Source organism: Lepidochelys kempii, chromosome 23 (genome assembly GCF_965140265.1).
Source record: "Lepidochelys kempii isolate rLepKem1 chromosome 23, rLepKem1.hap2, whole genome shotgun sequence".
NCBI classification, from domain to species: domain Eukaryota; kingdom Metazoa; phylum Chordata; order Testudines; family Cheloniidae; genus Lepidochelys; species Lepidochelys kempii.
The window spans coordinates 8,640,420-8,711,674 of record NC_133278.1 but is presented as its reverse complement, the minus strand read 5'-3'; the positions used below and the strand labels follow the sequence as shown (position 1 = coordinate 8,711,674).

Genomic DNA, 71,255 nt, shown 5'->3' with positions numbered 1-71,255 from the left:
AATCTCCCCTAAAAGGAAGCGGTTACATACGTGCAATCTTTGTGTTACCCTTCTCTGTATCTCTTCCAATTCTAAAATAGCTTTTTTTGAGATGGGGCAATCAGAACCGCATGCAGTATTCAAGGTGTGGGCATACCATGGATTTATACAGAGGCATTATGGTATTTTCTGTCTTATTACCTATCCTTGCCTAATGATTCATAACACTGTCAGCTTTTTTGACTGCTGCTATACACTGAGTGGATGTTTTCAGAGATCTCTTTCTTGAGTGGTAACAGCTAATTTAGACCCCATCATTTTGTATGTATTGTCAGGATTAAGTTTTACAATGTGTATTACTTTGCATTTATCAACACTGAATTTCATCTGCCATTTTGTTGCCCGGTCACCTCATTTTGTGAGATCCCTCTGTAACTCTTCAGAGTCAGCTTTGGACTTAACTATCTTGAGTAATTTTGTATCATCTGGAATCTTTACCACCTCACTGTTTATCCCTTTTTCCAGATCATTTATGAATATGTTGAACAGCACTGGTCCCAATACAGATCTGCTATTTTCCTCTCGCTGCTATTTTCCTCTCTCCACTGTGAAAACTGACCATTTATTCCTACCCTTTGTTTCCCATCTTTTAACCAGTTACTGATCCATGAGAGGACCTTCCCGCTTATCCCAAAACTGCTTACTTTGCTTAAGAGCCTTTGGTGAGGGACCTTGTCAAAGGCTTTCTGAAAGTCCAAGTACACAATATCCACTGGATCACCCATGTGCACATTTGTTAACTCCCTCAAAGAATTCTAAAAAGCTTTGGTGACAGTTCCCAAACTAGGAATCTGATAATTCTGTTTTTTACTATAATTTCAACCAATATATCTGGTACTGGAGTCAGGCTTACCAGCCTATAATTGCCAGGATCGCCTCTGGAGCCTTTTTTAAAAATTAGCATTACATTGGCTATCCTCTAGTCAGCTGGTAGGCTGATTTAAGCGATAGGTTACATACCACGGTTAGTATTTCTGCAATTTCATATTTGAGTTCTTTCAGAACTCTTGGTTGAATAAACAATAAGAAATTCTCAGGAGGAGATGGTAATTTATCAATTTGTTCCAAAACCTCCTCTATCGACACCTCAATCTGGGACAGTTCTTCAGATTTCTCACCTAAAAAGAATGATTCAGGTGTGGGAATCTCCCTCACATCCTCTGCAGTGAAGACTGATGCAAAGAATTAATTTAGCTTCTCCACAACAACCTCTATTTCCTTGAATACTCCTTTAGCACCTTGATCATCCAGAAGCCCCAATGATTATTTGACAGGCTTCCTGCTTCTGATGTACTTACAATTTCCTTTTTGCTGTTAGTTGCTGTCTTTTGTTAGCTGCTCTTCAAATTATTTTTTGGCCTGCCTCATTATACTTTTACACTCAACTTGCCAGAATTTATACTCCTTTATATTTTCCTCAGTAGGATTTGACTTCCAATTTTTAAAAAGACATCTTTGTTGCCTCTAACTCTCTCTTTTACTCTGTTGTTTAGCCATGGTGGCATTTTTTGGTCCTCTTACTGTTCTCTTTAAACTATTATTTGGGGTATACATATAGTTTTTATATATAGTAATATATAAAATTACATATAGTAATTGAATAGGACTCTTTTGTTTGACTGTTTCTCTTTGGTTCATACCTGTATTTATCAACTTCTATCCTCACCTCTCTACTGGAATAGAGAGTATCCTCTAATAAATCCTCAAGTAAGGGACGTGTCTGTCTGAACTGCATACTTCTGCACATCAGCACTACCACTGCAAACCGGTTCAGTTAAACTGGTGCCTAAGGCCCCATGGATGCCCCTACTGGACACAAGTCACCCCCACAGTTTGGTTTGGGCCAGTCCCCTGCAAGCCAGGATCATGGTTGTAGCCAGAAAAGAACCTCCATGTGCCAGCTAGCTATCCTCGCTGAGCTGAGGGGCACAGGTGGTCACCCTGATGGGCAGGCAACCGACATGCAGCAGTGACATCAAGAACAGTGACATGAGGTGCCTGAAGCAATTCACAGGTCTACACGGACTCTGCCCCAATGCACAGAAGGCTGATCCACCCCCTATAGGGTGCACACAGTGGTTTCTTCCTTCTCAAAGGGTGCACACTATGGTCTCCCCTATCCCCATCCCATGCCCCCACATAGGACACACACACACTGGTCTCCCCCATAGGGTATATTCACAGACAATGGTCTCCCCCATCTCCATCCCATAGAGCGCACACACACAATGGTCTCCCCCATCTGGTGCATTCATACAATGGTCTCCCCCATCCCCACACCATAGAGCACACACACACAGGTTTCCCCAATAGGGTGCATTCATACACAATGGTCTCCCCCATCCCCGTGCCATAGAGCATGCGAACACACACACAGGTCTCCCCCATTGGGTGTACACACAGGCTTGGGAAGGTTGGCTTTCACCAAGTTAACCTTTCAAGAGTTCTGTTTAAACCTCATTTCATCAAGCCTTGGGCAATATCCATAGATATCATACCACAGGTCTTTGGGATCTCTTGGAGATGCTCAACCCACATTGGCGGTCTCCCTTGGTTTGGGTTAACTCAAATCCCACTTCTGGGTCAACTGTGTGATGACCCCCCCTTCTAGGTACCCAACCTGGGCCTTAGTGTTCTCCTCACCACTGGGCCCTACCATCCACAAACTCATCACCCAGTTGGACTGCGCTACAATGTTCACTGACCACATTTTAAGCTCATGGGGACAGATCCCACAGAGTTGTTTCAACCCTATAGGTTATATAAATCCTCCAGCGTAGTGATGTAAGAACAACCAAACTGGGTCAGATCAATGGTCTGTCTAGCCCAGTATCCTTTTTTCTGACAATGCCCACTGCCAGAGGCTTTAGAGGGAATGAACAGAACAGGACAATTATTGATTAATTTGCCCTTTGTCATCCAGTCCCAGCTTCTGGAAGTGAGAGGTTTAGGGACACCCAGAGGATGGAGTTGTGTCTCTGACCACCTTGGCTAACAGCCATTGATAGACCTATCCTCCATCAATTTCTCTAATTCTTTTTCAAACCCAGTTATATTTTTGGCCTTCAGAACATCCCTTGGCGACGAGTTGCACAGACTTACTGTGCACTGTGTGAAGAAGTTCTTCCTTATGTTTGTTTTAAACCTCCTGCCTATTAATTTCATCAGGAGACCCCTGCTTCTTGTGTTACGTGAAGGGGGAAATAACACTTCCTTCACACCAGTCGTGATTTTAGAGACCTCTGTCATTACCCCCAGTAGTTGTCTGTGTTCTAAGCTGAACAGTTTGTCTTTTTAATCTCTCCTCATATGGAAGTTGTTTCAAACCCCTCATCATTTTTGATGCCCTTCTCTGCACTTTTTCCAATTCTAATATCTTTTTTGATACCTGCACCTTTTTACCCCATTTGTAGAGAGATTCTCCCATCAGGGTAGTGGCTTCCAAATACGTCACACCCTGGGTCTTTTGTGCACACTGAAACCTTTTCCTAGAAGCTCCAGGTGTCGATTCAAATGTAAGCAACAAAGCCCCCAGTGTCAACTCCACCCATCTGGCTATATGCCTCTTATAGCTTTGGGACCAGGTAACAGGGTGAGGCAGTGAAGCCAGTCCACAGAGTCAACCAAGTTCAAATTGCAAGCCTTTTCAATGGTATCTATATCCCACCTCCCAATAAACTGGAGCAATTTGGTACCTAGACTCCTTGCGGAACTGGCTTCCCATGGTCTCTCCCCACCTACCCTCGTATGGGACCTTGTGCTCCTTCACTTCTCCCTAGCCAGTTCATGTTGGAGCTGTTCCTTCTCATGTTTGTACTGTTTCTATCAATCAGCTCACTCCTTTTCATGGTCCTTTAGTGTCTGTTCCTTTAGCTGAAGCTTTCTCACTTCCAGCTCCAACTTGCACTGTTCCAACTCTGGCGATGGGGAGTCAGGTCGTAAAGACACCCTGCTACTGCCTCTGTTGCCCTCAGACTCTCTCAGGACTCCACCTGGGCCTGGACCCTGGCTCGATCACTCTTCTCCAGACAGGCAATGAGCTGGGCCTTGTTTAACCTCCCAACATTTAACTCTCTTTCCCTACACAGCTCTTCTAAGGGAGGTAGATATACACCACTGTCTTGCCTTTTCTTTTGACTAATCTTGTTTTTATTGCTGCAAGTCACTTACTGCAAAAAATTATTGGTGCATTCAGTATCCTACGGCTCCCACCAAGCGTCCCAGGCCTGTGGGATCTGTGCTATACCCCAGATTCTGAACAGCCCCTTGCAGGAACACCATCAGTGTGCCAGACCCCCAAGGGGTCTCACTCATCCTTAAGGGTAGGCCACACGGCTTCAATGCCTCAAAGCCTCAGACTCTGGGCTCCAGCCCTCCTGCTTCACCCTGTGAGCTCTGCCCAACAAGTCTCACTGAGACAGACTCCTGTTCAGAGACTTTCTGCCCTCTTCAGGGATCAATGCACCTCATCAAGGATTTCCACTGACACCTTTCAAAACAGAGCAGGGTTTATTAGCCAACTGGAACACAGCAGGGCAGTCCTTAGGTTAGCACAGAGAAGCAAAGGCGAAGACAGAGTTCAGACTGGCCAAGGCCAGGGCTCCACCCAGTCAAGCTGCTAGAATCCATTTTGGCTGTCTCTTTGTCCGTCTGTCTCAGGTGACAGCATCTGTTTCTTTCCAAAGACCAGCTCTTAACATAGCCACCTTATACCTCCCCCTTTGTTCTCCAGCTCAGGGTCTTTCTTTGGTCTGCTTCCTTCCTTTTGGCTGTTGGTTGCTAGGCATGAAAGTCCCTGCCATTCGGGTTTCCATTGTTTTTCAGGATGCTCCATTGGTCTGGGTTGGTTTCAGCTAGTCCTTTAACAACCCATAGATACCATCCCAGGCAATTAGTAGGGGAAGCAAAAGTGGAGGGGAACCTGGGAGGTAGTGACCATGAGATGGTCGAGCTCAGGATCCTGACTCGGAAAAAGAAGAAGAATACGGACCCTGGACTTCAGAAAAGCAGACTTTGACTCCCTCAGGAAACTGGTAAGCAGGATCCCCTGGGAGAATAACATGAGGGGGAAAGGAGTCCACGAGAGCTGGCTGTATTTTAAAGAATCTTTATTGAGGTTACAGGAACAAACCATCCTGATGTGTAGAAAGGATAGTAAATATGGGAGGCGACAGCTTGGCTTAACAGTGAAATCCTTGCTGATCTTAAACACAAAAAAGAAGCTTACAAGAAGGGGAAGATTGGACAAATGACCAGGGAGGAGTATAAAAATATTGCTCGGGCATGCAGGAGTGAAATCAGGAAGGCCAAATCACACTTGGAGTTGCAGCTAGCAAGAAATGTTAAGAATAACAAGAAGGGTTTCTTCAGGTATGTTAGCAACAAGAAGAAAGTCAAGGAAAGTGTGGGCCCCTTACTGAATGAGGGAGGCAACCTAGTGACAGAGGATGTGGAAAATGCTAAAGTACTCAATGCTTTTTTTGCCTCTGGCTTCACGAACCAGGTCAGCTCCCAGACTGCTGCACTGGGCAGCACAGCATGGGGAGGAGGTGACCAGCCCTCTGTGGAGAAAGAAGTGGTTCGGGACTATTTAGAAAAGCTGGACGAGCACAAGTCCATGGGGCCGGACGTGCTGCATCAGAGAGTGCTAAAGGAGTTGGCCAATGTGATTGCAGAGCCATTGGCCATTATCTTTGAAAACTCATGGCGATCGGGGGAGGTCCCGGATGACAGGAAAAAGGCTAATGTAGTGCCGTTCTTTAAAAAAGGGAAGGAGGAGGATCTGGGGAACTACAGGCCAGTCAGCCTCACCTCAGTCCCTGGAAAAATCACGGAGCAGCTCCTCAAGAAATCAATTCTGAAGCACTTAGAGGAGAGGAAAGTGATCAGGAACAGTCAGCATGGATTCACCAAGGGCAAGTCATGCCTGACTAATCTAATTGCCTTCTATGATGAGATAACTGGCTCTGTGGATGAGGGGAAAAGCGGTGGACGTGTTATTCCTTGATTTTAGCAAAGCCTGTGATACAGTCTCCCACAGTATTCTTGCCAGCAAGTTAAAGAAGTATGGGCTGGATGAATGGACTATAAGGTGGATAGAAAGCTGGCTAGTCATCGGGCTCAACAGGTAGTGATCAATGGCTCCATGTCTAGTTGGCAGCCGGTATCAAGTGGAGTGCCCCAAGGGTCAGTTCTGGGGCCAGTTTTGTTCAATATCTTCATAAATGATCTGGAGGATGGTGTGGATTGCACCCTCAGCAAGTTTGCAGATGACACTAAACTGGGAGGAGTGGTACATACACTGGAGGGTAGGGTCAGGATACAGAGGGACCTAGACAAATTAGAGGATTGGGCCAAAGAAATCTGATGAGATTCAACAAGGACAAGTGCAGAGTCCTGCACTTAGGATGGAAGAATCCCAGGTACTGCTACAGACTAAGGACCGAATGGCTCAGCAGCAGTTCTGCAGAAAAAGACCTAGGGGTTACAGTGGATGAGAAGCTGGATATGAGTCTACAGTGTGCCCTTGTTGCCAAGAAGGCTAACGGCATTTTGGGCTGTATAAGTTGGGGCATTGCCAGCAGATCGCGGGAGGTGATCTTTCCCCTCTATTCGGCATTGGTGAGGCCTCATCTGGAGTACTGTGTCCAGTTTTGGGCCCCACACTGCAAGAAGGATGTGGATAAATTGGAGAGAGTCCAGCGGAGGGCAACAAAAATGATTAGGGGACTGGAACACATGACTTATGAGGAGAGGCTGAGGGAACTGGGATTGTTTAGTCTGCAGAAGAGAAGAATGAGGGGGGATTTGATAGCTGCTTTCAACTACCTGAAAGGGGGTTCCAAAGAGGATGGCTCTAGACTGTTCTCAGTGGTAGCAGATGACAGAACAGGGAGTAATGGTCTCAAGTTGCAGTGGGGGAGGTTTAAGTTGGATATTAGGAAAAACTTTTTCACTAGGAGGCTGGTGAAGCACTGGAATGCGTTACCTAGGAAGGTGGTGGAATCTCCTTCCTTTGACGTTTTTAAGGTCAAGCTTGACAAAGCCCTGGCTGGGATTATTTAGTTGGTGATTGGTCCTGCTTTGAGCATGGGGTTGGACTAGATGACCTCCTGAGGTCCCTGCCAACCCTGACATTCTGTGATTCTATGAATAGTTACCTGACCCAATGTCTTATGTCATGTCTCCTGCTCTGTCCCTAAAGCAGCTTTTTAACCCTTTACATTCCATCCACAGCAATGCAAAACACGGAGAGAAACTGAGGCACACATACAAATCATACAGATATTAGCAAAATTCCCACATTTGTCACACCCTACAGAAGTTGGAGGGGGAATGAGGAGGATTCTCCGAAGGACATGGTGAAGGAGTGATTAGAGAGGTAGGAGGAGAACCAGGAGAGGACAGAGTCACAGAAGCCCAAGGAGGACTAGACTGCAAGAAAAATAGCATGGTCAACTGCATCAAAGGTTGGTGGCTGGCTGGAGAAGGATGAGGATGGAGCAGTGACTCTGAGATTTGGCTAGGGACAGGTCACTGGAGATTTTGGTGACAGCTGCGCCAATGTAGCGTTGGGAGTGGAAGCCAGATTGGAGAGGGTCTCGGATGGAACTGGAGGAAAGGAATTGAGAGAAGAGTGGGCTCAAGGACTTTTGTTTTGTTTTAAAATGGGAACCGACATGGGGAACAAATATTTAACAACATGCTCTTCAGTCTAGGGGAGAAAGCTCGAACATGACCCAACGGCTGGAAGCTGAAGCCAGACAAATTCAGTCTGGCAATAAGGCATAACTGTACAATGGGGAAGGTGACGAATCATTGGAAGAAGGTGCCTGGAGTCGTGGCGGATTCTCCATCACTTGCCATTTCTGAACCCGGACAGGATGTTTTCGTAAGAGCTCTGCCCCGGGGATCAGTGTGGGGCAGTTCTCTGGGCCGTGCTAGCTTACGGGAAGGGTCCCTTCTACCTCGGGATCTAGGACTCCCCACAGGGCACGCACAGAGTGGTCTTCCTGCCCCATCCACACCCACTCCACAGGGTTCATACAATGGTCTCCCCCATCTCCTCCCTGCCCCCCCACATTAGTATCCCTCATCTGCTACCCCATCCCCACCAGGTGCACAAGATGGTCTCCCCCCATCCCCTTCCTGCCTCCCCCCCCTCGCACAATGGTCTCCCCCCCATGTGCAACCACATCCCCTCCCCCCTCAGGGTGCACACAATAGTATCCCCCGTCTCCATCCACTCCCCGCCCCAATCACTCTCAACACATCATAATCCTCCCCACATAATGGTCTCCCCCATCCGCAAGTCCATCCTCCCCCTGGTCTCCCCGATCCTCCCCGGGCGCATAGATGGTCTCGTCCGCCCCGCTCTGTGTATGAGGCGCGGACGATCACATTCTCTCCCGGGGAGGGGTGTTTATCCCCGGGCGGGCGGTCAGGGAACTCACCGGGCCACCACCAGCTCGCTCCCTTCTACCCTTCACATCCGGCCGGTGTTTCAGCAAAACGACTCCCCCGCTCCGCCGACCGCTCAACCAGCCCTTCCCCCCAGCAACACTTCCGAGCGGCGGCACCCGAGCCCACGTGACTAGGGGCAGCCCCACTTCCGGCGCCAAGGAGGCGGCCGGAGCTTCGGCCCCGCTTTTGCTCGGAGCTAGACTCGCTGGGGGCCGGCTGTGCACATGCGCAGTGACCGCCCCGTCGAGGGCCGAGGGCCCCGAGCCCCCTGCGCCTGCGCCGCGGCTCAGCGATCGCCGGTGTCTGTCTGGTGCCGGCAAACGGCCGCCGCTCCCAGTCGCCAGATCAAAAGCTTCGGGGGGTCGCGGCCTCCTGCCCCCTCGGGACCGCCCCGAGGCGGAATATTGGGGCACTGGGGCCTTATGAGCGGAGGGACTCATCCTGAAAGGGACGCAGGGCAGCCCTGAAGCGCAGCATCGCTGCTGGGGAGCTGAGCTCGGGTCTCTAGTCAAGCCTGCCTGGACCCTGGTCTTTTAAGCAGTGCTCTCTCCCGAGTCTTTGTCATCCATCGTCGTTTAGTTCACGGGGGTTGGCTGCGGGCGCTAGGGCAAGAGCTGAAATAGTCACTGACCTGGGAGGTAAGGTGTCCCAGCCTTTAGCCTTGGCACAGCTTTTTATATGATGAACCAGATTTTCAATAATCCTCATCATATCTGACTTGGCTGTGTGGGTGGACGCCCAGGGCTGGGTTGCTTTAAAGGAACTGTATTTTTGCCTGCTGGGTAACCAGTAAAGCATTGGGGAAGCTGTTTTTGTTGCTGGCAATAACCATCAGTTCTGGGGATTCTCTGCCACATTCTTTGCAATTTGCAATTAAGCAATCTCAGGGTGACCCCCCCCTGGACCCCAGTCACACCCTCTTTTATACTTCTTCAGCTTGCTGGAAAGATCTTCACTGTGAAGTGGGGATCAGGCAGTCCCCATTGGTCAAGCAGTCTCCATTGCATATGTGCCTTCTCTAAGGGGTCTCTGGGATAGCGGATTCTTTTTTTGAGGGGTGTTGATGAGCCATTAACGCTGTCTGGCTATTGATGGCTACTCCTTTGTTGTAACTGAAAGGCTGATTGTGGGTGTTCCCAACTTCACAACCTATTTCAGTAACACACATATAGAAATACTTCATAACTTCACAAACCATGCTAGTTCATACAGTCCAACGGGATATTAATGTTCAACAGATCAAGACTTTTAAAATGATACCTTACAAGGTTTACTTTGTAGAAAACATATCGTAATCATATCACCATGGTGAATATGGAGGTTCAAGGCTGCTACTTTGAGGTACAGACTGTCACACAAATCCAATTATCATTCATACTAAGATAAACACTTATTTTCTGCTGATCAATTATATTTGGGGATAGATTCTGTTAGGATATAGATATAAAGGCCTGTACTCGAAGAATTTAGGTGTATTCTTATCACTTGGCTAGTTATAGAGATATAAAAGAAAGAAAGGATCAAAATCACTGTCTGCTGGTATAAGGGCCTTCTCTTACTGTGACAGTCTGAGGCCCTGTTCTTAGGCTAAGGCCTTTGGCTAAGCACCAGAGGCAGCCATAAGCTGGGAAGCGAACGGTCACATCCTCACATTCCAAACTAGTCACATTGAAATAAGGTGCTATTGGGTTGTTAGGAATACAATCCTGTCGCCTCCAGAGAAAGGGAAGTGCCTAGAAAATGTAAAAGGAAACTTAGTTTGATAGTATCCTGTCTGGCAAGAACTCACTTATCAATAGCTGGGATGTGAAATCCTCACTTCTGTATTGTTTTGTCATTATAGTTCCCACTTTGGTATTGTTTATCTGTATAATCTCTGTCTGGTTCTGTGATTGTTCCTGTCTGCTGTATAATTAATTTTGCTGGGTGTAAACTAATTAAGGTGGTGGGATATAATTGGTTACAATATGTTAGGATTGGTTAGTTAAATTTCAGGAAAATGATTGGTTAAGGTATAACAAAGCAGAACTCAAGTTTTACTATATAGTCTGCAGTCAATCAGGAAGTGCGGGGGGGAATTGGAATCATGTTTTGCTAAAGGGGGAAATGGGAACAGGGACACAGGTGTAAGGCTCTGTGGTGTCAGAGCTGGGAAGGGGGACAAAATTGGAATCATTGCTTGCTGGAAGTTCACTCCAATAAACATCGAATTATTTGCACCTTTGGACTTCGGGTATTGTTGCTCTCTGTTCATGTGAGAAGGACCAGGGAAGTAAGCGGGTGAAGGAATAAGCCCCCTAACAGATTCACAAATGAATTTCGGTGTGGCATTGCTCAGGAAGGGGATTCCTTCACTCTCTCATATTGAAGCTGTTCCAGTGTGGATAAACAATGGAAAACTCATGGGGCTAGAGGGAAAACAAGCATAAGAATGACTGAGCAGTCGAGTGCTTGGTACACTCATCGGAGAGGTGGGAAACCTGGGATCCAGACACTCTGCTCCGATGACTTTTTAAATTATTTCTCCACAGTGGCACAGCTTCAGTAAGAGTGACTGGGGGCTTTTCCCCAGATAAGGGTATCCTCAAGCCCAGTGGTTACAACACCCATGTGGAGGGTGGCAGATCCTAATTCTCCTCCCCTCTCTCAGATGGAAAGGGGAGTTGAACTGGGGATCTCCCATGCCTTAGGTGAGTACCCTAACCACTGGGCTAAAAGTCACAAGCAAGGGCCTCTGCCCCCCTCCCTGTAGTTGTTTTGTGTTAGCTTGGCTATAGGGGCCTGATCCAGTAGGCAAGCTCTGAGTATGCTGACCAGATCAAGCCCCAGGCTAGTTAAGTGGAAGAACTCCTATTTTCCCGGTTTATGCATGGCTCTGGGACTTAGGCATCCAGATGCCTGGCGTGGAGCTGCAGTGCGCGGGCTCAGAAGCAGGAACATAGGTACCTAAGGAATTTTCACTGCAAAAATTCAGGCGCCAGGTGAGTTAAGGCAACTTCAGGGTTCACGAGCAGCTGAGCAGAGGTTTGGTGACTCTCAGTGTGATCTGATTCTGGGATTTAGCTGCCTGAAGTGGCAATTAGGTGCCTACGTCCCTTTGTGAATCCAGCGCACATTGATTATCAGTCTCCTTTACTAAGATTGGCTATTGCTGCCAAATACTGAAGAATATTCTTCATTCCTAGTTATTGGTTACTATGAATTACTGTTTACTTACTACCAATTCTGATCAGCTATTATTAATACTGATATCTTACAGCTAACTATTATTGCTATTCAGTTATAGATTCCTATGCTAATTGCTTTTTGATTGTTTACTAACAATTATTTTGATAAGTAATTAAACGATTACTGATTTTTTGTTACTGATTGCTGATTATTTATATTGATCACTGCTATTATAACCTAGTAATGATCAATTATTGCTTATTCACTAATAAGCTGGACACTGATTAGTGATTATAATGGATTATTAAGATGATTGCTTGCTGATTGCTGTGATGTAATACTAATTATTGTAATTGATTATTACTATTGCTGATTATTGATGGATGATTGATTACTCCTGACTCTAATAATAGTTACTATTATCAGTCGCTAAGTGGTGTGATGGGGCACATCACTGATTACTCTAGTTAATTATTGATTGCTGTCGATTGCTGGTTGCTTTGATGGTGGCTGATTCTTGATGACTGATTGGTTATTGATGGCTATTATCAATAGCTGCGAGGGGGGTTGATTACTGATGGCTCGAATTGATTACTACGGATGGCTGATTGCAGTAAAGTAGAGCAGATTATTGGTGACCTATAAAGGATCGCAAAAAGAAAAGGAGTACTTGTAGAACCTTAGAGACTAACCAATTTATTTGAGCATAAGCTTTTGTGAGCTACAGCTCACTTCATCGGATGCATAAAGTGAGCTGTAGCTCACGAAAGCTCATGCTCAAATAAATTGGTTAGTCTCTAAGGTGCCACAAGTACTCCTTTTCTTTTTGCGAATACAGACTAACACAGCTGTTACTCTGAAACCTATAAAGGATCGGTTACTGACAGGGGTTGTTAGTGGTTGGTGATTGGTTACTGATTGCTGGGGATTGGCCGTTGGGGTTGTTAGTGGTTGGTGATGGGTTCCTGATTGTTGGGGACTGGCTGTTGGGGCTGTTACGGTTGGTTGTCAGTTGCTGATTGCTGGGGACTGTTGTCGGTTAGTTGTCGGTTGCTGATTGTTGGGGACTGGCCACTGGGGCGGTCAGTGGTTGGTTGTTGGTTAGTGATTGCTGGGGACTGGCTGGTGGCACTGTTACACTTGGTTGTCAGTTGACTGTTTACATGGTTAACATTAATAAGCCATAAGTAAATACATACAATTAGTATTACCTCTAATTCTCTAACAATACAGATTTGCACTTCAAAGCCTTAGTTCATTTAACATGGCTATGTTAACTATTTATAAGGAATAGCCCTAATTACCATTTATATACTTCTCTAACATGTCTCTAAAGGCTGAGTTTGGGTCAATTAGTTTGCTAGTTGTGTAACCCTTTCTGGTCCTGTGCCACAGAGTGGAAGTGACATCATCACTTGGCTTTTCTCCCTCCCAAATCAACACCTGGAAGACTGTCTGTCAGATAAAGCCTTTGAACTGGGGAAGAGTGGTCCCAGGTTGGAAAGGGAATCCGGTCTGTGTATTGAGGAACTGCTTGTACCATCTGTCAGGGTGAGAAAAGCTGTTCAATTCAACTCTTGCTTAGGCTAAAAGTTTAGGATTTAGAAACCATGCTTACTTTTTATGTTCTTAAGGTAACTATCTCTGACCTTTATGCCTAACCCTTATAATCACTTAAAATCTATCTTTCTGCAGTTAATAAACTTATTTTTATGTTTTATCCTTACCAGCGAGTTTGTCTAAAGTGCTTGGGGAATCTGCTCATATTGCAAAGGCTGGTGCATGTCCACTAGCCTTTGATGAAGTGGCAAACTAATTACTGTGCATTGTTTATGGAAAGGTCTTGAGCAATGTAAGATAGTACATTTCTAGGGTGCAAGGCTGTGGCTGGGGGGATTTGTTGGTGTCTTCCTGTGTATAGTTCATGAGGGGCTGTGAGAGCCTGCATGTAACTGTGGGTATGCCTTCGCAGGCTAATGGTTGTGTGAGAATGAAGCCTGAAGGGGTTGCTTGTCACTAGCAGAGCAGTATGAGAGGAACCCTGATCCAGAAAGTAAAAGGGGACATCGTGGTCCCACAGTCCAGGTTGTACCCTGTGGGTGACACAATAGCCTATGCAGGAAACTAGGCTATGGACCTGAAAGAATTGATTGCAGATATCACATGCCCTTTCACTATGTGTGCTGATCTGAGTAGTCACAGCAGATTGTGGGGAAGTAAGGAAAAGGATAACAGTGGAAAATATTTACAGAAATTCCTTGAAGAGAATAACTTTGTGACATTAAAAGATGGAGTACCTACCAGGTTGAATACGGCAGACAGAAATTTCTCATGTCTGGAACTGGGAAGAACTTCTAGCACCATAGCAAGTGAATGCAGCAGGGAAATGTACAGAGAGGAAGGACTGGGTAGTGACCACTTCCTGACATTAACTATAGATCAAGGAAATACTGAAGGCAAGGATAATATCCCCACTAAATAGGCAATTTGGAAATTCTTTAGAAGCAAAAGTGAGGAATATGTGAATGAGCAATGCATCAGTGAAGATATTGAGGAATTCTGTAGTAATGTTACTAAGGGAATCAGAAAGACGGCCAGCCATGGGTGGTGGGTATAATATAATAATAACAACATTCCCTGGTGCTGCTGCGGCCGCCAAACCCCCAGTTGCTGGGTTTTGGGGGGGGGGAAGTTTTTGATTTATTATGCCCCATGCAGGTTCCAGGGTGGCTGAGGAGGCGGTATGTGCTATTCAGCTTCAGCATATACCACCTCCTTAGCCACCCCAGAACCTGCATGAGGCTCATCAAAAGCTTCTTCTGGAGGAAAGTCTGGGAGGTGCTTTTCTTCGGGGTCTGGGGAGAGAAGGCACAGCACGATGTGGCTGCAGCTGACCCTGGACTCCTCTGAGCAGGTTGGGAGGTGATGGGATCCCCTCCTGGGGTGCAGCCTGGGCCTGTGGGACTGCTGTGCCCCCTTAACTCTCTCCAGCCTGGGCTGTCTCTCACAGTGTCTTGCTAGTGACCAGTAGCAAACCCCTCCAGGCACTGTGATCACTCAGCACAACCGCATGTGGAACCCCACACCCAGCTAGATTGCATGAATGCTCCCAGAGCCACTCATGAATCACACAGAGAAAGGCACCAGTCAAATCCCCCCAGCTCCTGGCACTGTACCTCAAGAATATACCATTTTGCACTGCTCAAGATGGGCAGTGCAAATTTATTAATTGGTTCACCACTTCAATAATGGAAAGTGGACATACACCAGCCTTTGTTAAACCTGAGCAGATTTACCCCACGCTTCATACAAACTCACTGGTAAAGATAAACAAACGAATTTATTGACTATAAACGATGGATTTTAAGTGATATTAAGTGGTAGGCAAAAAGTCAGAGTTAGTTACCAAAGGAAATAAAATATAAGTACACAGTCTAAACTCTCAACCCTATTAGACTGGACAACATCTAGATTAAGCAGTTTTTCTCACCCCACTGGATACTGCAGTCCTTAATATAGAGGTTTGTTCCTTAAATCTGGGCCAGTCTCCTCTGTTGGAGTCTTGTTTTCTTCTCAATGTCTTAGGTGCTTGCAGCATAGGTGGGGGCAGGAGAAGGGCCCAGAACATGGCTTCTGTGTCTGTTTTATGCCCTCAGTCCATGTGCTTGGAAAACACAAGTCCAGGAATGTCTGGGGCATTGCTGAGTCCCCAGGTAAAGTTGAGCAATTCCCCTGGTGTGGCCTTATGCTGGTGAGTCATTGAATTGCAGCTCCCTTGCTGGACAGTGGCTGTTGATGGTTGTTTGACACCTGCCCAGGCGTTGGTTACTTTCCTTGTTGCCTCCGGGGAGCTAATATCTGGCGGATTCCTGAACTTACAGCATGTTTTAGTGACAATCATACAACACAATTCTCTTAACTTCATATGTATTAATGATATACATATATGGATAAAGAAATGGCTCTCAGCAGGTCATAACCTTTCCCCTGATACCTTACAAGACATGCTTTATATGTAAGATCACGATTATATGAATATGGGGGTTCTAGGATGGTCCCCCAAGGTATAGAATGTCACAGAGGGGATCGGGGCTTTGGCTGGCCCCAGGCTCCTCCGGAGCTGGGGGGACTCCTCTGGCCGAGAGGGGTGTCTCAGGGCTCCTCTGGGGGAGCGGTCTGGGGGTCCCGGTGTAGTGCGAGAAACTAGCTCTAGGAATTTGCTACCTGTAGCAGTTACTCATATGTAAGGGATTGTAAAAAAAATGCTATCAGATGTAGCAAATTCCTACAGGTAGCAGTTTCTCGCACTATGCTTGCTGCGGGGTGGGGAGGAGGTCTCGGGGCTCCAGCCATGGGAGGGGGGTGGAAGTGGCAGAGCCGGGGCTAGCCTCCCCAAAGGGGGGGCTCTACCCATCGCCCATGCAGCCAGATGGCTCCAGTGTCCTTCTGAAAACCTCCAGTGAAGGAGTTTCCACAACCTTCCTAGGCGTCTGTTCCATTGTCCTACTGCTCTTACATTTATTTTGTGTGGTGAGCACTTTAAGGATGGTTTCTATGAATCCCGATGTTCCTTCAGTAAGAGTGCCATAGCCAGCTATGATGGGTCCGCCATTGCCAGCTATGATGGGTCTGCCTGGGTTCCCCTGTTTGTGTATCTTGGGAAGCATGTAGGACAGGAGTGGGCAAGAGTAACAAAGGAACGCTTGTCCAACTCAAGCTGCGCGTTTTCAATGGATAAAGGGGCTAAGACGTTGCAAACGATTGCCTCAGATTTTGTACAAGCAGATGAAAACTTAGGGCTTGGCTACACTTGCAAGTTAGAGTGCATTAAAGCAGCCCCAGGCGCCCTAACTCCCGACCCGTCCACACTGGCAAGGCACTTAGAGCTCCTGAACTCTGCAGCTGGAGCGCTCCTGGTAATCCACCTCCCCAAGGAGCAGAACGCTGGTTGTGCCTCGGCTGAAATGCCCCGGCGTCCGCGTGGACGAGGTGTTGCATTACTGCGCTGCGATCGGCCTCCCGAAACACCCCATAATCCCCTTAAGTCAAGTGACTACTTTAGTCAGTGTTTTGGAGTCGGCTGGAGGAATGCGGCTATCCCCTTTCAAAGCTCCGTTTCTGACAGCCGGCTGCTTATCTGCCCCGGGACAAAGCAACCGTTAGTGTGGAATGTTGTTTGCTGTGAGGGTGTGAGAGAGGCGGGGGGAGGGGGGTCTGAACTTAGAAGACAGCACGCTGACACACTCTCAGCACCCCAAAAACCCACTCTCTCCCCCCACATACACACTCCACCCCACCCTCCACATTTTGAAAAGCATGTTGCAACCCCTTGAACGCTGGGATAGCTACCGCAGTGCACTGCTCTTTGTGGCGTTGCAAGAGCTGCTAATGTGGCCATGCCAGTGCGCTTCCAGCTGAGAGTGTAAACACTCGGCAGCGTTTTCCCTGCTGTGGTCTCCGAAGGCTGGTTTAACTCCCAGCCCTCTACATCTGCAAGTGTCATCATGCCCTTAGATTAGCATAGTTTCCTAATTAACTGTGATGTACAGTCACTAGAAAAAAGAAAAGGAGTACTTGTGGCACCTGAGAGACTGACAAATTTATTTGAGCATAAGCTTGAATGATGAAGCATCGGATGAAGTGAGCTGTAGCTCACGAAAGCTTATGCTCAAATAAATTGGTTAGTCTCTAAGGTGCCACAAGTCCTCCTTTTCTTTTTGCGGATACCGACTGACACGGCTGCTACTCTGAAACCAGCCACTAGAAAGGAAACTGTGTCCGTGCTGCAGAGTGGTAAGCAAACACTCCCTCACTGGCCAAAACTTTTAGTTTCTGTGTCTTGCCTCAGAAAAAATTCTGAAACACTTGGTGTTAAACACTTACTTTTACCAGCATAAGTGTGTTTCTTGCTTTGAAAGTGCTGGGTAATGTCATTTTGACCACCGTTAGCAATGGAGATGTGCTCTTCATGTTTCACATACAACTTTGCTGTTGTCTAATGTTGAAGTGTCTCTGAAACCTGTCTTTTTTTAAAAACCTGAACTGTTTTTGGAGGTCTTCATTACAATTGCACAGATGTTTCCTAGACATTTTTATAGCAAAAAATGACCACACACAAACTATTGATTCTTCTAAGGACACAGGTATGCACAAGTCCTTCCCCCCCCCACCCCACCCGCAAAAAGAATAAAAGCATCACCTAGCAACATCATGTGACTGCAACATCATGTGACTGGTGGCAGCACTGCCTTCACAGCTGGGCAATGGAGAGCATCGGCTGCTTGCTGGCATGCCTGGCTCCGAAGACAGTGCCCCCCCAGCAGCAGCACAGAAATAAGAGTAGCATGGTGGTATTGCCACCCTTACTTGTAACACAACCAGCCCTTGACAAAGGAGATCATATGTGTGAATGAACTGTGTGTGCTCCTTGTAGGGATGTTTTGGATACATGATGTCAGACGGGTGGCAGGTTTGTAGAAATTTTGCTGGTGCCCAGAACCTGCATTCCCCCCTCCCGCCTAAGGCTCTGGGAGGGAGTTTGGGTGGGGGGAGGAGGTCTGGGGTGCAGGCCCTGGGCTGGGGATTAGCATGCAGGAGGGCTGCAGGCCCTGGGATGGCATTTGGGGGACAGAGGAGGTGTGTGGGAAGGGGGAGGGGTGCAGGCTCTGGGAGGGAGTTTGGGGATAGGAGCAGGTTCAGGGGTGAGGGCTGTGGGGCCGAGGATGAGAGGTTTGGGGAATGGGAGAGGCTCAGGGCTGGGGCAGAGGATTAGGGTGCGGAGGGATGAGGGGTTTGGGGTGTGGGAGGGGCTCAGGGCTGGGACAGAGGATTAGGGTGTGGGGGGGATGAGGGCTCTGTCTGGGGCTGGCGTTGAGGGGTTTGGGACATTGGAGAGGCTCAAGGCTAGGGCGGAAGGGCAGGGTAAGGGCAGCCTGCCCTGCCATTAATGAAAGGTGGCAGCAGCAGTTGATGCGGGGAGCCCGCAGAGCAGAGTCCATGTGAGCTGCAGGCTCAGAGGCCGGGGCAGGTGCGCGGGGGCAGCAAGTGGGGGCTGGGGGACATTTGGGGGAGGTGCAGAAGGGCGGTTGGCAGGGCTGGGGAAGAGACCTGGCCCCAAACGTTGGTGGAGCCAGGCCCTATATATTTCTGGAGCTCAGGCACCACGAGTGTATATAACTCGCTGCCCCTAATGTCAGTCTGCCTCTGGCTGGGACCCAGCTCCTGCTAGCCCCTGTTTTGCTGAACCAATTTCTTGCTATGGGCCAAGTTAATCTCCAAGTCAAAGGGTTTACACCAGAGATCTTCATGGCCTGGTAAATCTGCTACTGAAACACCAGGGTAGAATTGATTTGCAAGTGTTCCTTCACAGGGCTTTCTCAGAACACTGGCCCAGCCCAACAGCTGAACACAGCACTCTGCCTATATGGCAGGCAGCCTGTTTGGCTCAGGGGGACTCTTAGCTACCACGAAATGTGCAATTAAAAGCCCTTCCTATTTCACACTGTCTCAACACTCCGGCTCCCAAGCGAGGCAAACACTGGAGCTGGGAAGAGACCATCTCGCTGCTTTCAGCCTGCGGCTGCAACTCAGCCAACCAGTAAAAATCAGCGTTTACGAATTGGAGCACTGCCACTAACCCCCATCGGATGACCCGCATGCGGCACCCTTCAACCCTGCGGATGCTGACAATCCATGTAGCCATGATCCGTGCCCATCAGTTCCTACTTTCTTGGGGCTGACCTTGCACTGAGCTGATAAGAAAATTAATTTAGTGCTTCTATACAGCCTCCGGTTAAGTTGCTCAAAACATTCTGGAGTGAGCCTCACAGTAAGGAAGGCTCAGACTCTGAGGCAGCGCAGAAGTAAGGGTGGCAATACCATGTCACCCTTACTTCTCTGCTCTGCCCTGCAGCCAGCAAGTGGGGATGCTTCCCTGGGGGCCTGGTCTGAAATTAGCACTGCCTGACAGCAGCAAATTTCTCTGCTGCTGCTGGTGGGCATCGCTGCCTTCAGAGTTGATCCCCCTGGCAGCAGCCACAGCTCTCTGCTCTCCACTCTGTCACCCTACGCTTCGTGCGTCCTACCCAAAGACCAGTCATGACTGCAGTCACTGAGCTCAGGGAGGAGTGCACCATTTTAATGTGTGCAGCACACTCATTTTACCAGAACACCAGGCTCCTTGGGAAGGGATTATACATCGCTGAGGTTCAATCCTTTTAAGTAAACTCCTCACTATCCTGTAATGCAAGCAGTGAAGAGCTGTCCTAGGTTGACCTAGCCATAACAACTGCCTGTAGTGTCCAGCGGAGAGCAGGGACTGCTGCCCAGGGGGGCAGCTCTTTGTGAAGGCAGCGCTGCCTTCACAAATCAGGGCAAATGTCCAGTTTTAGTGAAAAAGTAGGGATGGCCAGAACAGAGCTGAAAAAGGGGACTGTCCCTGCCAAAACAGGGTGTATGGTCATCCTACTACAGAAGGTGTGAGAGTGGGGCATTTTGAGGAGTGGGGAGCCATTGACACCTTGTGGAAGCTTTTGGGAATTACAAGAAATCAGAAATGTTTCAGCTGTCAACATGCTACTCACACAAAGAGAAGGGGGAATAATGTGGTTGTTCCCGAACATCATCCCCTGTGAAATGTGCAATGGGGCTCGTGTCTGAATGCAACTGTGTAGTATTACTGCAGGGTGTTTATACAGCACAAGGAGGGGACGGGGAAGGACTGAGGGGCCAGGACAGAGCGGGGAGTGAATTTGGGAAGGTTAGAGGGAAGCTCTCTGTATCTGTAACCTAACCCATTCCTTTCCATTAAGCAAGGCACCATCCTGCAGCTGCACTCAGTTCTGCACCTTATCTACACACTAGAAACTGTAATCATCATTTACTGGGGGCCCAGGCTGGCTGCTGCACAGACAGACATGGCCTGGTGCCCTGAGCTCAGGGTGTATTTGGCACAGACAGACAGATGGAGCCTGGTGCCCCGAGTTCAGGGGGCATTGGGTACAGACAGACAAGAACACCAGGCTTTACCAGGGTCTGGCGCATTGGGCACAGGCAGACACCCATAGTCAGTCTCTCCCCATAGCTCATTTAAATGTTGGGATGGTCATTGTGTGGGGACGGAACCGGCTGTCCTGTGCCCCTGACAATGGTTCTGCATGGCGCACCACATGCTGTCTGCATGACTGGGCACAGGCTACTCAGGGATGGGCATGGGAGCTGCTGGGAGCTACACCAGGGAAAGCTGGGGGTGGGGTGGAGCAGGGGATCTTCCAGGTGAGCTGCAGGGGACAATGGAGCCAGGGGCTCCACAGGGGGAGCGGAGACTCCCAGCCCCCAGAGGAGCCCCATCAGCGTCCCCACAACCCAGGCAGCTGGCAGCCCTGGGACTGCTCTGTGCAGGATCCCACTGGCTCGTCTCTCACTGCAGGCGGAGCCCAGCTCAGCCTGGCTTGCATGCGGCTCTCACAGCACCATGTCTTCCCTCACCAGCCAGGTCATCTCGTTGTCGGGCTCTTCGGGGGTTTCTGGATTTGCCACTTCCTGGGTCTGGGGTGGGGTATCTGGAGCCCCCAGCTCCTCCAAATGCACATGACCTGCAAGCAAGAGGACAGGATGAAGCACCCGGGCCAATGACCTTTGCCCCTGGCACCACCTCACCCAGGTGCCAGGGCGCCTTTTAAATAGAACCTCACCGTAGGGTTGCCAACTTTTGAATTGCACAAAGCTGAACACCCCTGCCCCTCCCCTTCTCCAAGGCTATGCCCCCTCCCTCCATTGCTCACTCTCCCCCACCCTCACACACTTTCACTTGGCTGGAGCAGGGGGTTGGGGTGCAGAAGGGGGTGTGGGCTCCAGCTGGGACTGTGGGCTCTGGGGCAGGGATGGGGATGAGGGGTTTGGAGAGCAGGAGGGGGCTGGGGCAGGAGGTTGGGATGTATGGGGCGGGGGGTGCGGGTGGTACGCGCTTCAGGAGGGAGTTTGAGTGAGGGGACTCCAGGCTGGAGCAGGGGGTGGGGGTCCAGGAGGGGGTTAGAGGTGCGAGGTCCTGACACCACTTACCGCGGCTCCCAGGAAGCAGCCACCAGGTCCTTGTGGCCCCTAGGTGCCTGAGCGACCAGGGAGGGTCTATGCACTGTCTTCATGCACTGCCCCCACAGCTCCCATGGTTGCAGTTCCCGTCCAATGGGCGCTGTGGAGCAAGCACTTGGGGAGGGGCAGCGTGCGGAGACTGGCTTAGCGGGGGCCTGGGGCTGTGGCACTGACCGGAGCTGCCATGGTCATTTTTTGACCAGGCGTTCTGGTTGAAAACTGGATGCCTGGCAACCCAACCCCACTGCCAGGGCAGGGCTGTAGGGATGGGGCACCCGCAGGCCGGGACCGTGGGCCTGTGTGTGGCAGTTAGAGCAGGGTCCCCAGTAGCTGTGAGAGCAGCAGGTCCCCATGCAGGGAGGCAGCACAGGGCATGGACAGGGCACTGGGTTCCAGCTGGTGCTGTACTCCTGGGTTAGGATGGCAACCCTCATCCTAGCCCCGCTTCCTTGCAGCGCTGTGCTCGGGGTCCAGGCCTCTTACCCAGGGGGTTCCTAGCAGCTCTGCCCCGACGCCTCCTCCAGCAGAGCAGGGCCCCGCAGATCAGCACCACGACAGCACCCAGGCTGAGGAGCACGGACCAGAGCAGCCCAGAGCCTGGGGAGAGAGCCAGGCAGTGAGCTGTGCCCCCCTCCACGGACCTGCCACAACCATGGGGCTGATCCCTGCCTCTGCCCCACAGCCCCTGAGACTGACTCTCTCCCCTCCCACAGCCCCCTGCCAAGGCTGACTCCATCCCCTCACCTATAACCCCCTATGGCCCGACTGTCCCTACCCCACAGCCACCCCCCCCCCCCACGGCTGACTCCCTCCCCTGCCCCACAGTCCCTATGGAGCTGATTCTGTTCTGCCCTCCACAGCCCCCATCCTGAGGCCACCTCCCTGCCCCACCCCGCAGCCCGACCTGGGATTGAGTTTCTTGCCCTCAGAACCTTGGCTGCCAAGCCCCTGCCCTCTGCCACAGGCCCTGAGGAGGAGGGCGAAGTGTGGGGCAGTGCAGGGCCCTGCGCGGGGGATGGCTAAGGGGTTGTCAACTGTCAATCACACAAACCTAAACACCCTTGCCCCGCCCCTGCCCCTTCCCCAAGGCCTCACCCCTTCTCACTCCGTTCCCCCCTCCCTCCGTTGCTCGCTCTCCCCCACCCTCACTCACTTTCACCAGGCTGAGGCAGGGGGTTGGGAGCGGGAGGGGGTATGGGCTCTGGGAGGGAGTTTGGGTGCGGGAAGGGGCTCAGGGCTGGGCTGCCCCCAGGGAACACTCCCAGCCCAAGGAGTCTGGGGGAGGGGGATGCGTTAGAGAGAGGGTTGGGGGCACTAGCTCCCAGAGGCCTCTTCCCAGCTGCTCTCACAGGCCCTGTCCCTCAGACTCCTCCCCAGGCCCTGCCCCCCAGACTCCTCCCCAGGCCCCACAGGCTCTCTGCCCCGCAGATCTGTGCTCTGGGTTTGCCTGCAGGGGTTGCAGCCTCCAGCACCGGAGCCAGGGCTGGCAGGAGAGGGAGCCCCGTGGCAGAGGAGGCTGCTCAGAGACCCAGGAGTGGTGCCCCAGGCTGAGCAGGGCTGTCGGAACCGCTGGGACAGCCAGTATCCTCGGTGTGGTGAGCAGGAGCCCTGGCGCTGCCCCCCTGGAGCCCGGCCACCCCCTGGCATGGCCAGGGTGTCACTCTCGCCCACCCCATGTCTGCAGGAACATGGGCATGGCTACGGCGCACAGCGCTGGTCACTCACCGGCCTGCCCAGCACACACCACGCTGGCCTCGGAGCCACGGCCACACAGCCCGGGACCCAGCCGGCTCAGCTGGCACTCAGTGATGAGAGACTCCTGGCCCAAGCAGCTCACGCCCTCCAGCCAGACGTCGCCGGCCCCGTGACCGAACTGAGCAACGCCTGGGGCTGACAGCGCCGTGCCGCAGCCCAGCTGCTTGCACACCACCCCCGCCTCCGGCAGGCCCCAGCCGGCGTCACACACGGCACCCCAGGTGTCGTTAATCAGCACCTCCACTCGCCCGGAGCAGGAGCTTGGGCCACTTGTCAGCCGCAGCCTCAGCTGGCCCTGATCTGAAACACAAAGCACAGGGCACAAGAGGCTGTTCCCTGCTGCCAGACGCCCGAATACCCGGCACCACACGCAGGGGGGGGGGGGGGTCTGCACAGAGCAGAGAGGAGCATTTCTATATCACCCCACCTGTGTGTGCGCACACGCACTCACAGACACACACGCACACCCCCACATGCAATGCCACACAAGCAGACACACACAGAATCCCATGCACAACCCCCATACGTCCCTATGCACCCCCACACATTGCCTCAAACACACACAGACTGCCATTAGGGTTGCCAACTGTCTAATCGCACAAACCCAAACACTCTTGCCCTGCCCCCTTCTCCGAGGTTCTGCCCCCACTCACTCCATCCTCCCTTCCTCGGTCGCTCGCTATCCCCCACCCACTTTCATCTGGTTGGGGCAGGCAGTTAGGGTGCAGGAGGTGGTGTGGGGTGCAGGCTTTGGGAGGGAGTTTGGGTGCGGGAGGGGGCTTAGGGCTGGGGCAGGCAGTTGGGGTGCAGAAGGGGGATGGGAGCTGCAGCCAATGGGAGCTGCGGAGTCAGCACTCAGGATCAGGCAGCGCCTAGAGACTGCCTGGCCACCCCTGTGCCTAGGAGTCAGAGGGACGTGGTGCTTGCTTCTGGGAGCCATGCGGAGCCAGGGCAGGTAGGGAGCCTGCCTTAGCCCTGTTGCGCTGCTGGACTTTAGCTCCTAAAATCTCCTGGATTGGTTTCAGTAGCCTCTGAGAGATCAAGGCCAATTCCGGGAGACTCCAGGGCAGTCTGGGAGGGTTGGCAACCCTAACTGCCACACATGTATGCAAGTATTCATAGACTGTCCTGTGCACACCCTTTCATACACACACACACACAGATGCTGCCACAAACAGGTACAGAGACAATCACACACAAACCCCAAAACACACACACACCACCACACCTAGGCTGACTCTCAGGGGTTAGCACCCTCTTCAGAGCCCCCACCCCACTATCAGCAGCACAGGCTCCTACCACCCTGTTTGTTACCTGAGCACACAACACTGGCATCTTCTCCGGGGTTACAGCCATGCTCTCCCCAAGGCCTAGCCTTGCATTCGGTGAGGGCAGCTTCTGTCCCTGTGCACTGAACCTCATCCAGCCACACATGGTCAGATCCTTGTCCAAAGTGAGCCCCATGTGGTGCTGATAATGCTGTCCCACAGCCCAGTTGCCTGCACACGACTTCAGCCTCAGACAAGCCCCAGGTGTCATCACACACTGTTCCCCACTGCTGGTTATGAAGCACCTCCACTCTCCCAGCGCAGCGACTTGGGCCGTTCACCAGTCTGAGCGAAGCCACTTCTGAAATGCCTGAGCCTGCAAACACCCAAGGGAATAAAGACTTAGGGAGGTTCCTGTGTATCTGATCTGTAGTGACACAGGGAACGTAGTGTCTTGAGACACAGGACTGGCTGGAGAGGCAGACTCTGGAAATTGAGAGCAAGGAAAATGCCATCTGCTTTTTGTTTTTTACTGTGTTCAGGGAAACAGGACTTTGTAAATAAACCAGACTGCACAAAAGAAACACTTGACTTGTGTAATCAATTTCTCCTCTGCCCAGAAACACCTGTCAAGGCCCCACTATGGATAATGCAACAAATGGGCAACACTCCTCATTTAGGAAGAGCAGAGGGGGCACATGGCAGTGAGGGGTGGCATCCTGACTTGCTTTACAGTTAGTGAGCACTCAACAGTGCTGGACATGGAAAGCATAGGGAACACTGTTCCCATTGAGACATGGCAAGAGGGGGTACCACTGGGATCTGCAACGCCCCACAAATCAAAGACTAGGGTGAACAGCACTTTGAACGCCTGCTGCAATGTGTTGAAAGACACTCTGTGTTGCTCTGGGGAATCAGTGTATGGGAGCCTGCAGGGATCTTGTGCTGCCACGAGAAAAACATCCCTGGAGTTTCTAAGAATGATCAGTGATAATTTTCTAACACAACAAGTATGGCCCCTGACTTGGGCTGGCCCTACAGGAGACTGATGGATAAAGGAGAATTTATCACAGAATTACAAATGGGAAGGTGCAGAGGTGCAAGTGATCCAGACCTGATTACACTGGCTATGTGCAAACACAAAACTGCCCTGACAGTGGTGATGGGGTGTACTAGATGTTTGCTGCCCTCTGCTGGACACCCCACCACTTTGGCACACCCTGCCCTGCTGGAAGGGAAGAGCAGCGAGTTCAGATCGCCAGGGGAAGCCTTGAGAGGTCTCCCACGATCAGCTGCAGGCAGAATCAGCGAGAGTTGGTCCCTCAGCACCTGGAAGCATGGGGAGCAGAGAGAGATCAGGGCCCAGCAGGGCAGATGAAAAGGGCTGGCTCCTTCTAGAGGCCCGTTCTGGTGAAGCTGGGACAGGGAGGGCTGGTGGGCCAGTTTCCCAAAGCTGAAAACAATTATGAGCAAAATTGTTTGAAAAGAAAGGTTTAAATCCAAACTGTGAATGATAATTGGAAAATGTTTAGGATGCCCTAGTGATTGCTCTGAATGATCCCAACTAACACTGCAACCCCCCCCCCCCAACCCCAGCTGTCAACTCCACAATCACAGAAGATGGATTAGTTGGTTAAAAAAATATCCTGGTTAAGAAGGGAAGTAATGCAGCAACAAATAATAATGATGATTAGTAATTAAAAACAATATCTAACAAACAGAAAATGAGGGAAGCTCAAAGCAAAGGCTATAAATTAGCAGTAAGGAGATGCAGACAGTTGATAAGGGAACCTAAAGTATCAGTGTATATAATCTATGGCCAGTACACTTCAGTACAGTTATACTGGGGCTGGTGGGGATTGCAGGGTTAGTTGGGATCATTCAGAGCGATCACTAGGGGCACAGAGCAAATAGGTAAGAGTCTCTGTGTGTAAACAGGAACTGAAGGCAGCCCTGGTATCTGTCATCTCTACAGGGTATGAGGGGTGGGATCGAAGAAAAGCCCAAGAGATCACAGTGCACCCCCTCAGAAAGGGGAAAGGGGGAAAGGAAAACACACCAGTTGGCTCTCCAGCAAGGCCAGAACAGCCAAAAGTTGCAGAGCTAACAACCGAGCAGATGGAGAAGAGGCCTAAATGCACAGAGGGCCCAAAGAGACGGGCTGTGGTGAGTCCAGGCTGCAGCAGGGAATGAGGGTGGGTGAGTAAGGGATGCAGAAGCTAAGATGAGGGTTGCCAACATTGTATTTAAAAATACAGGCCAGACCTCAGATGTCCCCAGTCTTGACTTGAACCCCTAGTGGCAAGTCCCTTCCCCCCACCCCCGACTTCCTAGGGCTTGTCTCTCTGCAGCATCTGGAGCTGGAGAGATCCCAGGGCCTCAGGTGCTGGGTCAGCAGCTGCTGCAACTCCTCTTCAGGTTCTGCGTGGGCGCCAGGTGCCGAGTTGGAGGCTGCAGTTGCTGGTCTTTGCCTGCTGCAGGGCTGTGAACCCTACGGGGGACGTTGGCAAGACTCTGCGAGCAGGGGGCTACACCCTGGAGTACTGATCCCCCCTGCCAGACAGAGCCCCTTCCTGACCATGGCCCTTCAGCACAGCTCCAGGGACCCAGCCCCGTTCACTCGCCCTCTTAGACGGAGCCTGCACCGGGGCCGTGCTCAAGGGCTGGAGTCAGCAGGGGCCCTGTCCAGCAGGGGTCCAGTATTCACAGGCGCATCTTTCTACTCCCCTCCCGACCCTGAGCGCAGCCAGAGAAAGCAGATATGGCTGCGCTCAGGGTCGGGAGGGGAGTAGAAAGATGCACCTGTGAGTACTGGCCCCTGCTGTTGGAATACAGGATAAAAGGTGTCCCATGCTGACTCAGTACGGGACAGGCAATTTTCTGTTTAAATAAGCGACATCCCTTGTAATATGGGACTGTTGGCAACCCTAGATGAGACCCAGAGCAATATCTGTCAACAAATGCTTCCTTACTGGACCACATCACCCTAGGCTACACAAAGGCAGCACAGAAAAAGGGGAAGGGTCTACAGTCTGGTAAAAACAGCAGAAACAGCTCCATCTGACCCAGCTGTTTCCAAACTCCACCCCTGCAGAATGTGATTGACAGCACCCTGCGGGTTGGCCACTCTGGGTAGGCAGATTGCAGAAGTTGCCTCAGGTGTAAGTCTTTCTGAGCTCAGCAATCAGAGGAGAAACAAGGGAGTGCCGTGCACTGTACAATGGGCCTACAGCAGAGTCATTGTCCCTCCCAGAAGCCTCACAGCTGCTCAGATGAAACCGTTCAAGACAGTGAAAGAAGAACTGGATGAGCATTTCATGCCACGCTGCACGGTGGTGTCTGAGCAGGAACAATTTCACTTATGTAAGCCAGAGAAGGGGGAGCCAGTGAATGAGTTATAAGAGCCCAGGAGCACCTAGTCGAACACTGTGGCTATTGGGAGGTGAGTGAAGAATGTATCAGAGACAGGCTCATGGTAGGGCTGAGGGTCAGCCAACTATCAGAATGACCCCAAAATGTACCCAACTAGACCGTTGCTGGTCTGAGTTCCAGAGAGTTCAGGAGAAGGAAGATGAATAGAAAACTTAGCAGAAGAGGGACTTTGACAGGGGCCACAGAGTCAAATCCTTGGGAACACCAAATCCCAGTGATCACATTGGGGTGGAAGATTCTCGAGAAAAGGGAGCAGCACTGGGATGTGCTGGGACCCCTTGATCCTACTTCGTTAGGGAATCATCTGTTGGAACTGGTGTCACAGTTTTGTAGGTTCTAAAGCCAGAAGGGACCACCGTGATCATCTATTCTCACCTCCGGTATAACACAGGCCAGAGAACTGTCCAGAAACAATTCCTAGAGCAGATGGTTTAGAAAAACGTCCAATCTTGATTAAAAAATTACCAGCAATGGAGAATCCACCACAACCCTTGGAAAATTGTTCCAATGCTTAATTACTGTCACTGGTACAAATGTATGCTTTATTTCCAGAATTTGTCCAGCTTCATCTTCCAGCCACTGGATTGTACTATACCCTTCTCGGCTAGACTGTTTGTTCCCTATGTAGGGACTTATAGACTGTGATCAAATCACCTGTGACGGGGTGGGGGAACCCTGTCCAGTGTGGGGTGAGTGCACCCCATCCTCTGAGCTGCCTCAGGTCGGTGAGGCCAAATGGCTAGAGTCAATACAATTGCCTCTGCCTCCAGTACTGTATAGCCTAGTGATCAGAGTCAATTCGGCTGCCCTTGTCCTCAGGGGTTAGAAAACCTGATGGTAAGGGTTGATATCCTTTATCCCTCAGGGCTGTGTGGCCCAATGGCCAGAGTCAATAGGACTTCCCCTGCACCTCAGAGCTGTGCGGTCCATCCTCAAGAGGGCCGTCAACTAGCGGACCAAGCTCTGGTTTGGAGGAATAGGGGTTGATAAGGAGGGCCTCCCTAGCTTTCCATGCCTTCAGCAGATTAACATGATACATGCGCATTGCATGACATCACACTGGTAGCTAGATCTCATAATCTACTGGTCTGACCCGCCGAGTGACCTTGAAGGGACCTTGCCACTTAGCCAGGAGTTTGGATTCCATCGAAGGTAACAGGAGTAGAACCCGGTTTGAAACTCGGTAAGTGGGCCCCTCTGTTATATTGCTGAGCCTGGGTCCTCTGGGCCTGTGTTAAATTTTCTCTTGCAAAGGTCCCCAGCATCAGGAATCGTTCCTGCAACTGCAACACATGATGAGCCACTCCCTTCACCCTCTCGATGGATACCAGGCCAGAAGAACCTCCGTGATACCCTCTGGAGGGTTTTTTCTCTGAGTGGGCCACATGTAAGAGGCCCCGGTACAATTTTCAAATAACCAACAGCTGTCAGAGCATTTCTTACGTCTGGGGTTCCTCCACTACCCTATAGAGGCAGTCCCATCTTGAAGTAGGGCCCCAAGAGGTCTGGGGCATACCGTCTTCCTCCTGGTCCCTAAGTGTGTCCTGTTCCCAGGCTCGACTAAGAGTCAGGTCCTCTTGTTGTTTGCGGACGAAATCACCATCACTTTCAAGTTCTGCATGTGAATCTTCTATGGGTGTGTCTGCCTGAGTGAGAGACAAGATCAGGGATCCTCACAAGCTGAGAGGGTCTTCTAGGCTGTGACTGAGGAGCTCCCTCAGTGTTGTCCCATCATTATCCGCTATTAGCGAGTAATGGGTGCATCCTTGCAAGAGTTTCCAAAACCACAGCGAGTCCCACCCCAAGATCACTGGATAGTGCAGTTTAGGGGCCACACCAACTTGAAGGGCTGCACTACGGTGGGAGATGTCTAGCATTGCCCAGGTAGTTGGATAAGAGCGCACATCTCTGTGGATGCATTGTAATGGTATTTGGGTCTTGTTCGGCTCAGGATCTGGGATCAGTTCACCCTGGAAAAGGGTCTGGCTACATCCAGAGACAATCAGCGCCACCACGGGTGTCCCATTTACAAGCACAGGGACTCCGAGCATCCTCGGGGTCCTCTTTCAAGTGCGTGGGCTGGGGATACCCAAACAGTTACTATCCATATAGTGACAATCCCAGAGGAAATATCCCTGTTGGCCACACACACAAGAACAGTCCCGGGCTTCCTCAGCTGATGGGTATGCTTTTACCAAGCCAGTCTCTGCTCAGGGGTCTTCTTCTTGCCGAGTTGAGACTCGGGTGGCCATCAATCTCCGGATCAGGTCTGAGGTAATGCCCAGGCACCCAGATGAATGTCATGGCCCTCCAGGTTTAGTCTGGTGTGTACTTTCCCCAATGGCTTACCTCTTCCCCCCGACTCACCAGTCGTGTGAGATTGCTCTACACTTTCGGCTGCTAAGTAAGCTTCCAGCAGTACAATGGCATCCACAAGTGTCACAGGCTGGTGTCACTATACCCTTTTCTTCCCTCCTGCCAGGAGCATTTGGGTGAACTGCTCAAGGTTTACAGCCTCTGCCTCCTGGGCTCCAGACCTCTTGTTGGACTCCAGCCACCTCCAGGCATAATCTCTGAGGCATTGGGCTCCTGCACCTCGGTCTAGCCCCGGTGGGGAACCGCTCACGATGGGATCACTGCTGGTACCAGTCTGGTCAAGGATGGCCACCTTCACCTTGACATAATCCAAGGCATCCTGGTGATCCAAGTTTTGGAAAGACAGCTGGGCTGGCCCCAGGTATGGGGCTAGAAGGGTAGCCCAGTGTTCTGGAGGTCACTGAGCGGCCATGGTCACCCTTTAAAAGTCACTGGGAAAGCCTTGGGGTCATCCCCAGGCCCCATCTTGGCAAGTTGCAGTGGGAGGCCAGGCAGCATGGACCCTGGATTGGACTCTGTCGGGGTGACAGTCAAAGTCCCCCTAGGCCAGAGTAACATTGCCATCTGCTGAACTAGCCTTTGCTGCTGGCCCTGTGGCTGCACAGGCTGTTCACCCATCAGTAGCTGTTGCTAGTTAACAATCGGTTGCAACAGCTGCGCCTGGTGCTGCTGTTGCTTGTGGTCGCTGGCTCTCAGGTAACCACTGCAAGACTTTATCAGACTCCACTTCTAACCCTAATATTCTGCCAGTGCTAATGCACTACAACACACACATGGAAAACCCGTCCCTCTGTCAGGTTTCCTAGCGTAAGCCTATCAGGAGGCTTCGATCGGTGCCCACGTTCTGCACCATGTGTGACGGGGTGAGAGAACCACAATGAATGCGGGCGAGTGCACCCCCTACTCTGAGCTGCCCTCTGCCTCAGCGCCATGAGTCCAATGGCTACGGTCGATATAATTGCCTCTGGGATGGTATGGCTGAGTGGTCAGAGTCAATTCTTCTCCCCTTGTCCTCAGGGGTAGAAAACCTAATGGTAAAGGTTGATACAGATGCCCTCTCCCTCAGGGCTGGATGGCCCAAAGGCCAGAGCCAATAGGACTGCCCGTGTCTCAGGGCTGTGTGGCCCAATGGCCAGAGTCAGCAGAGTTGCCCTCACTCGCAGGGCAGTAAGGCCTTGTGGCCAGAATCAGTAGAGTCGCCCTAATCTGCAGGGCGATAAGGTCTTGCAGTCAGTGCCAATGGGCCACCAGCTGGGGGGTGTGTGTGGCAGCCAGGGTAAGAGGACCCAGGCCCACCCTGCTCCACTGGGTCCCAGCCCAGGGCCCTACCAGTGTCGAAGCGCTCCGCCACTGAGTCAGCGGAGCTCCAACCAAAATACACCAACTTCCCACAGGACTATAGCTAGTCCCCCCCGGGCCACTTCCTACCATGTCTCTTGGAGCTGCCGTCGAGATCACCAGGCTTCTCGTGCATGCGGTTCTCAGTGACTCTGATCCCTCTCGGGTGTCAGCATGCACTTGGGCATATCTCTGGTCTCGGTGCCTCCGGCATCCACAGTCAGGGGTTCCAGCTGTTCCTGGGCAGGAGCCAGCAAGGAACATCTTTCCTGCTCAGTAGTCAGCCCAAACTGAGCCTAGCTGCTCCCTTTTATACTAGGGCTGCACCTGGAGCATGCCCAGTAGGGACGTGGGGATATGACTTCCTCAGCTCACAGCAGGGAGTTAACACTTCCCCTTCCAGTATGGGGTGAGTGCACCTCCCCACATCACCCTTTAACCTTCTCTTTGTTAAACAGATTGAGCTCCTTGAGCCTACCATTACAAAGCATGTTTTTTAATGCTTTAATCATTCTCGTGGCTCTTCGCTGGACCCTCTCCAATTGATCAACATCCTTCTTTAATTCTGGACACCAGAACTGGACACAGGATTCCAGAAGCAGTCACACCAGTGCCAAGTACAGAGATAAAATTACCTCTCTGCTCCCATTTGAGATTCCCCTATTTATGCATCCCAGGATCACAATAGATCTATTGCCCATAGTGTCACACACCCGGAGCAGGGTGAGGCAGGAGATCACTCACACTTGCTAGGCAGGGAGAGGAGGGAAATCGCTCACGCTCCCTCAGCAGGCCAGGCAGGAGATTCCTCCTCTGGCACAGTAAGGCAGGAGATCATTCACACTACCTCAGGCACAGCAAGGCAATAGATCGCTCAAACTCCCTTGGGCAGGGTGAGGCAGGAGATCTCTCACACTGCCTCGGACACAGTGAGGCAGGAGATTACTCACACTCCCTAAGCAAGGCGAGGCAGGAGATCGCTCACCCTCCCTTTGGCAGAGGTGTCCTCCTCTCATCTCCCCTCCAATTGGCTAAGTCATCCTTCCATCCCCCTGGGTTCACCCTATCACAGAGCTCAACATCCTTGGCAAATTGACACACTGCAGTATTCCCCAGTTCCCATGTATGCTGCAAGAAGCTTGTCTCCCTTTTTCGTCAGACCCAATAACCTGAGTTATGTATCCAACACATGTTCTTGCTGCTCCTCTCTGCAGATATTAAGGATCTGATACTTTCCTGTCTTATCTGTCAGCAGGGAGAGGCAAAAGTCCTTTGGGAGTCATGCCCTGCCCCAACCTACTAATGGTCACACAGATGGACTTGAAAAGCCCACTGCCAGAAACACTGCTTGGAAATTGGAAATAGTCACTGACCATGTACGACACTTTCCCAAAGCATGTGGTGCTGCAGTGACTGAAGGGTGAAAGGACTGAAACAGCTATGACTGCACTGATGAAACAGATAGGGTTGCAGTTCATCCCACCAGGCTGCATCTGCAGTTATGAGGAGAAGGAATTTGTATCACGGTTACTGCACGAGGTTTGCTGAGAACTCCAGATAACCAAGGTGAGTACCCGTGTTGCCTATCCTGTGAGTAAAGGGGCAGTGGAGAGAGTAAACCACACCACTGGTTCCATTCTTACAGCCTGAGTTGATGAAGACCAACAAGATTGGGAAATGAAGATATCATTTGTTATCTTAGCACAGCCATCAATCAACTATGCCTTACTCTGCTTCTGAGATAATTTGTGGACCCTGAAAACCCGGGCTTCTCAGGGACTTGATGTTCAGCAGCAAGAACTGGCTAGGCCCCCTGCACCTACACAGGTCAGAGATACGGTGGAGTCTTAGGGCAGGTCGACACTACCAACTCATTGTAGCTGCACAGCTGTAGCGCTTCTGATGAAGGTGCTCTAAGCCAGGGGGTTTCAACCTTTTTTCATTTGCGAACCTTGAAATATTTCGAATGGAGGAGGGGACCCCTTTGGAAATCTCAGAAATAGTCTGTGGTCCCCCAAGGGTTCATGGACCACAGGCTGAAAACCACGGTTCTATGGTAACGACAACCTTTTGTCACCACAGATTGAAAGCCACTGCTCTCAGTCGAGGGGAGAGCTCTCCAGTTGGCTTACTAACTCCATCTCCGTGAGAGGCAGTAGGTATGTCCACGGGAGATGCTCTCCTGCCAACATAGCACTTTCAACATGGGGAGCTGAGGTCTGTGTACCTACGTCACTCAGGGGTGCGGATTTTTCACAGCCCTGAGCAACGTAGTTATACCGAAGTAATTGTGTAGTGTAACCCTGGCCTTGTCTCAGTGGCCTGTGGACAGCATTCCAGTAGGTGGAGGAAAAGAGGAGCCGGAAGGGAGCGTGGCAGACACGAGATGCCAGGAGAGAGGAGAATGGAATGCCTGTGCAGGAAGGACAGAAGGTGCAGCAGCGGCTACACGCCTGGAAAAAGCCTCCTGGAAAACAATCCCAAACGTACTCCTTTTTGGAGGGGATTTTACATGGTCATTAAAAGCTGAACAATTTATCCTTGCTGATACCGAAATGATGCAACTTACCTCAGCACACTGCCATCTTCTACAGACAGCCTGTCCACCACAGATAGGCCTCACTCACCGAGAGGGCATGAACCCTGAACTCACTGATAATCTACGTCCAGCTATGACTGATATCTCCATGAGCGAATACAGGACTCGAGCAGGCAGGGTGACAAGGAAACCTGTGTGGATGGCAGAGTACCTGGGTTCCTAGGAGTTATTGTTTTAAATTCTCATTTAACTGGCAGTGGGGAGGGGAAAGCTCTAGTGATCAGTGCAGACAGCACCAATACCAACAGATGGGGCTGATGCTGGATCTTTATCTGAGTCTTAAGTTACAGAGAATGACGCAGAGAAGGAGCAAAGAAGCCCAGACACAGCCAGAGAATCGCTGATCATGTGACCTTCTGAAACCTGCTAAGAGCCTTGGGGTCAGGGTGAGCTGAGAGAGACTTTGAACTGTGAGCAACGAAATTCTCCCCCTTAGTTTGATTTCTGCTGTGTTCAGCGAGACGGGACTTTGTACATGCTTTGTACATAACCAGGACTGCGTTGCAGAAATCCAGCAATGTTAATAACTGTCTCCCTCCTCTTACTTGATATTCCTCCACTTACACATCGCAGGATCATGTTTGCCCGCTTAGCTACAGCATCTTCAATCTCCCCTTCTATCAGAAACAACCCACTTGATCCTGAAAATTAGCTAACTGCTCCGATCAAAAAGGAGTAACTACAGTAAAAAGTAGTGTTTGCAATGTATCAGGAACAAACAGAAATCCTAGGAATGGCCTAGATCCGATGCATGGCAGGGATGGTAAAACTGTCAATAAGGATGCAGAAAAGGCAGACATGGGAGATCAGTATTTCTGTTTTGCCTTTGGGAAGAAGCAGGATTACAGGTTCGGTTGATAAATATAACAGTATTTATGTACTATATGTAAGCACGATCTGAATGAGGGAAAGGACACTTGCCCAACATACTCTGGGGTGGGTATTTGCTCATGGTCATATGCTTTTGAATGGTGGTTGTGGTGTTTTCCCAAACTAATGCGGGTTCCTTTTGCCTTTTCATTAGATATTATCTTTGCTATACGCAGAGTCAGTGCTTGCAAGTTGGCAAGTATTGCCTTTGCAAGGCGCCCGAGGTGGTGTTTAATTTTCCCAGATCAGTGGGTGGGGGCTTGAGTCGGTTCTGTTTTGCTTTGTTTTGTATTGTGTTTCTTCTGTTTTGTATGGACCCTGACCCTTGCTGCCAGCTCCACCTGCCAGAAGGTTGCCCATACTTAGACTCTGTAAGGAGTTAGATATTCTGATAAGAAACATTAACACTATACAGAACCAACATAATACGTGGGGCGTGGGGGGTGGGTGGGATTGTTTCTGGTGGGGTCTCACAGGGATCTGGTCTTGATCCAGTGCTATTCAATATCTTTATCTACTCTAGAAGAGTATATCAATTCCTTGTTGGTAAAGTCTGCAGGAGACACAAAGACTAGTGGAGCAGTAAATAATGATGAGGCCAGGTCCTTTCTACACAGCGAACTGGGTCACTTTGTAAGATGGACTCATTTGGACAACATGTATTTAAACACAGACAAGTGTGAGGTCACACACCTAGGAACAAAGGCCCACGTCTTCAAGGGTATTTAGGTGCCTAAGTCCCATTGACTGCACTGGGATGTGGCTGCCTGAGTCCCTTTTGGGATATAGGCCAAATAACATAGGTCACGTGTACAGTACAGGGGACTGTAATGTGGAAAGGAATGACTCCACAAAGAATGTAGTGGTTGTAGTAGAAACCAACTGAACATGAGCTCTCTGCTCGGTGCTGTAGCTAGGAGGGCCACTGCAATCCCAGGATGTATAAATTGGAGAATGATGTTGAGTGGGATCAGGGAAGTGGTATCACCTCCATAAACGGCATTAGCGAGACCATTACTAGATATTGTATCCAGCTCTGGTGTCCACTCTTCAAACGGGATGATGACCAATTGGAAAGGGTTTAGAAAAGAGCGCCAAGTAGGGTCTGAGTTCTAGAAAACCTGCATCACAATGAAAAAAACGTAGGAAGCTCTGTCATAGAATCACAGAATATCAGGGTTGGAAGAGACCTCAGGAGGTCATCTAGTCCAATCCCCTGCTCAAAGAAGGACCAACCCCAACTAAATAATCCCAGCCATGGCTTTGTCAAGCCAGGCCTTAAAAACCTCTAAGGATGGAGATTCCACCACCTGCCTAGGTAACGCATTCCAGTGTTTCACCACCCTTCTAGTGAAATAGTGTTAAATTTGCAAATGAATTTTAGTTCTGCAGTTTCTTTTTGAAGTCTGTTTCTGAAGTTTTTTTGTTCAAGTATGGCTACTTTTAAATCTGTTATAGAATGTCCAGGAAGACTGAAGTGTTCTCCTACTGGCTTTTGTATGTTACCATTCCTGATGTCCTGATGTCTTCTTCTTCATTTGCAAATTTAACACCATTAATTAGGGCTTGAATAGGAACTGGGAGTGGCTGGCTCACTACAAAAGCAGCTTTCCCTCTCCTGGAATTGACACCTCCTTATCAATTATTGGGAGTGGACTACATCCACCCTGATCGAATTGGCCCTGTCAACACTGGTTCTCCACTTGTGAGGTAACTCCCTTCTCTTCATGTGTCAGTATATAATCCCTGCATCTCTAATTTTCACTCCATGGATCTGAAGAAGTGGGTTTTTTTACCCACAAAAGTTTATGCCTAAATAAATCTGTTAGTCTTTAAGTTGCCACTGGACGCCTTGTTGTCCTCTTCATACCAGCGGCCAACTAGACGTTGAGCTGTTGATCGCTACTCGTTGAGCCCGACGATCTTTCTATCCACCTTACAGTTCATTCATCCTATTTAGTTTAATTAAGAGAAAGTTAACAGATGACTTGATTACACTCTATCAGTACCTATTGAAGGACACAGAGGGCTCTTGAATCCAGCAGGCAAAAACAGAATGAGATCCAGTGACTGAAGCTAGATATATTCAGAAATATCAGGGCATTGATACCAGTGAGGTTAATTAATTCCTGAAACAATGTATCTAGGGACATGTGAGATCCTCTGGCACTTTAAGTCTATACAGGAAGAAGAAGACTGGGCGTCTTTCTTAAAAATCTGTTACAACTCAAACAGAAGTTGTGGCCTTGGCTCAAGAGAGATTCTCTCTAGCCTTGTTTTGCTGATGGCCTGACTCAATGCTCAAAACGCTCCCCTCCAGCCTTAAACTCTGTTAGTCTGAACAGGCTCCACCCACCGAGACTGCATGAGAATGGGAGAACAGGATCTCTCCTCGCCACTGAAATGAAGCCACCTCTTGGGTAGGGCCAGGCAGCTGAGAAACAGGACAGGGAAATATGGCCCAGCTGTTTAGAACAGGAAGTGGGGAAGCAGCCTGAGTCCAATCATAGCTCCCGAAGAACATTACAGGTTCAGGATTAATTAACTAAGATGCAAATTGGCCACAAGAATGGGGATCCAAGACCTACTCTTGACAAAGTGACTCTCATTTCTAGTCCATGTAATTGGCTATGGGCTCAATTTGACACCATACCCAACCAGTGGGGTCTGTGATTACACAGTGCCCCATTGTGCCATAGCAGGGCAGGGGGTCATAGATTCATCGACTCCAAGGCTACAAATGTACCTTTTTGAGCATCTAGTCTGATCCTAGAGCAGAGCTTTTACAGAAACATCCATTCTTGCCTTAACAATTGTCAGCAATGAAGAATCCACCACAACCTGTGGTAATTTGTGCCAGTGGTTAATTACCCTCACCATTCTAAATGTATACCTCATTTCCACTCTGAATTTGTCTAGCTTCAACTTCCAGCCATTGGATCCTGTTCTACCTTTCTCTGCTAGATGGAAGAGCCCTTTATTAAATAGGTTTCAGAGTAGCAGCCGTGTTAGTCTGTATTCGCAAAAAGAAAAGGAGTACTTGTGGCACCTTAGAGACTAACCAATTTATTTGAGCATAAGCTTTCGTGAGCTACAGCTCACTTCATCGAATGCATCTGATGAAGTGAGCTGTAGCTCATGAAAGCTCATGCTCAAATAAATTTGTTAGTCTCTAAGGTGCCACAAGTACTCCTTTTCTTTATTAAATATTTATTCCCCAGGTAGATTCTTGTAGACTGTGATCAAGTCACCTCTTACCCTTCTCTTTGTTAATAGATTGAGCTCCTTGTGCCTATCACTGTAAGGCTCTTATCCTTTAATCATTCTTGTGGCTCTTCTATGACTCTCTCCAATTTATCAACATCCTTCCTGGATTGTGGGCACCAGAACTGAATACAGTATTCCTGCAATGGCCACAGCAGTGCCAAATATACAGGTAAAATATCCTCTCTACTCCTGCTCATGATTCCTCTCTTAATACATCCCAGGATTGCATTAGCCCTTTTGACCACAGAGTTTCAGTGGGAGCTCATGCCCAGCTGATTGTCCACCTCGACCTGGAAATCTTTTTCTGAGTCACTGTTTCCCAGGATATAATCCCCCATCGTGTAAACATGATCTGCATTCTTTGTTCGTAGATATAGAAATTTACATTTAAATGTATATTGTTTGCTTGCACCTAGTTTACCAAGCAATCCAGATCAGGCTGAATCAGTAACCTATGCACTTCATTATTTACCACTCCCCCAATTTGTATCGTCTGCAAATTTTAATGCCTATGATTTTATATTTTCTTCTCAGTCATTGATAAAAATGTTAAATATCATAGGTCCAAGAACCACTCCCTGCCATGTTAATTTTATACTGTTCTAAGTTTTTTAATCAAAATATTTTGCGGTACCTTACAGAAGTCTAAGTCTATTTCATCCACACTATTACCTTTGTCAACCAAACTGGTAATCTCATCCAAAAAAAAAAAAAAAATCAAGTTAGTCTGACAAGATCTATTTTCCATAAACCCATGTTCATTTCCATCAATTACATTACCCTCCTTTAATTCTTTATTGTTTGACTCCCATATCAGCCACTTCATTATCTTCCCTGGGATTGACGTTAGGCTGACAGGCCTTTAATTAGCCGAGTTATCCCTTTTACTCTTTTTAAAAATTGGCACAACATTAGCTTTCTTCCTGGCTGCTGGAGCTTTCCTAGTGCTCCAAGACTTATTGAAAATCAATAACAACAGTCCAGCTCCTTACTTGGCTGTTTTAAAACCCTTGGATGCAAATGATCTGGACCTGCTGATTTTAAACTATCTACCTTTTGTGGCTTCTGTTTAACATCCTCCTGACAGATCAGTGGAATGGACAGAGTATTATCATCACCATATGGTGAGACTATACGATCTCTTTTTCCCAAATACAGAATGAAAATATTTATTGAACACTTCTGCTCTTTCTGCATTGTTATTGATATTTCTCTCATTTCCATCTAAGCATGGACCGATATCATTGTCAGGATTCTTTTGGTTCTTAATATATTTTAAAAATATATTTAAATATATATTTATTTTAAAAATATATTTAAAAATATATTTATTCTTTTGGTTCTTAATATATTTTCTTATTGCCATTAACTCTGCTGGCCACAGATGTCTTATTCTGCCCCTTTGCTTCCCTTATCAATTTTCTACTAACTAGAACAATCAAATGGGGATGAAGGCCTCTCCACACAGCACACACACCCCTCTCTGCGGTAGAGGCTCACCGCACAGTGGTGGGGTGCTGGGGTCAGCACTAACTCAGACAGGAAAGCATGCTCTATTGAGCTTCCCAACAGGCTCTCTGCAGCATCAACAGGGCAAAGGAAGGTGAGAGTTACCTGAGCACACAACACTGGCATCTTCTGCATAATTGAAGTTATGATCTCCCCAAGGCCTAGCCCTGCATTCGGAGATGGCAGCTTCTGACCCCGTGCAGTTAACATCATTCAGCCAGGGACAGTCAGATCCATGTCCAAACCGAGCCCCATGTGGCACTGATAACGCTGTCCCACAGCCCAGCACACAACTCAAGCATCATGTAAGTCCCAGTTGCCATCACACCCAGTTTCCCACTGCTGGTTATGAAACATCTTGACTCTCCCAGCCCAGCGACTGTGGCCATTCGCTAGCTGGAGCAGACATTTCTGAGATGCCTGAGCCTTCAAACACCCAAGGGAATAAACACTGAGAGATTCCTGTCCCTCTGATTGCTAGAGATGCTGGGGAACGTAGCGCTGAGGGGTCTGAATGGCCTCCGCACACAGTGACTGCCTGTCCCGGGCTGAATCACCACCACTGACATCCAGCTCGCATGGTGGTCCCTGAGCTGCTCTCTGCAGCACAGGAGCTCAGCACCACACTGGAGTATTGGGGTCAGCACTGACTGTGAGGGCAGAGTGCCCCTACTGAGTTCCCATCCCCCTCCCTGCATCATGGTGATTGACGTGGGTTACCTGAGCACATAACACTGGCATCTTTTCTGTGGTGAAAGTTATGATTTCCCCAAGGCTTAGCCATGCATTCACTGAGGGAAGCTTCTGATCCTGTGCAGTGAAAATCATCCAGCCAGATGGGATCAGACCCTAGCCCAAATCAAGCCCTGCCTGGGGCTGATAGCGCCGTCCCACAGCCCAGCTGCCTCCACATGATGGCAGCTTCACATAACTGCGAGTTGTCGTCACACACGGTCCCCACTGCTGATTGTGAGGCACCTCAACTCTCCCAGCACAGGGATTTGGGCCATTCACCAGTTGGAATGGAGCAAAGCCTAGACTGACTGAACCTGTAAAAACCCCAAGGGTATAATGACTCAGAGAGATTCCTGTGCATCTGATCTCTAGTGATGCTCGGGAACTTAGCGCCTTCCGCTGACCGGTCTGAACAGCCTCTATACACAGCGCCTGCCTATCAAGGACTCACTCCCCAAATCTGACATGCAGCCACCGCTAGGATGAAACAGGGCAGCTGAGAGACCAGGCACAGAAACTCATGGGCTGTGTAGGAGAGGAAGTGAGGAAGAACCGTGTCTCCAGTCACAGCTTTAGGGGATGTTACAGGTCCAGGAGTAATTAGCTGAGATGGAAATCACCCCGAGTGATGAGGGGAGGAACCCCACACTTCATAAAGGGATCCCAGGTTTCTACTGCCCCTGAGCGGCTGCAGGCTCCATTCAACCCCACATCACACAAATGGGATCTACGGTTACCCAGCGCCCCATTGTACTGTCATGGGGCAGGGGGATCAGAGTGATCAGTGCCGGGACAGGGTCTCTCACTGAAGCATACGTACCGCTCCCTGCAGCGCAGGCCCTAAATGCTGTGCTGGGGCACTGGCTCAGCACTGACTGTGAGGGGAGAGCGCCCCCTACTGAGCCCCCACCCCGCTCCCTGCAGTGCAGGCACATAGACTTGTGCGGGGGAAATGGGGTCAGCACTGACACCATGGGAAAAGCGACACTTACTGTGACCCCGAACCGGGTCCCTGCAGTACAGGCCCTTAGCACCATGCTGGGGCACTGGGGTCAGTGCTGACTCAGACAGGAGAGCTGGGTCTGTGCTGAAAGCTTCCCAGCCTGATCCCTGCAGCACAGACAGTGACGTGATGGATGAGGGTTACCTGAGCACTTGACACCAGCATCTTCTCCATGGTGACAGTTATTGTCTCCCCAAGGCCGAGCCCTGCATTCGGAGAGGGCAGCTTCTGTTCCTGTGCAGTGAACGTCATCCAGCCAGATACGGTCAGATCCTCGTCCAAACTGAGCTCTTCCAGGGGCTGATAACGCCGTCCCACAGCCCAGCTGCCTGCACACGACTCCGGCATCTGTTATGTCCCAGTTGTCATCACACACGGTTCCCCACTGCTGGTTGTGAAACACCTCGACTCTCCCAGCACAGCGACTAGAACCATCAACCAGTCGGATTGGAGCCTGCTCTGGAATGGCTGAATCTGCAAATGCGCCAAGGGAATAAACACTCAGGGAGATTCCTTTGCCTCTGATCACTAGTGACATTGGGGAACGTAGCGCCTCGGATCTGATCAGTCTCTACACATACCAATTACCTGGCAGGGGCTCATTCTGCCCTACTAATACACAGCCACCTCTGGGGTAGGAACAGGCAGCTGAGAGACAGGCCATGAAAACTCATGGGCTATATAGGAGAGGGAGTGAGGAAGAACCCTGTCTCCAGTCACACCAGTGGGAGATGTTACAGATTGAGGGGTAATTAGCTGAGATTGAAATCACTATGATGGGGGTAGGAGCCCCACACTTTATAAAGGGACCCAGGGTTTCTACTGCCCCTGAGTGCCTGGAGGCTCCATTCGACCCCAAATCCCACAAATGGGATCTATGGTTACCCAGCGCCCCATTGTGCTGTCATGGGGCAGGGGATCAGAGTGATCAGCGACGGGGAGGGTCTCTCACTGAGGCGCACGTACTGCTCCCTGCAGTGCAGGCCCTAAGTGCTGTGCTGGGACACGGGGCTCAGCACTGACTGTGAGGGAAGAGCGCCCCCTACTGAGCCCCCATCCCGCTCCCCACAACACCCACCGTGATGGATGAGAGTTACCTGAGCACACAACACTGGCATCTTCTCCGTGGTGACAGTTATGGATTCCCCAAGGCCGAGCCCTGCATTCGGAGAGGGCAGCTTCTGTCCCTGTGCAGTGAACGTTATCCAGCCAGATGGGATCAGAGCCTCGCCCAAATTGAGACCTGCCTGGGGCTGATAACGCCGTCCCACAGCCCAGCTGCCAGCACACGACTCTGGCCTCAGTTAAATCCCAGCTGTCATCACACACGGTTCCCCACTGTTGGTTGTGAAACACCTCGACTCTCCCAGCGCAGTGACTCGGGCCATTCACGAGTCGGAGCTGAGTCTGCTCTGAAATGTCTGAGTCTGCAAACACCCCAAGGGAATAAACACTCAAGTAAGTTGCTGTGCATCTGATCACTAGTGACCCTGGGGAAAGTAGCACCTCCCACTGACAGCTGTGAACCACCTCTGCAACTGCCTGTCAGGGCTTCATTCCCCACCACTGACATTCAGCCACCTCTGGAGTGGGACAGGACTGCTGAGAGACCAGGCACAGAAACTCATGGGCTATGTAGGAGAGGGAGTGAGGAAGAACCCTGTCTCCAGTCACAGCAGTGGGGGATATAACAGGTTCAAGGGTAATTAGCTGAGATGGAAACCACCTGGAGTGACAGGGGAAGGAGCCCCACTCTTCATAAAGGGATCCCAGGTTTCTACTGCCTCTGAGCAGCTGCAGGCTCCATTCACCCCCAAATCCCACAAATGGGATCTATGGTTACCCAGCGCCCCATTGTGCTGTCATGGGCCAGGGGGATCAGAGCGATCAGTGACGGGGAGGGTCTCTCACTGAGGCACACGTACTGCTCCCTGCAGCGCAAGCCCTAAGTGCTGTGCTGCGGCACTGGGCTCAGCACTGACTGCGAGGGGAGAGCGCCCCCTACTGAGCCCCCACCCCGCTCCCTGCAGTACAGGCCCTAAGAGCTGTGCTGGGGCACTGGGTCAGCACTGCCTGCAATGGGAGGACGTTATTCTTGAAATCGCCACCCTGCCTCCTACAGCACAACAGCCGTCAGCACCCTGGGACACTGGGGTCAGCACAAACTCCAGAGGGAAAGGCCCCCTTGTGTGGTCCCCAAACAGCTCCCTACAGCACAGTACCTTCACCCACATGGGGGCCAACACTGACTGCGAGGGCAAAGCAGTCTCTCAGGAACCCGCACGCTTTCCCTACAGCACGGGCCCCTGGCACAGTGCTGTTACATTGGGATCTGAACTGACTGCCCCGTATTGAGCTCCTACCCCACTCCCTGCAGCGTTACCTGAGCACACAACACCGGCATCTTCTCTGTGGTGACAGTTATTGTCTCCCCAAGGCCGAGCCCTGCATTCGGTGAGGGCAGCTTCTGTCCCTGTGCAGTGAACGTCATCCAGCCAGATGGGGTCAGAGCCTCGCCCATAGTGAGCACTGCCTGGGGCTGATAACGCCGTCCCACAGCCCAGCTGCCTGCACACGACTCTGGCATTCTGTAGGTTCCAGTCATCATCACACACAGTTCCCCACTGCTGGTTGTGAAGCACCTCGACTCTCCCAGTGCAGCGATTTGGGCCGTTCACCAGTCGGAGCGAAGTCTGCTCTGAAATGTCTGAGTCTGCAAATGCCCCAAAGGAATAAACACTCAGGTAGGTTCCTGTGCATCTTATTGCTAGTAATGCTGTGGAACTTAGGGCCTCCCACTGACAGGTCTGAACAGCCTCTAAACAGAGCACCTGCCTTTCAAGGACTCACTCCCCACCTCTGATATGCAGCCACCGCTGGGGTGCAACAAGGCTGCTGAGAGACAGAGCACAGAAACTCCTGGGCTGTGTAGGAGAGGAAGTGAGGAAGAACCCAGTCTCCAGTCACAGCTGTGTGGGGCGTTGCAGGTTCAGGCAAATTAGTTGAGACGGAAATCACCCGGAGTGATGGTGGTAGGAACCCTACACTTTAAAAAGGGGACCCTGCGTGGCTGCAGGCGCCATTGGACACCAAATCCTGCAAATGGGATCCACAGTTACCGAGCGCCCCATTGTGCTGTAATGGGGCAGGTGGATCAGAGCGATCAGCGACGGGGAGGGTCTCTCTCTGAGGCGCACGTACTGCTCCCTGCAGTGAAGGCCCTAAGTGCTGTGCTGGGACACTGGGCTCAGCACTGACTGCGAGGGCAGAGCGCCCCCTACTGAGCCGCCATCCCGCTCCCTGGAGCGCAGGCATGTAGAACTGTGTGGGGAAAATGGGGTCAGTGCTGACAACATTGGAAGAACGACATTTACTGTGACCCTCAACAGGCTCCCTGCAATACAGGCCCTTAGCACCATGCTGGGGCACTGGGGTCAGCGCTGACTCAGACAGGAGAGCTGGGTCTGTGCTGAAAGCTTCCCAACCCAATCCCTGCACCACCCACAGTGAAGTGATGGAGGAGGGTTACCTGAGCACACAACACTGGCATCTTCTTCGTGGGTACAGTTACTGTCTCCCCAAGGCGTAGTCCTGCATTGGGAGAGGGCAGCTTCTGTCCCTGTGCAGCTGACATTACCCAGCCAGATATGATTAGATCCTTGCCCAAAGTGAGCCCCGGTGGGGGCTGATAACGCCGTCCCACAGCCCAGCTGCCTGCACACAACTCCAGCATCCTGTAGGTCCCAGCTGTCATTACACACGGTTCCCCACTTCTTGTTATGAAACACCTCGACTCTCCCAGCGCAGCGACTCGAACCATTCACCAATCGCAGCTGAGCCACTTCTGAGATGCCAGAGTCTGCAAACACCCAAGGGAATAAACACTCAGGGAGGTTCCTGGGCATCTGATCTCTCGTGTCGCTGGGGAACGTAGTGCCTCCTGCCAATGGATCTGACCGGTCTCTGCACACAACCACTGCCTGTCAAGGGCTCCCCACCACTGACCAGGCTAATCACTTGGGCAATGTTGAAGTTTGTCCACTCCCCTCCCAGCCAGCTGTCACCTAGTTAGGCAGACTGGACTGCAGTCTGACCTACTGCTCCCACTAGAGCACTTAATGAAAAAGATCACCTCCCACACTAGTGGCAGGAACCTCCCGGGGAGCAGATTTACACCCTCACTCCTGGTGCTGATATTCCCTCCAGTGGGATACTGTGCAGTGCTGCAGGGCAGATGCTGTCATAAGCACCTTGGTGATTGGGAGATGAACACAGTCACCCGTGTCATTAGTGGCTGCCTTAGCCTGACATCAGCATCGAATTTACATGTGTTGGCTCCATAGCTCCCTGAAAACGTCACCCAGAGTCCAGGAACAAACCATCCCAATGTGTAGAAAGAACATTAAATATGGCAGGCGACCTGCTTGGCTTAACAGTGAAATCCTTGCTGATCTTAAACACAAAAAAGAAGCTTACAAGAAGGGGAAGATTGGACAAATGACCAGGGAGGAGTACAAAAATATTGCTCAGGCATGCAGGAGTGAAATCAGGAAGGCCAAATCACAATTGGAGTTGCAGCTAGTAAGAGATGTTAAGAGTAACAAGAAGGGTTTCCATAGGTATGTTAGCAACAAGAAGATCTGGGAAAGTGTGGGTCCCTTACTGAACGGGGGAGGCAGAGAATGTGGAAAAAGCTAATGTACTCAATGCTTTTTTTCCCTCTGTCTTCACGAACAAGGTCAGCTCCCAGATTACTGCACTGGGCAGCACAGCATGGGGAGGAGGTGACCAGCCCTCTGTGGAGAAAGAAGTGGTTCAGGACTATTTAGAAAAGCTGGACAAGCACAAGTCCATGGGGCCAGATGTGCTGCATCCAAGAATGCTAAAGGAGTTTGCGGATGTGATTGCAGAGCCATTTGGGGTTCCAAAGAGGATGGATCTAGACTGTTCTCAGTGGTAGCAGATGACAGAATGAGAAAGAATGGTCTCAAGTTGCAGTGGGGGAGGTCTAGGTTAGATATTAGGAAAAACTTTTTCACTAGGAGGGTGGTGAAACACTGGAATGCGTTACCTAGGGAGGTGGTGGAATCTCCTTCCTTAGAAGTTTTTAAGGTCAGGCTTGACAAAGCCCTGGCTGGGATGATTTGGTTGAGGATTGGTCCTGCTTTGAGCAGGGGGTTGGACTAGATACCTCCTGAGGTCCCTTCCAACCCTGATATTCTATGATTCTATGATCCCCCGTGAGAACTGACTGGAGCGCAGTGACGGCTGGCAGCAACCTGCTGCGCTCCAGGCTGACAAGGGTTGCACCCAGTGCAGAGGCAATGCACACTTCCTCCAAGCAGATTGGCCCCCTCCTGAAGGAAACACCTGCCCCGTGATTCCTCCTGACTTGCCACGACTGACTTGGCAACATCGTTTTGTGGCAGCTATTGCTGCACTCATGTCTAGTGCTGCCAGCCCAGGACCAGTCTCAGATGAATGACGGCAGAGCTGGGCTGAGAAGCTGTGTCCTCACAGAGGGGCGGCAACTCTGGGATACAGAGACTGGCTTGCTGATGAATTTCAGAAGCCCTAACTTCTATCTTCCTATTTGCAACCTGGGACACATATCCTGGACTAGGCTTCACGGGCCCCTGACAGGACTGGCCAGAGGGACTGCTGCAATGCAGAGTTTTGGCTTAGCCTGATCTTCTCAAGCAGCCGTTACATCTTCAAAGAGCGACTGGAATTCAAATTAGAAATAATAATACAACAAGTAGAAGTGCCTGGGTTCTAGCCCAGGCTGTTCCATGGGCTCACAAAGTGATCTGGGGCAATCCTCTGTGTTTGGGTTCCTTCTTCTGTTAAGCATGGATAATAGCTACCCACCATTTCATAAAGGTGTTGTTTTAAAATTAAGGTTTGCATAGAGCAGGGGAAAGGTAAATTGTTCTGGTAAGTGATAGGCAGCTTTTTTTAATAGTGGCAGAAGCTGTAAAAAGAACGGTAAGGAGTGACCAGGGAACAGAGTGGGAGGACGAGAGAGAGCAAAGGTTAATGAAACAAGAACAAAGAAACAAAGAAACTCAAGTTGCAGTGGGGGAGGTTTAGATTGGATATTAGGAAAAACTTTTTCACTAAGAGGGTGGTGAAACACTGGAATGCGTTACCTAGGGAGGTGGTAGAATCTCCTTCCTTAGAGGTTTTTAAGGTCAGGCTTGACAAAGCCCTGGCTGGGATGATTTAACTGGGAATTGGTCCTGCTTTGAGCAGGGGGTTGGACTAGATGACCTTCTGGGGTCCCTTCCAACCCTGATATTCTATGATTCTATGATTCTAAGAGGTGGGGCAGCAATACAGATGGTCACACGTGATGGAGGAGAGCCCCGTTAGAAGACTGGACCTTGAGGATGCACAGTCAGATGGCTGAACAAGCTAGAGCAGGGATCGGCAACCTTTGGCATGCGGCCCGTCAGAGAAATCTGCTGGCGGGCCAGGATGGTGTGTTTACCTGCAGCATCTGCAGATTCGGCCGATCGCAGCTCCCACTGGCCGCGGTTCGCCGTTCCAGGCCAATGGGGGCTGCAGGAAGTGGCACGGGCCGAGGGATGTGCTGACAGCCTCTTCCCGCAGCCCCCATTGGCCTGGAACGGCAAACCAAGGCCAGTGGGAGCTGCGATCTGCCAAACCTGCAGACGCTGCAGGTAAACAAACCAGCCCGGCCCGCCAGCGGCTTTCCCTGGTGGGCCGCGTAGCAAAGGTTGCCGATCCCTTAGCTAGAGGTAAGCAAGGTTGGAATGAGCTATCCCCTGACAGCTAGTGATGAGCTGGGGAGAGGAAAAGGCTTCAGGACCAGACTGTATTTACATGGACACACCCACTCTGCCTAGGTATCCAGCAGAAAGAGCTGTGTTGCCTGGTGTTGGGTTACAAATCACTGTAGTACTGAATACAGGCGCAATGAAATGTTACCCTGATTGTGTGAGTAAAGGGCAGCACAACTGTGCTTAGCTTGCCCTGACTGAGGCTTGCCCTGACTGGGGGTCACCCACAACTGAACTGAACTCACTAACTAGGGGGCTCAGACACCAGACCCCTATCAAGAGTGAGAGGGAGTGAAGATGGGTTTTTCTTCTGAGGGCTCTGTCTAAAAGGTCTAGGCATGGTTCAATCTGCTACCCCACCCCCTTCAAAGGTAGAGCTAATTAAGGCTCTATTAGGAGTCTTTTTGGTTTAAATGATCACTAGAGCTGAAATCACCTGCTGCGAGACAGTGTTTCTGCTCAGCCTGCTTCAGCACCAAGGTCTCTCCACTAAGAGCTGACAGTCACTGAGAGCTGGGTAGAGACTCAAGAGCTAGACCTGCAGAGGTCACAGTAGAGAGGCCGGGGGCAGCAGGAGGTGAGGGCGAGCACAGTAGTGAGTGGCTGGCAGGGCAGCTGTCACCAGAACAAGCACCCAGACAGCAGAGCGAGCCAGGCGCTCTCCTCCCCACCCCCATGGTGGGAGCTGAACTCACACAGGTGCACCTCTGCATCTTCACTAACTAAGGACAACCACTGTGAGTGGGGTGTGGTGGAGAGAGAAGGGAAGGGCATGTTAAAGGAACTTTTGGTTGCTGGACTAAAGAACCTGAGGCAAGACACTGTCCAATGTACTCTGGGATAGGTGGTTTGGTCATGATTAAACCTATTTCCGGCGTTTTGTCAAGTTAACGCTGGGTTACTTCCCTCCTTTTATTAAAAAGTTTCTTTTCTGCACTGAGACTCTGTGCTTGTGAGCGGGGAAGCTTTGCCTCATAGAAGCACCCAGGGGGTGGTGTGTAATTGTCCCAGGTTACTGGATGGGAACTCAAGCCAGTTCTGTGGTATTGCTGAAAAGGAACCCCTAGATATTGAATTCAGCCCTGATCGCTGCTGACTCCACCTCGCAGAAGGGTTACATAGATATTGACTTGTGAAATATGCAATAGAAGAAGACTCCCCCCACTGACATGCAGCCAGTTCTGGGGTAGGACAAGGCAGCTGAGAAACAGGACAGGGAAATATTTAGGCTGTGTAGGACAGGAAGTGTCCTATATCCAGCTGTTGGGGAAGTTACAGGTTCTGGGCTAATTTCCTGAGATGCAAATCCTTCGGAACACAGTGATTATAGATATTGGTTCTTGAGAAATTGGCCCTGGATTTTTAGTTTGAGTGAGCGGCTGCAGGCTCCATTGACACCAAATCCAACCAGTGGAAGCTATAGTTACCCAGCCCCCCATTGTGCTGCAAGGGGGTCTGGCCCAGGGATAACTAGATGCCAACTGGCAGAGGGCATAGGGATGCCTAGAGTTATACGGGGATCCCCTGGGTGAGATATATGTACAATAGATCATCAAAGGTGGCATGTGAGGTCTCTACCAAGAGCCAGCAGCCCACTCGTCACCCTAATGGGGGCAAGATGTTTGTATGGGACATAGCTGAAGAGAGATGTAAAATGTGGAATATGAGGCTGCAGAAGTGCTGAAGTGAAGCTTGTCACCTGCGCCATGGCAATCCCTTCGGCTGAGCCAATCAGCACACAGAACAAAGCACAGCCATGGAGACAGGCTATATTCACTGTCTGGACCCAGTGGGGGCCTGAGAATTTACAAAGACAAAGAGCCCCAGGATATGTCTCCGAAGAGAGACCTCCTCTGGGAAGAGACAATGGTCTGTACCTACAAAGAAAGAGGAGAGGGGACAAGAGCTCCCTTTCACTCAGGGGGCAGCTGACAGTGTTTGTCTCAGGAACAGGAGATCACAGCCAAGCCTGGAGTAAAACCCCGGAAGGACTGTGGGGTGAGCGTTGCTCTACCAGACAGAAAAGTATCTCGTTCAGTGAGTCTAGGCACTAGTCAAGGTGGTTTGATTTTATTGGCCATGGAACCATTTCTTTCCAACCCTTCTCCTTGCTACTCCTCGAATCTCTACACTCTGTGAAATCACTTGGCCTTGTCACTATGAAGTGAACTAGGGCTGTGCATTGATTGGGGAAGAGATGGGAGGTGGAGGTGGAGCTGGTCAGCTGGGGGCCCTGTTCCTTTGGGAGCAGCGGATCTGTGACTGCTGTGAATGCCCAGTGGGACAGGAGCTGGGAGCTTTAGGGGGACACTCGGAGGGCTGGGGGCTGGAGTGTGCCTATTGCCAACCTGGAGAGAGGCCATGCCTCAACGCCTAGAGGGCACAGCTTGTGTGGCCTATGGCTGAGTGAGTTGGAGAGCTGCCCCCCAGCGGGCACAGACAAGGCTTCCTCATGCTAGGGGCCCATGGCACTGCACTGGGGCATTAGGGCAAGCACAACTGCAAGGGGAGAGCGCTCCCTACTGACACCCAGGCCTCCTCCCTGCAGCACAGGCCCCTTGTCACTGCACTGGGGCACAGGGGCCAGCACTGACTTCACGGGGAGAGCACCCCCTACTGAGCCCCATGTCGCTCCCTGCAGCACAGGCCTATAGATCCGTAGAGGGGAATTAGGGTCACCACAGCATGTGAGAGGAGAGTGTCCCCTACTGGAACCACCATACAACTCCCTGAAGCACAGGCCTCAAGCACCATGCTGGGGTTAGTAATGGCTGTGAGGGGACAATGCCCTGTAATGAGCTTCCCACCCTGCTCCCTGCAACACGCACTGTGAAATGAGGATTACCTGTGCAAACAACACCAGCATCTTCTCCGTGGTGACAGTTATTGTCTCCCCAAGGCCGAGCTCTGCATTCGGAAAGGCCAATTTCTGTCCCTTTGCACTGAACATCGTCCAGCCATATACGGTCAGATCCTCGCCCAAATTGAGCCCTTCCTGGGGCTGATAACGCCGTCCCACAGCCCAGCTGCCTGCACACGACTCTGGCCTCAGTTAAATCCCAGCTGTCATCACACACGGTTCCCCACTGCTGGTTGTGAAGCACCTCGACTCTCCCAGCGCAGCGACTCGGGCCGTTCACCAGTCGGAGCTGAGCCACTTCTGAGATATCGGAGTCTGCAGACACCCCAATGGAATAAACACTCAGGGAGGTTCCTGTGCATCTGATCAGTAGTGATGCTGGGGAACGTAGAGCCTCCCACTGACAGTTCTGAACAGCCTCCACACACAGCTACCACCTATCAGGGTCTCACTCCTCACCACAGATATGCAGCCACCACCAGGGTGCAGCTGAGAAACAGGCGAGAGAAATCTGGCCGTCATTTAGAGAGGACATGGGGAAGAATTCTGCATCCAGTCACCATAGTGCCAAAAGTTAAAAGTTCATGGCTCATCAGCTAAGATGCTAATTGGCCAGGGCAATGGGATTAAGAGCCTGATGCTTGACAAAGTATCCCAGGGTCCCTACTCCTTGTGAATGGCTGCAGGCTCCATCTGATCAGCGGGATTCATACATCCCAAGACCCAAAGTGCCCACTGTGACCACTTAGTCTGACCTCCTGTGTAGCACAGGCCAGAGACCTGCCCTGGAGTAATTCCTCAGGCAGATCTTTGAGAAACAGCCAATCTTGATTTAAAAATTACCAGGGAGGGAGGATCCCCCACAGCCCTTGGTAAGATGTTCCAACAATTAATAATCCTCATCGTTACAAATTTATACTTTATTTGTAATCTAAATTTCTCTCTTCAACTTCCAGCCATCGGATCTTATTAATCACTTGCCTGTAAGATTGAAGAGTCCTTTATTATCACATTTCTGTTCCCCATGATGGTAATTATAGACTGTGATCAAGTGGTCCCTTCACCTTCTCTTTGTTAAACTAAACAGATTGAGCTCCTTGCGTCTGTCACCACAAAACAGGTTTTCTAATCCTTTGATCATTCTCATGGTTCTTCTCTGAACCTTCTTAAATTTATCAGCATCCTTCTTGAATTGTGGGCAAGAGAACTGGACACAAGATTCCCGCATTGGTTGCACCAGCACCAACTACAGAGGTAAAATAACCTCTATACAGCTACTCGAGATTCCCCTGTAAGTGCATCCCAGGATTGCACTAGCCATTTTGGTCACAGAGTCATACTGGGAGCTCCTGTTCAGCTGATTATCCACCACCCACTCCCAAGTCTTTCTCAGAGTTAGGGCTTCCCAGGGGAGAGTCCCCCCTCCTGTAAGTACAGCCTGCATTCTGTGTTTCTAGATGTATAATTTTACATTCGGTCATGCTAAAAGGCATCTTGTTTGCTTGCACCCAGCTTACCTAGTGATTTAGATCACTCTGTGTCAGGGACCTGTCCTCTTCACTATTTACCAGTCTCCCAAATTTTGTGTCATCTGCAAACTTTCTTAGTGATGTTTTTATGTTTTTCTCTAGTCCCTTGATAAAATTGTTAAATAGTGTAGAGCCAAGAAGTGATCCCTCAGGACCCCAGTCAAACACATTTGCTCGATGATGATTCCCCATTCACAATTACATTTTGAGACCAGGAAGTTGGCCAGTTTTTAATTGATTTATCATGTACAATGTCGATTTTGCATCGTTCTCGTGCAGTGCCAAGACAAAAGCCTTACAGGAATCTAGAGCAGGGGTGGGCAAACTACGGCCCGTGGGCCGGATCTGGCCCCTCAGGGCTTTGGATCCAGCCTGCGGGATTGCCACCCCTGTGGCGCTGTGGGCGCCGCGCTGCTCCCGGAAGCAGCCAGCACCACGTCCCTGCAGCCCCTGGGTCGGGGGAAAGGTGGCAGAGGACTCCGTGCACAGCCCTCACCTGTGGGTTCCAAACCCCAAGCTCCCATTGGCTGCAGTTCCCCATTCCCGAGAGTGGTGCAGGGCTAGGGCAGGCAGGGAGCCTGCCTTAGTGGTGCCGCACCACTGCCACCCTGGAGCTGCTCCAGGTAAGCGGCACTGGGCCAGAGCCCACACCCCAAACCCTCCTGCATCCCACACCCCAACCCCCTACCCTGAGCCTGCTGCCGCACCCCACACCGCTCCTGCACCCCAACCCCCCACCCCCTGCCCTGAGCCCCCTCCCATACTCTGCACCGCTCCCCTCACCCCAACCCCCTGCCCTGAGCCCCCTCTTACACCCCTCATCCACCCCAACCCCTTGCCCTGAGCCCCTTCCTGCACACCGCACCCCTCCCACACCCTGCACTCCCTCCCGCACCCCAGCCCTACATTCATGGCCATGCATGCAATTTCCCCACCCAGCTGTGGCCCTTGGGCCAAAAAGTTTGCCCACCCCGATCTAGAGAGATGAGGTGAGTGAGGTAATGTCTTTTATTGGACCAGCTTCTGTTGGTGAGAGAGACAAGCTTTGGAGCTTACTCTTCAGGTCTGGGCTCTGTGTGGCTCGAAAGCTTGTCTCTCTCACCAAGAGAAGTTGAGCCAGCAAAAGACATTTCCTCACCCACCTTGTCTCTCTTGTATCCTGGGACCAACATGGCTGCAACTACACTGCATACAAAAATGGCAGATGTCTAAGCAGGGCACATCAGGGCTCTTCCTTTAGGCAACCAAATCTCTCGTCTCATCAGAATAAGACAGCAAGTGAGTCTGACGAGAACTCACTGGTCACAGAGCGCCTATAGGGCTAGAGTTGGGTGGGGGGGATCAGAGTGAGCAGACATGGCAGAGGGACACTCACAGCGATGTATACACCTCAGCCTGCAGCACGGTGCCCTAGCACCATGCTGGGGCATTGGGGTCAGCACTGACTCAGAGAGAGAGCAGCCCCCTCCTGTCATCCCCAAACTGCCCCCTGCAGCAAGGCCCTTAGACACGACCTGGGCTTTGTGGTAACGCAGGAGCCTGCAGGGAGAGCAGCCTCCGCTGAGCCCCAGCCCAGCATTTTGCATCAGGGTCAGAACTCACTGTGAGGGGAGAGCGCCCCAGTGAGTCCCCGAACTGCTTCTCGCAGCACTTACAGGGGCATGACAAAGGAGGGTTACCTGAGCACACAACACTGGCATCTTCTCTGTGGTGACAGTTATGGTCTCCCCAAGACTTAGTCCTGCATTCGGAGAGGGCAGCTTCTGATCCTGCGCAGTTAACCTCAGCCAGCCAAATTGGCCCAGATCCTTGTCCAAATTGAGCCCTCCCTGGGGCTGATAACGCCGTCCCACAGCCCAGCTGCCTGCACACGACGCCGGCATCAGTTATGTTCCAGCTGTCATCACACACGGTTCCCCACTGCTGGTTGTGAAACACCTCGACTCTCCCAGCACAGCGACTTGGGCTGTCCAGCAGTCGCACGTCAGCCAGGTGTGGAAGGGCTGAGTCTGCAAACATCCCAAGGGTGTAGTCAGAAAGATTCCTGTGCATCTTAACATTAGCAATGCCAGGGAACGCAGCGCCTCCCACTGATGGGTCTAAACAGCATAAGCACACAGCGACTGACCATCAAGGGCTCACTCCCCACCACAGACATGCTACCACCTCTGGGGTGGAACAGGGCAGATGAGAGAGTTTACGGAAAGCTGGCCCAGTAGTTTAGGCAGGAAGTGGGGAAGAATTATGTCTTTCTTAGTTACTGCAGGTTTGAAAATTAGGCCTATGAGATTGCCCAACTAGAGCATAATGCATCACTGCAGCCAATGGCCCTCCAGCAGAGGCCACAACTGCTGACTTACCATGGTCAGGTAACTAGCTGCAGACTGTTGATTAGACATCTCCAGGTATAAAGATTCCTGTTCCCATCTTTCCCCTTATCTGAACAACCCATTGCTAGGCAGCTGCTGACCAGATCCCTGGGACCTGCCCCAGTTCCTTATCCTTGTTCCTGACTCATGCTTCCTCACCCCGTTCCTGTTCCTTGCTCCTGTTACCGTCCCTTGCTTCTGGCGCCTGTTTCCTGGCCCAGGGAGCGGTGTATGTCTCACAGGGAAACAGCACACCCTGCAGCACAGCCCCCCAGCACCTCTCTGAGACACTGGGGTCAGCACTGGCTCAGACAGGAAAGCAGGGACTGTGCTGAAAGCTTCCCAGCCTGTTCCAGGCAGCACCCCCAGTGACGTGACAGAGGAGGGTTACCTGAGCACACAACACTGGCATCTTCTCCGTGGTGACAGTTACTCTTTCCCCAAGAACTAGCCCTGCATTCGGTGAGGGCAGCTTCTGTCCCTGTGCAGTTAACCTCATCCAGCCAGATACGGTCATATCCTCTCTCAAAGTGAGCCCGCCCTGGGGCTGATAACGCCGTCCCACAGCCCAGCTGCCTGCACACGACTCCAGCATCAGTTAAGTCCCAGCCGTCATCACACACGGTTCCCCACTGATGGTTGTGAAGCACCTCGACTCTCCCAGCACAGCGATTGGGGCCATTCACCAGTTGGAGAGGACCTAGGTCTGGAATGACCGAGTCTGCAAATGCAATAAATACTCAAGGAGATTCCTGTGCATCTGATCACAAGTGATGCTGATGACTGTATCGCCTACCACGGATGGGTGTGACTGGCCTCCTCACACAGCCACTCCATGCCAGGGGCTCAGTCCCCACTGCTGACATGCTGCCACTTCGGGGTGGGACAGGGCAGCTGAGAGTCAGGGCACAGAAATATGGTGACTGTGCAGACAGGAAGTTGGGGGAAATGTTTGTCCAGTCAGAGCTGCGGGGGACATTACAGGTTCAGGGCTAATTGTTTGTGGTGCAAATTGTCCAGCATGGCTGAGTTAGGAGCCCAACTCTTGTCAAAGTGACCCTGGGTTTCTAGTCCCCAGGAGCAACTGCAAGCTCTGTTTGACACCAAGTCCCACAGCTGGGATCCATGCTTACCCAGCGCCCCATTGTGCCAGGGGGGGCGGGGGATCAGAGCAATCAGAGCAGGGAGAGGGCCTCTCACTGTGCCCCACACTCCACCCTCTGCAGCTCACGCACCTAGCGCCGCTCTGGGGAACTGTGAGCGTCGCTGACTGTGAGGTGAGAGCCCCATACCCTGCAGCACAGACCTTTTGTTAGCCAGCGGGAGGACTGGGGTCATCCCAGACTGCTAGGGGAGAGCACCCCCTCCTGTGTTCCCAGTCTGCTCCCTTCAGTACAGGCCCATAGCGCTGCGCTGGGGCACGGGAACTCAGATGGGGAACCAGGGGCTGGGCTGAAAGCTTCCTAATCCACTCCCTGCAGCACCCACCGTGACAGAAGAGATGAGGCTTACCTGAGCACACAACACTGGCATCTTCCACGTGGTTACAGTTATGCTCTCCCCAAGGCCTAGCCTTGCATTCGGAGAGGGCAGCTTCTGTCCCTGTGCAGTTAACCTCATCCAGCCAGATACGGTCAGTTCCCTGTCCAAACCGAGACCCGCGTGGGGCTGATAACGCTATCCCACAGCCCAGCTGCCTGCACACGACTCTGGCCTCAGTTAAATCCCAGCCGTCATCACACACGGTTCCCCACTGCTCGTCATGAAGCACCTCGACTCTCCCAGCACAGCGACTCGGGCCATTCACCAGTCGGAGCTGAGCCACTTCTGGAATGCCAGAGTCTGCAAACACCCCAAGAGGATAAACAGGGAGTTTCCTGTGCATCGGATCACTAGTGACACTGGAGAATGTAGTGCTTCCCACGTACGGGTCCACACAGCGAATACCCATCACAGGCTCACTCCCCACCACTGACATGCTCCCACTTCTGGGGTGAATCAGGGCAGCTGAGAGACAAGCTCGGCAAAGTTGGCTGAGCTGTTTATGCAGGAAATGGGAAAGAATTAGGCACCTCCCATGCACGACAGGGCTCAAGCCCAGATCCACGAGCTTGCTGAACTACAGCCTTACCTGTCACATCACCGGGAGATGAGGGAATTGTAGCTAATGGGTCACCAGCAGAGGCCCACCCACCACGAGCAGGTGAAGAGAAGCAGACTGCTGATTGGACACCTCCAGCTGTAAAGCTCCCTGTTCCCATCCTACCCTTTGTCTGAGCAACTCCTTGCTAAGGCTGCTGCTGGCCAGACCCCAGGGACCAGATTCCTGCCACCTCACACGATTTCTGCTCCTTGCTTCCGTTACCACCCCTAGTTCCTGGCTCCTGCTGCCTGGCCCAGGCCAGTTCCTCCTCCTTGTTCCCGTTACCACTCCTAGTTCCTGGCTCCTGCTGCCTGGCCCGGGCCAGTTCCTCCTCCTTGTTCCTGTTACCACCCCTTGTTCCTGGCTCCTGCTGCCTGGCCCTGTGCCTGCTCCTTGCTCCCATTACTGCCCCTTTTTCCTGCTTCCTCACCCTAACTCCAGGGACCAATTCTGACTGCAGCTTGACCTTGGGCAAGGCTTCGGACTCTGTTTCTGGCTTTTACCTTTTGTGTGACGTCCAGCCGTGATCCTGATGCCATCCTGGCTCTGGCCACTAGGCAACACCACCTTGTTACTGGACCTGACAGTGTCCAATCCCGTCTGCCCAAGGATAACATTAGTTAAGTTGCCAATTTCCCGGGACAATGGAGTCAGGAGCATGATGCTCAGCAAAGTGATGTAGGGTTCCCAGTCCCAGTGAACAGCTATAGGCTCCAGCTGACACTGAATCTGACTGGAAGGAACAATGGCGACGGAGTGCCAGATTGTGCCATAGCTTGGAATGGAACTGGAGCAAGCAGAGACGGGGGAAGGTTTCTCAGAGGGACACATACACACCTCCCTGCAGCACAGCCCCCCAGCACCTCTCTGAGACACTGGGGTCAGCACTGGCTCAGACAGGAAAGCAGGGACTGTGCTGAAAGCTTCCCAGCCTGTTCCAGGCAGCACCCCCAGTGACGTGACAGAGGAGGGTTACCTGAGCACACAACACTGGCATCTTCTCCGTGGTGACAGTTACTCTTTCCCCAAGAACTAGCCCTGCATTCGGTGAGGGCAGCTTCTGTCCCTGTGCAGTTAACCTCACCCAGCCAGATACGGTCATATCCTCTCTCAAAGTGAGCCCGCCCTGGGGCTGATAACGCTTTCCCACAGCCCAGCTGCCTGCACACGACTCCAGCATCAGTTAAGTCCCAGCCGTCATCACACACGGTTCCCCACTGATGGTTGTGAAGCACCTCGACTCTCCCAGCGCAGCGATTGGGGCCATTCACCAGTTGGAGAGGACCTGGGTCTGGAATGACCGAGTCTGCAAATGCAATAAATACTCAAGGAGATTCCTGTGCATCTGATCACAAGTGATGCTGATGACTGTATCGCCTACCACGGATGGGTGTGACTGGCCTCCTCACACAGCCACTCCATGCCAGGGGCTCAGTCCCCACTGCTGACATGCTGCCACTTCGGGGTGGGACAGGGCAGCTGAGAGTCAGGGCACAGAAATATGGTGACTGTGCAGACAGGAAGTTGGGGGAAATGTTTGTCCAGTCAGAGCTGCGGGGGACATTACAGGTTCAGGGCTAATTGTTTGTGGTGCAAATTGTCCAGCATGGCTGAGTTAGGAGCCCAACTCTTGTCAAAGTGACCCTGGGTTTCTAGTCCCCAGGAGCAACTGCAAGCTCTGTTTGACACCAAGTCCCACAGCTGGGATCCATGCTTACCCAGCGCCCCATTGTGCCAGGGAGGGCGGGGGATCAGAGCAATCAGAGCAGGGAGAGGGCCTCTCACTGTGCCCCACACTCCACCCTCTGCAGCTCACGCACCTAGCGCCGCTCTGGGGAACCGTGAGCGTCGCTGACTGTGAGGCGAGAGCCCCATACCCTGCAGCACAGACCTTTTGTTAGCCAGCGGGAGGACTGGGGTCATCCCAGACTGCTAGGGGAGAGCACCCCCTCCTGTGTTCCCAGTCTGCTCCCTTCAGTACAGGCCCATCGCGCTGCGCTGGGGCACGGGAACTCAGATGGGGAACCAGGGGCTGGGCTGAAAGCTTCCTAATCCACTCCCTGCAGCACCCACCGTGACAGAAGAGATGAGGCTTACCTGAGCACACAACACTGGCATCTTCCACGTGGTTACAGTTATGCTCTCCCCAAGGCCTAGCCTTGCATTCGGAGAGGGCAGCTTCTGTCCCTGTGCAGTTAACCTCATCCAGCCAGATACGGTCAGGTCCCTGTCCAAACCGAGACATGCATGGGGCTGATAATGCTATCCCACAGCCCAGCTGCCTGCACACGACTCTGGCCTCAGTTAAATCCCAGCCGTCATCACACACGGTTCCCCACTGCTCGTCGTGAAGCACCTCGACTCTCCCAGCACAGCGACTCGGGCCATTCACCAGTCGGAGCTGAGCCACTTCTGAAATGCCAGAGTCTGCAAACACCCCAAGGGGATAAACACTCAGGGATGGGCTAAAGGAAAGGAATATGGGGCTTGTTCCCTATCATTTGCTCTGGCTCCCATTCAGTCTCAGTGTGGCAGACTGGCTTGCTCCGGAGGGCTGAGAATGGGACACTGGGGGGTTCCTCTCTGGAGGTCACCAGCTCTGATCCAGCCCCAGGCACGGTGGAATGGCTGACTCGTGGGATGGGGGATGGGACACAGGGTCTTTCCCCCAGGGGACTCTGGCTCCAGTACAGTCTGTGCGAGGAGGATGAGGTGACACAGTACATTGGGGGAAGGAGACCTGAAGCTTTTCCCCTGGAGGGCACTGGTTCCCGTTTGGCCCCAGCTCAGGCAGGGGCTGTGGCTGGCTTGGGGGGAACAGGCACTGCACTTTCACGTCTTGGGGCCCTGGGTCCAAGCTGGTAGTGAGTGGAAGTTGCAGCCATTGCAGCTCTCTGATGCCCAAAATGTGAAATGAGCTGCTGGGGTTAATTCCCCTCCATGACAGGACAGGTGTGTGCAGCCCAGCCCAGCCCTCAGTCCGAGCGACTCCCAGCCGAGGGGCAAAGGGCGTAACTGGTCAGGAGACTGAACTGCCCTTTGCACCTGCCCGAGCCCCCTCCCCGTCTGCGCCCCGACGCCCCCATCTACCAGAGCCAACAGCAGCAGCCTCACGGGGCTGTAGTTCTGCTCCCCGAAAGCCTCCACTGGGGTTGACTCAGCTCCTCTATATTCCACGGTATCCACATAGACAGGGCCAGCCCCGTGCTGAACTGAGCACTGTCCTGGTGCTGAGGGTGTCACAGCAGCCCAGCTCCTGGCACACCACCGCCGCCTGCTGCAGGCCCCAGCTGGTGTCACTCACGGCACCTCCACTCCCCCAGTGCAGGGATTGGGGCCATGCACCAGCTACAGCCAGAGCTGAGCTAAAATGGCTCTAACAATAACTAAAGGCAAAAATATCTCTTGGGGCAGATCCTATTCCAGGGGAAATCTGGGCCACCCCAGACTTAAGCGGCTCAGCCAGGCGCTGCCACAGCCCAAATGTAACTCGGACTTGCTAGGCAAGGCTGAGTTCTCGAGATGCTGGGTGGCCTGAGTATTTCCACAGGGACCCAATAGCCAGGATGCCCTTCACTCTGCCACACAGTCCACCTTGTTAACAATTCACTGGTGGGGAAACTGAGGCACGTAGCGAGGCAGTGATAGGCTGAGTCCACAGGGTGAGTCTGGCAGAGGCAGGATTTGAACCCAGGTCTCCAGTTCTACATTTGAACCACTAGATTAAATCATCTTAACTCTGCCCTTCCCCACCCCGATTTATAAGCCAGCTGCACAAAGAGCTGCACCTTGCAGCATGCACCCCACATACACCCCGCACCCTCTGCCTATGTTCGTATTTACCTGCCAAGGGGAATCCTGTCATGGAAGCTGAAAGAAAGCAAAGGGATGAGGTAAGTCTCTGTCTCCATGATTGGACATTTCAGGGATCTCCAAACACTGGCTGATATAAGTAGTGGCCCGAGTAAGCTCTTCCCTGCCATCTGTTGATGCACTGAGAGAAAAGGTCTCAGCTGCATGTTATATTTCAGTGACCCTAGCTACTGACTCTCAGGGAGGTGGATTGCCTACACTGATGGGAGAACCTCTTCTGTCAGCGTTGGTAGCATCTACGCTGTAATGTTTCCAGTGCAGAGGAGCCCTAAGTAGCAGACAAAATACAAGATGTGGTGAGCGACATCAGAACCAAAAAGAAAAGGAGTACTTGTGGCACCTTAGAGACTAACCAATTTATTTGAGCATGAGCTTTCGTGAGCTACAGCGAAAGCTCATGCTCAAATAAATTGGTTAGTCTCTAAGGTGCCACAAGTACTCCTTTTCTTTTTGCGAATACAGACTAACAAGGCTGTTACTCTGAAATCAGAACCAGTGACACTGCACCCGCCCTTCCAAACCGAGCCACCTGCTTTCAAACTGCCTGCATCACTGAAGGTCCCACACACCCTGCTCCCCCTAGGCCTTACTGGGGCTAGTATCCCCTGACCCTGGAGTGAAACTCCACACACCTTGTAATGGAATGCAAAAGTGTATTATACTGTTCAGCCACTAGATGGTGATGTGTGTAAAATACCTTATTTTAAGCTGATCTCAGCCATTCCTGGCAGAGCATTAAAGGATCATGGTATGTAAAAGCAAGCTCTGTGATCAGTCCATGTCTGGTACAGAAGAACATGACATAGTGTGTGGAGTAACATAAGAACATAAACAGAAGGAACAAAGCTACACAGGTTGCAGGATCTCAACACCATGCCACTCTTTAGTGCCCTAGAGAACTTTAGCTTTCACAAACTTCACCATGGATAGACTGGAAACAAGATTTCACATTGCTGCCAAGTTGCAAGGAAACTGGAGATATGCAGGTATCGTCTTTAATGTAGGCTATGGGAAGGAGGCAGAGCATATCTTTAAATCCTTTGACTTTACTGAAGACAGTCACAAAGGTGACAATGAAAGGGATCTGGCTCTGTTTGATGCATACATTATATCTCAGAGAAATGTAGCTTATGAAAAAGCTTCTTTCCACCAGAGAACTCAAGAACCAGGGGAAAGTTTGGAATGTTTTATAAGAGCTCCACATATATTGGGAGAAAACTGTGATTTTGGGAATGCAAAGGTTGAAAATAACCCAATAATCAGCCTCTGTGTGCTAACAGATAAAAAAAATTCACAGCAGCTACAACTGAGGAGAGATTTAACTCTAGCCACAGCTATTCAAATAGCAAACCAGTCTGAATTAGTCAAACAACAGAACAAAAGGCAGGAGCAAATTGAGAAACCTGAAACTAGCTATGGTTTAGCTTAGGCTATGTCTACACTAGCACTTGCTGTGGTATAACTTATGTCACTCAGAAATGTGAAAAAGCCACCCCCTGAGCAATGTAAGTTACACCGACCTAAGCACCAATATGGACAGCGCTATGTGGGCAGAAGAAGCTGTCCTACCAACATAGCTACTGCCACTCATGGAGCTGGAGTAGTGAAGCCAACTGGAGAGCTCTTCTGTCAGCTTAGGGCATGGCTACACTTGCAGATGTAGAGGGCTGAGAGTCAAACCAGCCGTCGGGAACCGCAGCAGGGAAAACGCTGCCGAGTGTTTACACTCTCAGCTGGAAGCGCACTGGCGTGGCCACATTAACATCTCTTGCAACGCCACAAAGAGCAGTGCATTGCGGTAGATATCCCAGCGTTCAAGTGGCTGCAACATGCTTTTCAAATGCGGGGGGGTGGAGTGGAGTGTGACAGAGAGTGTGCTGTGTGTATGTGGGGGGAGAGAGAGTGGGTTTTTGGGGTGCTGAGAGTGTGTCAGCGTGCTGTCTTGTTAGTTCAGACGCCCCTCCCCACCACCTCTCTCTCACACATTCACAGCAAGCAACATTCCACACTAACTGTTGCTTTGTCCCGGAACAGATAAGCAGCCGGCTGTCAGAAACGGAGCTTTGAAAGGGCATATCCGCATTCCTACAGCCAATTCCAAAACAATGGCAAGAGTGGCCACTTGACTTAAGGGGATTATGGGATGTTTCGGGAGGCCGATCGCAGCGCAGTAAAGCAACACCTCGTTCACAATGATGCTGGGGTGTTTCAGCGGAGGCACAACCAGCGTTATACTTCTCGTGGAGGTGGATTACCAGGAGCGCTCCAGCTGCAGAGTCCAGGCGCTCTAAGTGCCTTGCCAGTGTGGACGGGTCGGGAGTTAGGGCGCCTGGGGCTGCTTTAATGCACTCCAACTTGCAAGTGTAGCCAAGCCCTTAGGCCATGGCTACACTTGCAAATGTAGAGCACTTTGAGTTAAACCAGCCTTCGTAGAGTGCAGTAGGGAAAGTGCTGCAGTCTGTCCACACTGACAGCTGCAAGCGCACTGGCGTGTCCACTTTTGTGGCACTTGCAGTGGCATTGGGAGCAGTGCATTGTGGGCAGCTATCCCACAGAGCACCTCTTCCCATTCTGGTGCTGTGGCTTGTGGGAAGGAGGCGGGGGGTGCAGGGCATTCTGGGTCCTGTCCCAATGCCCCGTGATGCATTGGTTCACATCCCAGCAATCCCTCTGCTTCCATCCACAATTGACGCCATCTTTCAATGGTTTTTGTACTGCACGCTCTGCCTTCCCTTTTGGTCTGTGGGAATGGAGCCCGAACTGCTGAGGAATATGCTGACGAGTCTCGCCAGCACATCACGTTTGGTAGTCAAGTTACTCCTTAAGATCCAAGTGACAGTGAGGACTCCGACAATGATATTGATGTGAGTAATGCATACAACACGAGATTGCTTGTGGTATTCATGGACATGCTCACCACCACGGAACAGTGCTGTACCCTCCATAACATTTGTGAAGGGAAGGGTGAAAGATTCACTCAGGCATGGAACTCGGAGGTTCAACACCTGGAGGCTGAATTTGAACAGCCAGAGAGCAGGGCTATTAAAGGGGCCCAGCGTGGGGCTGGAAGGATTAGGGATGCCTCGAGGAAGCAATTTGAGGCTGAATGCCACCAGTAATGTCTGGTGCCCTGCACGGGAGTGAAGTGCAGTGGTTCCAGTGTTAGTAGGAATCTGTGTTTGCTACGTATGATACACTGACTTGCAGTGCCTGTTGCTTTCCTGGGCTAAGGTATCTTTTATGTTATGCAATAATAAAGAATGTTTTCAAAGCAAAAAAATCCATTTAATGAAAAGAAAATGTATTTATTGAAAAGAAACACAACTGCTTGGGAAACACAAAGGGCAAAGGGGTGGGGTGGTGAATGGTTCAGTCACAGGTTTGCGTATGTCCTGTTCTCATACTCAGCCTTCCTGTCTGGAGTGCTGTGCAATGAGTGCTGCACTTCAGGATGGCTCGACTGCATGGTGCTGGGGGTTGAGTGCAGTGGGTCAGGGTCCTAGTTTTCAGGGCTGGGTGGTGAAGCTACAGGTGTTGGAGGCAGCTGATTGCAAATATGAACTCGGATGTTGGGGAAAGTGGGTTGGAGGTGACATGGGGGCACAGGGGAAAGAGTTTTGGGACAAGGGCTGCCGTGGGGGGGGCGCAGAAGTGCTCCACCTGCATGGCTACAAGCACCTGGATTGAGTCTTCTTGGTGCTCCATGATGCTTCTCAGCTGCTCTGCGCTTTGGTGCCGGTGAGCCGCATTCTGCTGGAGAACCCTCCTTTCACTCTCCCGCTGCTCCTGCACTTTTTGATTTTCATTAAGGGAGTGCTGCATGACTTCATGCAGCATGTCCTCTTCGCTTCTACTCAAGGGAGACTGATTCTTTCATGGCTGTTCTGTCCTCTGCGTTTCTGTGTCTTGGGGAGAGCCAACAGCTGCAGGGGGCACCTATGCTGAACACTGTCCTCACATTTTCCACAGGAGTTCGTCCTAAAAGATATCTCGTTGCTGAGGGTGACTTGGGAAGCAAGGGAGGGTCTTCTACTGCAATCCAGCTTCTGCCCTGGCCCATAAGCAGCTTGCCTGTGTGCAGCAATGGCCCTCCCGCCCCTCATGGCACAGTGACGCAGACATGTTAGCCTGACTGGGACAAGGACCACAGTGACTCTCCCATGAAACCTGCTTAAGTGCATTGCCCAAGTTCTGGATGAGACCTTTGAAGAGATCACTGAAGCCGATTACCACGATGTGAGAGAGCACATCAATGCCGTATTCCGTATCTAGGCATGCATGCAGTCCTAACCCTCCTTGCCCCAAGAGCCCGCACTGAATAACTTCCTTCCCAAAATAAAAGCCGCTTACCGGGAACCTCCTCTGGTGTTTGTCCTTCCCCAAGCACCGTCTGCCGCTCCTGGCTACCTTCCTCCTGGCTTCAGAACAGCTCCTGGCTGCAAGCATCTAGGGATGCCGGGGTGTCTTCCTCCTCCTGTGCACCCTCGCTCCTGCTTTGCTCCTCCTCCTCCTCCTCCTGCCTTGTTGGACTGTGCTCTGAGGTGTCCATGGTGGTACTCGGAGTGGAGGTGGGGTCGCCCCCAAGTATCATGTGCAGCTCTTTGTAGACATGGCAGGTTGCAGGACCAGCACCGGAGCGGCTGTTTGCCTTGCGGGCTTTGTGGTAGGCATTCCGCAGCTCCTTCACTTTAACCCTACACTGCAGAGCGTCCTGGTCATGGCCCCTTTCCATCATGTCCCTTGATATCTGCCCAAAGGTATCATAATTCCTACAGCTGGAGTGAAGCTGGGACTGGACAGCTTCCTCCCCACAAACACGGATGATGTTCATCAGTGGGGATCTGCTTGATACATGCTGACTGCTGTAGGGACAATGGCTAGTCCTTCCCTGGGCTACTTCCTACTGTGACTCCTGTAGTCTTGGTCTAGACATCTTCTGGGTCTCCAGTCTCCCTAGGCTGTGCTGCTCCCGGTGGCTCCAACCTCTGAGTGGTGTCCTCAGGTACCTGGGCATGTGCCTGAGTCTTGGCACCTCTGGCTTGCACAGTCTGGGGCTTCGACAGCTCCCGGGCTGGAGCCTGGGGCGTGAGTCCTTCGTCTCCAGCAGTCTGCACTCACTGAGCTGTGCTGCTCCCTTTTATAGAAGCACTACCCTTGGTGCATGCCTGGTAGGGACATGGGGGTGTGGCCTCTTCTACCCACAGTGAGGAATTAACCCTTCCCCATCCAGTTTGGGGTAAGTGCACCCTGTCACATCCTCCCATAGCTGAAGTCACCTGAGGGCTGTGACTAGCCCTGGAGGTACTCTTAAATGCATGGGCCAGTTCACCACAGAAATGGCTTACTAAGACAAAAGCTTTGCATTCAGAGTGCATGTGATCAAAGAACCACAGAACATCAACCTTCTCAGCAGCAGCCTATCAACCACCATGGGCCTAGTGAGAAAGGTGGAAGAACTCACTGGAGGATTTGATGATATAACACAAAATCAACCTGTGGAACGCTTTGTGGGCAGATGTTGTGAAGGCCCAAACTATAACATGGTTCAAAAGTTAGTGAAGCTCATGGAGGATAGGTCCACCAAAGACTATTAGCCAGGAGGGGCAGGCATGGTATCCATAGCCTCTTTTTGTCAGAAGCTGGGAATGGGTGACAGGGGATGGATCACTTGATGATTACCTGTTCTGTTCATTCCCTCTGGGGCACCTGGCATTGGCCACTGTTGGAAGACAAGATACTGGGCTAGATGGACCACTGCTGTGATCTAGTATGGCCATTCTTATATTCTTATGATACTGAGGTTTTGAAAGGAGATCCAGTACAGATCAATTTAAGAGACAGTGCTGAACTGTACAGTGTACAAACATTTCTACTCTTGAAGAGACTAGCTGCAGATTTATGGAAATTCGGAGGCTGTCATTACCCAGTCATCATGTACTATTTTCCCAGGTATATAGAGATAATGTACTTGAAAGACATATCATAGTGTTATGGAGAAACCGAAGTGCACTTTTGCTCACTTTGGTAATCCAGAGCAACTAGTGAGAGACAACAGACCACAATTCAGAGCAGCAGAATTTGTCATTCCAAACTAAATATGATTTTGATCTTATTGTGAGCCTCCCACATTACCCCAAGTGAACAGAGAAGCTGAAAGAGCTGTACAGACAGCCAAGAAAATCCTACAGCAGGAAGTCCCATTCTTTGTTCTTCCGAGTTACAGATCAACGCTGATAGCAGCTGCTGGATATAGTCCTGCACAACTCCTGATGGGAAAACAACTCAGAACAGGCTCTTTTCCAAAGTTGGACCAATCTCCAAAGGGGCCAGACATGAAGAGATTTGCCAAATCGGATAAAAAGGCAAAACTGAGATTATTGTAATGTCATTAGGGGTGGGGTATTGTAAAATGGGACCTGTCAGGGTTTCCTCCCCACTCTGAACTCTGGGGTACAGATGTGGGGACCCGCATGAAAGACCCCCTAAGCTTATACTCCACCAGTTTAGGTTAAAAACTTCCTCAAGGCACAAATTCCTTGTCCTTGGATGGTATTGCTGCCACCACCAAGTGATTTAAACAAACATTCAGGGAGGGGCCACTTGGAGCCCTATCCCCCCCAAAATATCCCCCCAAACCCTTCACCCCCTTTCCTGGGGAGGCTTAAGAATAACATACCAACCAAATAGGTAAACAAGGTGAGCACAGACCAGACCCTTGGGTTTTTAGGATACTAAAAACTAATCAGGTTCTTAAAAGCAGAACTTTATTATAAAGAAAAAAAGTAAAAGAAGCACCTCTCTAAAATCAGGATGAAAGGTAATTTTACAGGGTAATAAACAGATTTAAAACACAGAGGATTCCCCTCTAGGCTCAACTTCAAAGTTACAAAACAGGAATAAACCTCCCTCTTAGCACAGGGAAAATTCACAAGCTAAAACAAAAGATAATCTAAAACATTTCCTTGCTATTACTTACAATTTCTGTAATGTTAGATATATCATTTCAGTAGGAGCTGGATTACCTGCTTGGTCTCTCTCTTTGTCTCAAGAGGGAACACAAAGAGAGCACAAACAGAACCTTCCCCCTCCCCCCAGATTTGAAAGTATCTTCTTTCCCCACTGGTCCTTCTGGTCAGGTGCCAACTAGGTTAATTGAACTGATTAACCCCTTACAGGTAAGTGATTCCGTACCTCTGGCCAAGAGGGATTTTATATTACTGCATACATAAAGGTTGTTACCCTTCCCTTTATATTTATGACAGGACCCTACTCCACCCTAAGTTATCTCGGTGAGAAGCAACCCATCTCTTACCAACCCTAGTGTTACCCAGAGGAACAGGCTGGGCATGGTGCACAGTCCTTGGGAAGGGGAGGGACACTAGTAACTTCAGGGGACTTCCTTCCCCCAATTTACCTAGCAAGGCTACACCAGCAGGGCCTTGCCTACTGGGACCCGAGAACACCCTGGGATTGGGTTTAAGGCTGCAACCCAATTACCAGTCATTCTCCCTCTTGTGGGACCTCACAGCTACTTGTGAGACCTCAGGACTGAATCTGAACAACGGAAACTATTGCACAGGGGGTTCCAAATTCCACAATACCTCCTCCCCAGCTTCTCCTTTTATTCATGTTGGGTCTATCTGCGAGCTGGAGTGCTCCTGCCTGGCTACTAGATAGATTCCCAATAAATAACATTCCCCTAACTGGGGTAGTAGGTTTATCCACACCTAAGCTGTTAAAAGGGGAACACACACAAAACGCCAACTCAAATACAATAGATTAATCTCTCTCAGGAACAGCCTGAAACTGGGAAAAAACTTATTAGCAGGTTTCAGAATATACTAAGCAGCTGAAAGGCTTAAAATATACTAAAACCATCATCACACTACGACCTACACCTGGATGGGAAGCATACCGAACTATTTACTCTGTATGTACACATACAAACCATACTTTTAACAGTAACAGTTAAATCACTCTTCTCTGGGGTGCTGAAATTTCTCTGTTCAGTTTGCTAGTGCCAGAAAGGGGTGTGATGAGGGTGAAGTCCCATTCCCTGGGTTAGGGCTTCCTTCGACGTTCCACAGAAATGATCACAGCAGTGTCCAGACTTTCCCCCTTTTTTTCTCTTTTTGTGCTAGCCCCACATCTTCCCCCCAACAGAGAGCCTAGTTCGGATGGTCACTAGATATTGTTCCCCAGTAGCTTTTGTGAGTGACAAAGGCCCATCTCCCACACTGGTGAATGCCCCAGCCAAGTACGCACTGCGGGATCAGACCACTCAGCCCCTGAGGCCAAGGATCAACTGAAAAGGAGAGAAATCAAGCAAAGAAAAACCCGTGCTCCTCTGAGCCATGGACTCCCTGACCTGCTGTGAGGTAGGGCTGCCTTAGTCCAGGCCGTGCATGGCTAACGCAGGGGCCTTGCCTCAGGACCAGATCAGAGAAGTCTCTGCAGAGCTGACTGCAGTCATCAGCCTGGCTCAAGGGCTGCCAGAAACCCCTCAGGCCAGGGTAGTCATGGCTCCCTGCATGGCAAGTCTCAGGGCAGTAAGGGGGACTGGCAGTTTCTAGGATACCACAGCTCAGCCCTCTGCTGCCCACTCACTCCCCCTCGCTAGGTCTCTGCCTGTCTCCTGCTCCTTCACAGCAAGGTCATGATGCCCCAGGCTCCCCTGCAGCCCCGTCTCTGCTGCTTGGTTCGCTCCCCTCCATAGGGTCCTGCCAGGCTGGGCCTGTCACCATGTCACAGTGGGGCCCCGTCCCCTCACAAACTGTCATCCCACCCCCCTCACAAACCCTCACCCCACTCCTCGCTGAACCTCACCCCACTCCTCACCCTGCCACCTGACTGATCCTGGCCCTGCCACCCCACCGCCTCTCACCCCACTTGGCAACTCTTGCCCCACTCACAGGACATGCCCCACTCACCAACCCTGGCTCCAACCCCCCTCACCAACCCTCACCCTACCCTTCTCACTGACCCTGGCCCGGCTCCCCTGTGAACTCTCGCCCTGCCCCCCAAACCAACTCTCACCCTGCTCACTGGCCCCACTCCCTGCCCCACCTCCAGACCCTGATCAACCCTCACCCTGCCCCCTTGCTGCCCCACCCTCTGAATGTCCCTGACCCCGCCCCTCACTGACCTGTGACACCGCCCCTCAGCAATCCTGGTCCTGTCCCCTCACTGTTCATGACCCCATTCACTGGCCCCACCTCCCTAGCTGACTCTGGCTCCACTCCCCTCAGTGACCATGACCCCGTCCCCTCCCACATCCTGCCTGCCTCACTGACCTTCACCCTGCCCTCTGACCAACCCTGGCCCCACCCCCTCACCAACCTTGATGCTGTCCCCATCACTGACCCTCGCCGGACGCACTGACCCCAGCCCAGCCCCGCCCCACTTGCCAGCTCCCACATGTGTTACTAGGTCTTTACTCAGCCCCACCCAGTCCCCGGCCTCTCCCTGGCCCCACCCCAGCTCCTCCCCAGTGGCTGCTCTCGCTGTCTCCTTCCCCAACATGCATGAAGGCTAGATCTGAGCTGGGCTCCCTGATTGGCCTGGTTGCCTGGTCAATCAGACTGACTTGGGGTGATGGCTACTGCCCATTGGCCCTACTCCACAGTTCTCTGATTGGCCAGAGGTCCTCTCAATCCCAGGGTCCCAAATCCACCTTGTCCCCTCCCCTCTCTCCTGGCATGGGGAGAGGGCAGCCAAACAACCCACCCAGTGCCAGTGAGGGCAGCTGGTCCCTACACGATAAG

General features: G+C 51.2%; 2 protein-coding genes across 2 annotated transcripts in view; both read right to left on the bottom strand.

Moving 5' to 3' along the window:
- Positions 1–8,942, bottom strand: part of LOC140901839 (uncharacterized) — a 16,984-nt gene extending 8,042 nt beyond the window's left edge. Inside the window, exon 1 of the mRNA XM_073321267.1 lies at positions 8,493–8,942. Coding sequence (XP_073177368.1) covers positions 8,493–8,942 — 450 coding nt within the window. The remainder of the gene's footprint in view (positions 1–8,492) is intronic.
- A 4,429-nt stretch (positions 8,943–13,371) lies between these two features.
- On the bottom strand, positions 13,372–58,315 carry LOC140902093 (scavenger receptor cysteine-rich domain-containing protein DMBT1-like). The gene is made up of 13 exons (XM_073321784.1): positions 58,122–58,315; positions 56,988–57,317; positions 55,867–56,196; positions 54,786–55,115; positions 51,563–51,892; positions 45,441–45,770; positions 44,295–44,624; positions 43,009–43,338; positions 42,056–42,385; positions 24,829–25,158; positions 23,485–23,814; positions 22,243–22,356; positions 13,372–21,263 (listed from the first exon to the last, which is right to left on the bottom strand). Exons 1-13 carry the CDS (start codon positions 58,276–58,278, stop codon positions 21,133–21,135), a joined length of 3,702 nt encoding a protein of 1,233 aa, XP_073177885.1. The 5' UTR covers positions 58,279–58,315; the 3' UTR covers positions 13,372–21,132.
- Positions 58,316–71,255: the final 12,940 nt, after the last annotated feature.

What these genes read in the sequence shown, in the direction of transcription:
- LOC140902093 (XM_073321784.1), bottom strand. Translation starts at nt 58,278, where the DNA reads ATGCTCCTGACTCCATTGTCCCGGGAAATTGGCAACTTAACTAATGTT. An exon ending in TGCCAGTGTTGTGTGCTCAG is followed by an intron (nt 55,116 to 55,866) that starts GTAACCCTCCTC and finishes GGATGTTTGCAG; the next exon opens with ACTCAGCCCTTCCACACCTG. An exon ending in TGCCAGTGTTGTGTGCTCAG is followed by an intron (nt 42,386 to 43,008) that starts GTAACTCTCATC and finishes GCGCATTTGCAG; the next exon opens with ATTCAGCCATTCCAGAGCAG.